General features: G+C 46.7%; 4 protein-coding genes and 1 long non-coding RNA gene across 7 annotated transcripts; 1 reads left to right on the top strand and 4 right to left on the bottom strand.

Moving 5' to 3' along the window:
- Positions 1-1696: 1696 nt before the first annotated feature.
- On the bottom strand, positions 1697-23303 carry ZSCAN26 (zinc finger and SCAN domain containing 26). 3 transcript variants are annotated; one of them, XM_032847815.1, is made up of 4 exons: positions 22562-23303; positions 5638-6115; positions 5236-5353; positions 1697-3105 (listed from the first exon to the last, which is right to left on the bottom strand). In XM_032847815.1, the coding sequence occupies exons 2-4, from the start codon at positions 6064-6066 to the stop codon at positions 2204-2206; spliced, it is 1449 nt and encodes a 482-aa protein (XP_032703706.1). In that variant the 5' UTR covers positions 6067-6115; positions 22562-23303; the 3' UTR covers positions 1697-2203. The 3 variants fall into 3 exon arrangements, with proteins under 3 accessions (XP_032703706.1, XP_032703708.1, XP_032703707.1); XM_032847817.1 differs by having other exon boundaries at positions 23063-23303; XM_032847816.1 differs by lacking the exon at positions 22562-23303 and having other exon boundaries at positions 5638-6284.
- On the bottom strand, positions 14680-16164 carry NKAPL (NFKB activating protein like). The gene has a single exon (XM_032847821.1). It carries the CDS (start codon positions 16154-16156, stop codon positions 14945-14947), a length of 1212 nt encoding a protein of 403 aa, XP_032703712.1. The 5' UTR covers positions 16157-16164; the 3' UTR covers positions 14680-14944.
- A 396-nt stretch (positions 23304-23699) lies between the features above and the next one.
- ZKSCAN4 (zinc finger with KRAB and SCAN domains 4) lies at positions 23700-31104 on the top strand. The gene is made up of 5 exons (XM_032847814.1): positions 23700-24217; positions 25697-25841; positions 26990-27072; positions 28437-28560; positions 29441-31104. Exons 1-5 carry the CDS (start codon positions 23783-23785, stop codon positions 30301-30303), a joined length of 1650 nt encoding a protein of 549 aa, XP_032703705.1. The 5' UTR covers positions 23700-23782; the 3' UTR covers positions 30304-31104.
- A 2829-nt stretch (positions 31105-33933) lies between these two features.
- Positions 33934-47143, bottom strand: LOC116861274. Its single transcript, XR_004381457.1, has 3 exons — positions 47049-47143; positions 41688-41749; positions 33934-34044 (listed from the first exon to the last, which is right to left on the bottom strand). It is a non-coding gene; the product is annotated as an uncharacterized LOC116861274 (long non-coding RNA).
- A 446-nt stretch (positions 47144-47589) lies between these two features.
- On the bottom strand, positions 47590-53586 carry ZSCAN9 (zinc finger and SCAN domain containing 9). Its single transcript, XM_032847822.1, has 3 exons — positions 53109-53586; positions 52830-52974; positions 47590-48398 (listed from the first exon to the last, which is right to left on the bottom strand). The coding sequence occupies exons 1-3, from the start codon at positions 53526-53528 to the stop codon at positions 47782-47784; spliced, it is 1182 nt and encodes a 393-aa protein (XP_032703713.1). The 5' UTR covers positions 53529-53586; the 3' UTR covers positions 47590-47781.
- Between the last annotated feature and the right edge of the window lie 7362 nt (positions 53587-60948).

Below are 60948 nucleotides of genomic sequence, written 5' to 3'. Positions count from 1 at the left end.
ACAGGAAGTCTGCTTCTCCCTCTAACCTTCTCCCCTCTTATGATCTCTCTCTCACGCTTTCTCAAATAAGTAAATAAAATCTTAAAAAAAAAAAAAAGTGTATCACTCTCATACTTTAACTCGTCACTGTCATTGCTTTTTCATGAGAATAAAAAAGACATTCTTTGTTCTTTATTCTCTGTTCCCTTCTTAAAAGGAACAGAATCAAACAGAATTGAACTATGATACAGAGATGAGTGCTTAGGTACTGACCTCAGCACAGCTGTCAAAACACTTGGGGAGAAAATCCCTGATAGCCACTTAATTTTACCCATCAAGGCAGAATGAAAGACAGCTTTACGAATTCCTAAGAAATCGAACATTACTGTTGCCATGGATTCTTCAAAATTTCCTCAAAAAGTTGCCCTGCTTCTCCCACATATTTGGTCCTCCGCCATGAAATGGCATTAACGGTGGCAGCCGGTCAGACTACACGCAGCCAGATGCAGATGGGAAGTGGGTCAAGACTGAAAAGTGCCTGTTCCAGCCTTCATGTTTCCCCTTCTTCTTGGTGACAGAACCTTAGTTTCCGGCCAGGCACACCACAAACCACAAGACACTCTCCAGACTCCTTCCCAAGTTTTATTCTGCAGTGTATGTGCTGAACTGATTTCTGGGAGGCTGTGCATGGAGAGCTGGCTGAACTGCGAGGAACTTTTTTCCTTCTGTCTCTGTCTGCATTTTGCTTGCGATGGCTGGAGCTTCGGCAGCCACCAAGGATCATGTGACAACCTCAGGACTGGTGGTGCGCACTAGGAGGTTAACAGAAAAGCAGAGGCATGGTCCTTAGTGGTGTCATGGAACCACTTTATCAGTCCTGGACTGCTTGTCACCGGATTTTTCTGAGAGAAAAACTAGCTTTTGTAAAGTCACTCCTCCCTTGTTTCTAAACTATATGCAGCTGAACCAAATCCTCAGCAATACCCGAGGGTTCATTCCCAAAGTAGACTGTGACACTTTTTCCAGACACAATACCCTATACAGCTACTGGCAATCAGCAAGCAATGACGGTTCAAGGGCGGACTTCCCCTAAGCTCAATGTTCTTCATCATTACCATGACACTTTGGTATTCACAGTATAAAAATCATGATCTCCTCCTAGCTGACTTTATTATTTGACTTCCAAAGAATTCCAGAACAAGCAACTAAAAATCATATTATCAGGGGCATCTGGGTGGCACAGTCGGTTAAGCATCTGACTCTTGATTTTGGTTCAGGTCATGATCGCAGGGTCCTAGGATCAAGCCCAGTGTTGGGCTCTGTGCTCAACAGAGAATCTGCTCTCTCCCTTTCCCTTTGCCCTCCCCCCAACTCATGCTCTCAATCTCTCTCAAATAAATAAATAAAATCTTTAAAAAATAAATAAAAAATAAAATTGCATTATCAGCCTTAATGGAAAAAAGTCTAATCTCTTTCCCCACTTACTAAACAGTCTGTGCAGGAGCCACTAACCTGGCACTGGAGTTACCGAGCGAGACAGCTGCTGCTTGATTTAACTCAGCACTATTCGTTCAAATAACTTATGAAATCTCTTCCACACTTTAAATAAAATCTTGATTTCTAACTTGAATCAGTGAAGTATTGTGACAAGAATGGGGTGGGAAGTGGTCGAATTAAATTTTCTTTGCTTTCTAAAATGCTTCTGCTGACTGGGAAGGTGGGGGGATACCCGCAGGGGTGGTTAGTAAAGCCAGTGGGGGAAAATGCCAACCTTAACCTGCACTTTAAGATCCCTTTGAGAGTGGGATATTTCCAAACATCTTTAGTTTTACTTTATAACTGTTGCTGTAGCAGATGCAAACGTATCGACCTGTTCTTGCTCCGTTCAAGCCTATAAATCCATAGGTTCGTGGCTGACTCACTGCTGACTTCAAAGTCCTCACCCATCATGAGGGTCTCTACTACTTGGAGGTCTGCAATCATACATTTACCAAGTTAAAGGCTCAGAGAAGTCCCACAGTGAAGAATGCTGTTCTGCTTGTTCCCATAGTCCCAACAAGGGTCAAATAATTGTGCTCTGCAGCTGAGCACACGTGAAGGGGCAGAGCCTCCTGCTTGGCCCCTGGAGTTCTCGGAGGCTCGAACCGGCTGGAGTGACTCTTCCTAAAGTGCTGCTTGCTTGTCAACGTACTGTCCCTGATGTTCCTGCAGAGAGGATGCCCCATCAAGGTGGACTGTGTTTGTGGTGATATCTCTGATGCTGAAAAAGCCCCGACCTCTGCCTGAAGGCTTCCCCACACTCACTACACTCATAGGGTTTTTCTTCATTGTGGATTCTCACGTGTTGGGCCAGGTGGGAGTTCAGTCGGAAGGCTTTCTGGCATATGGCACACTTAAAAGGCTTTTCTCCGGTGTGAATCCTGTGATGGCGGATGAGGTCTGAGGTCAAACCGAAGGCTTTCCCGCACTCGTTACAGCGATGGCTTCTGGAGTGGCTGTGGATTCTCTGGTGGTGCGTGAGGAAAAGGGCCTGACTGAAGGTCTTCCCACACTCCTTGCACTCACAGGGCTCCTCCTGGCTGTGAATTCTCTGGTGTCGGTTGAGGTGGGAGCTGCGCCTGAAGTTCTTCCCACAATGGATGCACAGGTAAGGTTTCTCTCCAGTATGGATCCTGAGGTGTTCCAAAAGGCCTGCATTCTGGCTAAAGACCTTTCCACACTCTTTGCACTGATAAGGCTTCTCACCAAGATGGATTTTCTGGTGTCTGACAAGGTGTGAGCTTCTCTGAAAGGCTTTCCCACACTCGTGACACTGATGACCCTTCTCTCTTGAGCAGACTTTCTGATGTACCACAGGCCTGGGACTCTGACAAGCCTCAGAGCCACAGAGCTTTCCTTCTGCGTGCGTCCCTTCGTGTCTAATCAGGTCTGAGCTCTGGGTGAAGCCCTCCCCGCATTCTGAGCATTTACACTCAGTCTTCTCCGTGGGCCTGACCTGCTGCTGTTCCAAGTTAGGGTCCTTAGGACCAGGTTCTACAGGTTCAGACACTTTCCCAGATGATTCCGCTCCTCCATGAGAGTCTGTCTGTACAGCCATCTTCCCATTCTCAGTCTTTGTCCCCTCACCTGAAACATGAAATATATACCACCAATTACTTGTTTTTTGATGCTTAGGGAAGGGAATCTGCATTTAGGAGGAATAAATTTAAATCAAGCCGTGTGTGCCAAGTGGAAATGCTGTGGAAGCACAGAACAGATACGCAGTGGCCCACAAGAAACTGTGAGCAGTGGTTGCTCGGGAGAGGATGGCGACCGTATGAGGAGGTGGCTTATCTTAAACGGTTTGAACTTGATCATATGACATACACACAGCACACAAAGTTAGCAAGCAAGCAAGCACAGTCTCAAAGGGCATGGCTGTACATTCTTTTTTTTTTTTTTTTAAAGATTTTATTTATTATTTACTTGACAGAGAGATCACCAGTAGGCAGAGAGGCAGGCAGGGGCGGGGGGGGCGGTGGAGGAAGCAGGCTCTCTGCCGAGCAGAGAGCACGATGCGGGACTCGATCCCAGGACCCTGAGATTATGACCTGAGCCGAAGGCAGAGGCTTAACCCACTGAGCCAACCAGATGCCCCAATGGCTGTACATTCTTGAAAACTGTTTTGGGGCAAAACGGTTTTGGGGCAAAACGATTTAAAAAAAAAAAAAAAAGAAAGAAAGAAAGAAAATGGTTTGTCAACCGGAGGTCATCTGAAGGCCCAGGGCCAGTAAGTAGGTTTTGGAAATGAAGAAATGCAGACACAGAGCCCATTTCATCACTGATTAGCTGTGTCATCTGAACCCTCTGGGCTCGGCGTCCTCACTGATAGATCAAAATCACTGGACCACAAAACCTTGAGATTAACATAAGTTCACAAAGATGTCTTGGACTTTCCTGATCTCTTCGGACAGCAGCAGCTGCCTTCCTGTGGGGCTCAACAGACACCGGGAATCTCGATGCTGTAATGGCTCACACGTCTGGTACGTGGAAGGCCACAAGCAACGTCTGACGAATAAAGCCAAAGCTCAGACACACAGGCACAGGTGGGGGAGTAGAAGGCCTTCCAAGGCCAGGAGCCTGAATGAGGACGCAAAGCTGGAGTGAGAGGAGGTCCTCAGCAGCACCCATGACAAGCTAGTGAGAGTTCAAGAGTGTGAGCCCCGTGAAGGCAGCAGACCAACCGTAAAGGGAGAGCACATGAGAGCCAAAGCGAACAGTGGGGGACTCGCCAGGAGAGGCCAGAGACCGTGAGTCCCATGCGGGGCACCTTGTGCACATCTTCCTGCAGCCGCCCACAGGGGTGGGAGGGCTTAAAGGAAGAGAGAGCCTTCTCCAGTGATGACCTAAAGACACAAACAACTAAAAAAAGGGGGCGGCTCTGAAACCCGAAAATGACTCGAACTTTGAGTGTAAAACAGCATTTTCAACAGACCCAGAGGGCAAGGGACAGTGTCAAGGATCTCCTATGACCACATTTCCTTGTCATACTTAAAATATATGCTCATCATGGGGCGCCTGGGGGGGCTCAGTCAGTTAAGTGTCTGCCTTCTGCTCAGGTCATGATCTCAGGTTCTGGAATCGAGCCCCTTGTCGGGCTCCCTGCTCAGCGGGGACCTGCTTCCCCTGATCCTCACCCCCCTCATGCTCTGGTGCTTTCTCTCAAATATATAAAAATCTTAAAAAAAAAAAAATGTAAGGGACAGAAACAAGAAAGAGGGATTTAAGCGACAATGAAAATACCATACAGGAAGAAACGAATCTAGGTGACATTTAGAAACAAAAGACAGTAATAATACTACAGTAACTTGAAGGAGACAAGAAAAAATGAGGACTGGTGCACTTGGCTGGGGTTCTCTGCCTTGGGTGAGACACTAGCAATCCTTGTCTAGTCACCCCTGTTGTAAAAGGGAGGAGGAGGAGATGAAGGACTGTATGGGAGAAGCTTTTGGTTTCAGCTGAACAGAAATCCCAAGGAAAGGACGGGGGGAAGCGTTTGGGCTGATGGGAATCTTCCAGATCTGGACTGTGGTGATTAGACAACTGAGTTTTGTCATGTTTGTGAAAACTCACTGACCAGGACACTCACAGAGTGAATTCTGCCGAGTGTAGATTAGGCCTTAATAAACCCAACTCAAGACAAACACAAAAGCCGGGCCTCCGCAGGGGACACCGAAGCGCGCCCGTCACATGTGGGAGGACGCCGCTGTTCCTTACCCTTCTCTTCTTCAGGCCCCGGAACGTCCCGCTCAGCCTGGACCTGCGGCTCCCGCACCGCTGCCACAGGGGCCGCCTCCTCTGCAAGCACCTTCTGCTTCTTTGCCTGGTCTGGGTCCTAGGGACAGTTATGTAGGGACAGTTAGGGACCTGAGGGCTTAGGAGGAAACTTTCAGAAACACTTCCCTGTGAGAAAAGAGTGAAGAGGAACCCGAGGGGGGATCAGCACGTTCAGTTCCTCGCAGCAGACAGCGGGAGAGGCTGACCTACGCTATGAGCCGCCAGACTGGGAAGAAATGGAACCACAGCTCAGCAGTTCTCCTGCTGCTGAACTCATGCCCCCTGCTCTGGCCCAAGGTCTCAGGTCCTGCCTCTCTGCAAAAGAGCCCATTCGCTCCTTACCACTCGCTGTCCTGCCTTCCCAAGCTCTGGCTGCAGGTGCTCCAGCACGACCACCACCTCGTCCCCGCTCTCCGGGCGGCGCTCCCGCACCCGGGCCTGCAGCTCCTCGGGCAGGATGGTCAGGAACTGCTCCAGCACCAGCAGCTCCACGATCTGCTCCTTGCTGTGCGTCTCGGGCCGCAGCCAGCGTCGGCAGAGCTCCCGCAGCCGGCTCAGCGCCTCGCGGGGCCCTGTGGTCTCTTCGTACCGCAACTGCCTGAACTGTTTGCATAGCGGCTCTTGTCCGAGGCCTGAGCTCTTTCGTGGTAGCCTGAACCCCTGTCCCCAAGTAGAGCAGCGATCCTCCTTCCCTGTCCGCGGCCCCTCCTTCTTCAGATTCAGAGGAGCTGGGGAGTGCGCATTCACCAGTGCCATTGCCATCCCCAGCATCAGCCTGCTTCCGCTCTGCCCCAGAGGGCTTCCTTTTCACTGTCTCCTCCTGCCAATGTGAAAACAAGAATCACAGGGGTGCCTGGGTGTCTCACTATTAAGCGTCTGCCTTCAGCTCAGGTCATGCACCAGGAGTCCTGGGACAGAACCCGGCATCAGGCTTGCTGCTTGGCAGGAAGCCTGCTTCTCCCTCTCCCACTCCTGCTCCCCCTACTTGTATTCCCTCTCTCGCTGTGTCTCTCTCTGGCAAATAAATAAATAAAATCTTAAAAACAAACAAACAAGCAAACAAACAAGAATCACAGAAACAGGTGGCTCAATTGGTGCAGCATCTGCCCTCGGCTCAGGTCATGATCCAGGGTGCTGGGATCAAGCCCCGCATCAGGATCCCTGCTCAGTGGGGTAGGCCTCTCCTTCGCCCTCTGCCCCCACCCCTATTGTGCACCCCACCTCAAATAAATAAATAAATAAATAAATCTTAAAAAAAAGAAAAGAATCACAGGAGCAGCAGTGATAACAGTAACTACAACAGTAATACACCTTTGCTGTACTCACACAATTCCAATGATTAGTATTAATCCCTTTCTCTCGGAAACAACCCTTCCAGAAATGGAATATACATACAAAATGAGAAAACTCTGTTCTATACAAGATTGCCAGCTGACAGAGCAGGAATAACAAATCTGAAAATTCATGATTTTGCAGCTTGACAAAATAACGAATTGAATCAAGGACCACAAACAGGGGGACGCTTGGGTTGCTCAGTCAGTTAAGCCGCTGTCTTCGGCTCAGGTCATGATCCCAGAGTCCTGGGATCGAGTCCCACATCCCGCTCCCCACTCAGCGGGGAGCCTGCTTCTCCCTCTGCCGGCCGCTCTGCCTGCTTGTGCTGTCTCTCTCTCCCTCTGACAAACAAATAAATAAATATAATCTTTAAAAAAAAAAAAGAAAAAGAAAAAGGACCACAAATGGGTGAAGTCACTGGGCAAAGGAGTGGGGGAAAAGCACATTCTCACAGTTTCAAAGAATCACCACATGATTGCTTATTAATGACGAAAGAAACAATGGAGACATCTGGCAGCCACCAACTTAATCAAATGCTCAATCCCAGCAACACCAACAGCCAGACAACCGACCTGTGCCTTCTCGCTGATGCATTTTTAATGAATGTTTCACATGAATCTAATAACAAGGAGACTTTCAGATAAATCCTGAATGCAGCTCACGTACAAAAGTTGATTTCACAAAAATAAAAAATGGTATTGTTCTAGATTAAACAGACACCTAAATGAATCATTAGAATTGGCTCTTGGGTTTTAAAAACACTATAAAACCTGGTTGGGCTCCAAATACAGCTTACTGTTACACCGTCCTGGACATGGTAACTTTCAAATTATATATATATATTTCATCAAAAAATGGACTTAAAATTTAAAGTGTTAAATTTTACTGTTCTTAATAGAAATAAAAAAGTCAAAGGAAGTGATGATCATTAGCCAGAAATAAAAGTTTGGTATTGCAACAGTTAATTTTATGTGAAAACTTGAATGGATCATGGGGTGCCTAGATAGTTGATCAAACACTATTCTGAGGGTTTCTGTGAGGGTGTTTGGGGATGAGAAGAACATTTATATCAGTGGACTGAGTAAAACAGATGCCCTCTAAAATGTAGGTGGGCTTCGTCTAATCAGTCGAAGGTCACAATAGAACAAAAAGGCTGACTCTTCCCCAAGTAAGAGAATTCTCCCTGCTTGACCGCCTTCACACAGGCCACTGGCTTTTTTCTGGCCTCCAGACTCAAATGGAAACATTGGCTCTTCCTGGATCTCAAGCCTGCTGGCCTTCCTACTTCCTACAATAACTGTGCCACTGGATCCCCCGGTTCTCAGGCCTTTGGACTCAGAACGGAACTAAACCATCGGCTCTCCTGGGTCACCAGCTCACTGACTCACCCTACAGATCTTGGGGATTTGCCAGTCTCTGTAATTTCATAAGCCAATTCCTTATAATTAATCTGTCTCTATGTGTCTATGTCTATGTATTTCCTATTGGTTCTACTTCTCTGGAGAACTCGAATACAGATATATAACACAGGTTGCTAACTTAGTGGTGGTCATTTCTATGACAGGATTAAACACACCAAACACAATATATAATAAATAGTATAATAAATGACCCTCCCAGCCTACTTTCATATCTTATGCATTAGATCATTCAAGATCTATTGATTCTGCCTAAATAGCTCTCAAATCTATTCTCTCCTCTTGATCCCCCTTGCCACCATCTCCTCCGATCCAGACTACTGTGACTGATCTTTCTGACTCACCAATCTATTTCCCACACTGCAAACAGTGATATTTCTAAAGAGGAGAAAGGACTGTATCTCTGCTGTGCATTTACTGCATTACGTAATTTATCACTACTCTTAGTAGCAAGTGAAAGACATCTAATATGGCTTAAAATTTTATGATCTGATGAACTTTCAGTTCCTCAAATTCACGATACTCTCTCCTCTTCCTGGGTCCTTCCACATCACTCTTCAAGTCCCCAACTTTTTTTCTCATTAGTGCCCATATACCCTTCATGTCTCAGCATAATAAAACAATAAGGCAACACAACTGTTTTATGTACTTTGAGTATTAATGCATTTAATCTTCACACAACTGTATCAAGACACAGCTGTCGGGACGCCTGGGTGGCTCAGTAGGTTGAGCCGCTGCCTTCGGCTCAGGTCACGATTCCAGGGTCCTGGGATCGAGTCCCGCCCGCATCTGGCTCCTTGCTGGGCAGGGAGCCTGCTTCTCTCTCTGCCTTTGCCTGCTTGTGTGCTAGTGCGCGCCCACACGCTCTCTCTGACAAATAAATAAAATCTTAAAAAAAAAAAAAAAAAGACACAGGTGCCAACGTCATTGCACAGGGGATACTGAGACATGGAGCGTTTAATAACTTACACAAGAACCCAAAGCTCAACCTCATATCTTTCCTCCAAGAGCTCTTAAACCCTTGGAATTAACTTTGCCTCCTCTCTCTCTCTCTCTCTCTCTCTCTCTCTCTCTCATAATCCACATCTGATCCAACAGCAACGCCTGCTGGCTCCACCTTCCAGGTAGACCATTAATCTGACAGCGACTAACCACGTCTACAGTAATACAAGTTCAAGGCATCCTCATCTCCTACTGAAGTACCGGTAATAGTTTCACTGATTCCGTTCTTGCGGCCCTAGGGTCTAACCTTATCGTGAGTTCCCAGCTATAGATGCCTTAAAGCCTAAGTCAGAACATGTTTTCCCTCTGCTTAAAATCCTCCAAAAATTCTTCACACCGAGAAACGACCAAATGACTTACACAACACAACGCCCACTTCTACGCACAACCTCTCTATACCCTCCTCTCCACACCCTGCCCCGCTCACTGCGTCGGGTCTACATTCCCGGTCTCCGTGCAGCACACCCCTCGAGAAAGCCAAGCAAGCTTGGAGGCCTTTGCACATGCTGCTCCCCTCGGCCTGAAAGCGCGTGCCCCCAAAGGCCACACAGGTCTTTTCACGTCCTTCAGGTTTCTGCTCAAGCACTACCTCTAAGGTTTACCTTCAACACGTGTTTAAAACTGCGTTCAATGGACGAAACAAGTGCTGCTTAAGTTGTGCCTCGGAAGCCGATCCGCAGCTTCAAGACGCCCCAGGCCCCCGCCTCCCGCCCCCCTCCCCGGCCTGCGGGCACTCTGTCGCAGAAGGCTCCTCTGCACCCAGGGAACAAGCTGCTTCCCAGCCCGGGGCTGCAAGACTTTCCCAGTCGCAGCGCAGTCACCACACACCCAGCACCCACCCGCAGGGGCAGCCGGTGGGGATCCGGCAAGGTCCGCGGTCCTCACCCTGCACCAAGGCCCGCTCCCCCGCTCACCGTCGCCTCCGCTCTAGGCATGCGGGAGGACCACGGCTCGATGGTGTCCTGCTTCCGGCGCAGGTGCGTGCGCAGGCGGTTCTCCACCGCGAAGTTTATTTTATTAGAGTGAAAACGGGCCAGTTCGGTTTCGTGTTACCGCGAAGAACTGGCATTTCTACTTTGCTCATTCACAGATTAAATACAGACACATACTTTTCCATTTCTCCCCAATTTAAAAAGTCGTTAAACACAATGACAACACTGTCAATTTATTGCTTTTTAAAAATTTCTTCATAGTATCAAGAATTGAATATTAAATTGAACAATGAAACTATGTTTGGATCGAAAGATTTAAGGTAATGAAAATTAAGTATATTACTATAAAAGTATAATCAGGGGAGCCTGGGTGGCTCAGTGGGTTAAGCCTCTGCCTTCGGCTCAGGTCATGATCCCGGGGTCCTGGGATCAAGCCTCGCATCGGGCTCTCTGTTCTGCAGGAAGCCGGCTTCCTCCTCCTCTCTCTCTCTCTCTTTCTGCCTGCCTCTCTGCCTACTTGTGATATCTCTGTGTCAAATAAATAAATAAAATCTTTTAAAAAAAAAAAGTATAATCAGCCATACTTTACAGTGAATGTAGTTTTTAGGGGGAAAAAAGTGTCAAGATATCACTTTACCAAAATAATTCTACAGAAGAAAAGAGAAATATCCCCTCTTGTTCATTCTACCAAAAAGTGTTTTTTATGGTCTTTAAGTAAAATAAATCCTTTAAAAAAATCTAAGCAAACTAATGTTTAATTAGTTGAGAGTTTTGAAAAATCATTAAATATATGAATTGTTTTATGACAGGTAATTTATTCAGTGTTTTCAGCATTGAAATTATCACAACAAAAGAAAAAAACACGTTTCATTAGGACAAGCAGAGTTAACCTTTCTCCTTGGCTGCCAGAAGCTTGGAAGTATCTTTCAGAAGTAGCAATTAAATAAATTGACCTTAGAACTTCCTTAGGCAAACAAATGTAGTCAACGCAAATACTTTACTAATTAGAAGTTAACATTTTTTTCTTGCACAGAAAACTCATATGTCTGATTTTTTTCTTTCTAAAGAAGGGCTTATATATTTTTAAAAAATTATGTGAAGGATAAATAAAATTTAAAAAGGAAATAAATATATCTTAATTTACTGCCCCTTTCAAACTCTCTATCATGGCTGGCTTCTTAAACATCACTCCTAGTATCAAGGCTTAGATTATTGGCATTGTATTAAATAACCCGTGAAAATAAAAATGTGGTTTACTAGAGTTTAAAAAAAAATTCAAGGTCTGCATTTTTAATTTAAGTAGTCTGTATCTTTTGGAAGGGGTAGAGGTTGCTGAGAATGAATAAAAATGATATCTTATAGGACAGACTACATGTCGCTAATTTTATAAATCGATTTTCAAATTTGGGACTTTCATTTTCCAGGATTATCATTTTTATAAACAAAATGGTGGTTTGTATGTTTTCATCAGGTCCATTCTTAAGATATTCAAAATAAAAGCTTCCTTTTCTATAGGATCTGCTGAGGCACTATTGCATTACAAGTCATGCTACCATGTTATAGCATAAGATAGCAGTTCTTACCTTTTTGTTATGATGCTTTCTGCTTTTCTCTCTGCTTCTGCACATTCAGCGAGATATTATTCATTATTCTGAATTTTAAATAGAAAATTATGTGACCAATGATTGTTCTAAACAATAAAAAACCTACAAATGAGTCCAATAAACCTAACCCATAGAAAAGCATAGAAAAATCTATAGCTTTAAACCATCATATGAATAAACTAATAAAGAAAAACCCTAGGGGTGCCTGGGTGGCTCAGTTGGTTAAGCATCTGACTTAAAAAAAAAAAGATTTTATTTATTTATCTTGACAGAGAAAGACACGGTGAGAGAGGGAACACTAGCAGAGGGAGTGAGAGAGGAAGAAGCAGGCTTCCCGCTGAGCAGGGAGCCCAATGTAGGGCTCCATCCCAGGACCCCAGGATCATGACATAAGACAAAGGCAGATGTGTAACAACTGAGTCATCCATGATCTGAACCAAAGGCAGATGTCTAACGACTGAGCCACCCTGGTGCCCCTAGCACCTGACTCTTGATTTCAGTTCAGGTCATGATCTCAGGGTCTTAAATTTGAGCCCCAAGTTTGGCCCTTCACCCAGCGGGGAGTCTGCTTAAGACTGTCTCTCCCTATCCCTCTACCCCTCCTCAGACCCACTCATGCTCTCTCTTAAAGAAAAAAGGAAATGCCTTTTTTCACCTATTAGATTGGCGAAGATCAAAAGGTTTAGGAGTACCATATTGTTGGTTATCTAGGTGTGTAAACTGGTACATCTTATTTACAAAGCAATGTTGCAAAATCTACTAAACTGTAAAAGCACATAGAACATGTGACATTCTTAGACTTTTCCTGACCACCTTATCAAAAACATCCCCCTATTATTGTCTCTAGTCCCTTATTTTCTTCATAGCATGCTGCAATTAATACATATTTGTCTGGTATTTTTAAAGGTCTGTTTCCTCTAGTAGAATGTACACTTCTGTTGTGATTGCAAGGATCAAAGAAGAGTAAGTGTTTGCTTGTGTTTGCTTGCTCTCTGGCTTATACCCAGTACCTGCCATAGTGCCTAGCATATAAAAAAAAACCAATAAATATTTTCCTTTTAATCCAAGAACTCCACTTCTAGGAGGCCATTTTTAGATGATCCAAAGAATTCTTTTTGATCCGATAATTCTATTTCTAGGTAAGAATGCCACAGATAATATTCTCACATATCCACAAAGATTTTCAATTCAGTACTGTGTAATTATAAAATATAGGAAACATCTTAAGCATCTAATAAAATATAGTCCTTTCATTCAATAGAATATTATAAAGTCATTAAAAAGAATAAGGTAGGGGCGCCTGGGTGGCTCAGTGGGTTAAAGCCTCTGCCTTCAGCTCAGGTCATGATCCTGGGATTCTGGGATCAAGCCCCGCATCGGGCTCTCTGCTCGGTGGGGAGCCTGCTTCCTCCTCTCTCTCTGCCTGCCTCTCTGCCTACTTGTGATTTCTGTCAAATAAATAAATAAAATCTTTAAAAAAATAAGGTAGATTTATATGCATTGATTAAAACATCTCCAAGATTAAGTGAAAAAAGCAAGATGTAAGTCCATGGGTGAAATGTTCATTTCTAAAGAAAGAAATATACATAATATACATAATAATAATAAAAGGTAACATTGGCTTTCACCAGTGCTCCCCAACAGTCTGGGGAAATGCTCAAGGTAGTGTGCCAATCGAGTCATCTACTAGGATGAAGATGCCCTTCCACATCACACTGTCCTGCAAGATTCTAGAACCCCACTCCTTCACCTTAGGTTCTGTGGGGCTTAGTAGGGTCTTGAGCCTTGAAAAGGGAGTCCCCTTTTCAAATGAGATAGTTTGCTTAGTGATAAAATGAAGTCTTGGATTCAGGCAGATGTCACTGGATGACATTAAAAGCTTTATCACAAACCATGAGTGGAGCTCACTCTAAAATCTTCTCTAATGCTGGAGCCAGCCAGGCTCTCAATGCTAACTTTGTTGTCCATGAGGTCCCTCCTGATCTGATCTTTTCATGAACTCCACCGACTTCATTCTTTATACCTTCTCATTTTTTCCCCTTTCTCCTCTTAGTCTAAGGTGGCGCCTAATCTACTCTTTGGAAGACCCAAGCACAATGGACCTTCATCTTTTCTTTTTTAGATCTATTTTTATGGATAAACCCTATGTCCCCCTCAACAGGTATTCCCTTTCTTTTTAAAGGTTTTATTTATTTGACAGACAGAGATCACAAGTAGGCAGAGAGGCAGGCAGAGAGAGAGGAGGAAAGCAGGCTCCCCACTGATCAGAGAGCCCAATGTGGGGCTCGATCCTAGGACCCTGGGATTATGACCCGAGCCCAAGGCAGAGGCTTAACCCACTGAGCCACCCAGGCACCCCAGGTATTCCCTTTCTAATAGTCAAAAGCAAGCTGCAAGAAAATTGTGGCTTTCAGCACATGTACTGTTTTTTTAGAAATCACTCAAAACCATAGTGGGCATTTGTTGGTTACTTATACACCTTCCCAACATTACTCTGATTTTCATTCAGGTATCCACTTCTTCCCCATGTAGCCTATAAATTGACTGTAACCACAGCTCCAGAAACAGGCCTATCTCTGTGGCAACAGTACATTTTTTGAGAGTGGGCATGTGACCTGAGCTATTCCCATTAGGGTCAGTGTCAGGATTCTTGTTTGGAATGCCAAGACAGAAATGTTCTTTCACTCTTCAGAGGTGGACCAGGAAGTATATAACCAAACTCAGGACCTATGGCAACCCCTTCTGTTATTTAAGGAAACCAGGCTAAGGAGGGAAATGACCCATGGAAAAGAAAAAAGTCAAAGTCCCATAAAGGCATGCAGGACTTTTCAGTTACATGAACCAATAAATCTCCTTTATTTTTAGTTAACTCAGTCTGTTAACTGCAACCAGAAGTAGACACTCAGTTGAATCCTTTGTTCTTTCTGGGGTTCTTCTGGTCCTCCTAGGGGCAAATGAAGGGCTCCATGAAGCCGTTTGAGAGACAGAAGTCATGGTCAACAGGGAAAATAACCTTCAGGTTAATAGCTCCAACCTTGATCCTTCAACACGCTTGTATATGCACAGAACTTATGAACAACAACAACAAAAAGACATAAAAAAATTTCTTTGGGGAGAAGAATCAGGGACTAGGATTAAAGACCTTTTATTAACTCTCCAACTGTAGTATTTGAATATTTGTTCAGCCATGTGCACATATTAAGTTAAAAATAACAAAATAGTTAAAGAGATCTCAAACAGCAGCTTTTTCTTGAAGGACTTCGTAACATAGTAGATACAGTAGCACCATGAAGTCTTTTCACACTATTTTGGTCATATAAAACCGTTGTTAAAAGTCCTGCTGAACAACAGAAAGTCCTTACTTGTCATCTTTCCCTTTTGTCTTTCTGTACACCATCTCTCGGAAACTGGCTAGAATCTTATTCTCTCTCTTCCGTCTCTCTTCCTGGTTAAAGGATGCAAGGGCTCTCTTCTCGTCCGCACTGTAGATCTGGTTCTCTTTACGCAGCCGCACAGCCTCCATTCTGCGATGCCTGCTACCACTCATAACATAACCTGAACATTCAAACGAAGCGATCTCCTCACTTGTCAGCCCAATTTCACCTCTCCGTGGGATTCGCTTTCCAGCTTTTACATACTCAGCCATGGCTGCACCTTCACCTGGGAGCAGAGCGTGGCCGTAGTTCAAAGGTTTCTCATCTTGGGAGGTGTGTACTATAGGTGCTTCCGGACCTATCAGATCCATGGTATCCGCCGCCTTTGACTGCTCAATCCAGATACCTTCCGGCAACTCCCCTTCTGAATCTTTAAAGCTTGAGTCACTGGATTCCTTTTTAGTCTTCTTACTCTTCTTTTTCTTGTTTTTTTTCCCTCTGTGTTTCTTTTTCTTCTCCTTCTTCTTGGCCTTTTTGGCTCTCTTTCTATCAGTATCAGAGCTAGAATCAGTGTCGGAGTCTGAATTCCCGTTACTATGATCAGAATACTTCCTATGTTTCCTTTTGGACTTTTTCTTCCTTTTTTTCTTGCTTTTTGAATGACTGGTCTTCTTCCTTTTTTCTCCGGAGCTGGAGTCTGAGCCGCTGGTCTCCTGAGTCTTCACCTCGTCGCCCTCCACGGGAGTGTGTTCATCAGAGTCCGGCTCAGGAGACTTTGGGGACAGCCCCCACACCTCGGGAGCGCCCAACTCGCCAATCCTTTCTCTCTCTCTCAGCCTCCTCTGCCGAAAGCTCTCCTCCTTTTCCTTCTCGTACTCCTCCGCCCACTGCCGGTCGCCCGCATAGTGGCGGTGACGGTAGCGGTACCCGCCGTAGTAGACGGAAGAGGACGAGAATGCGCAGTTGCGGGACGCCGCGGCCTGCTCTCGAGAGCTGCCGAGCGGGCAAGAGGCGCCAACGCCCGAGCCTCCCCACGGAGGCCTGAGGCCCTCGCGGCCGCGGGAGTGAGAGCGGGCCCGGCCTCCCCACGGGGAGCGTCTGGCCTGCGCGGACGGCGGGCTCCCCGACGAGCTGCGTCGCCACCTCCGAGAGCCCGCGGTGTCCTCGGAATAGCGGGACCGGGACACCGGGGCCATGAGCCACGCCCTCACCGACGATCTAAGGACCAACGCCGGGCAGTTACCACAGAAACAGCGCGGGCCTGCACTTCCCGCCCACCCGGGCGCACGAGCGACTTCCGCTTCCGGCGGGTTGCTAGGTGAGGGAACGCCGGCTTGTCTGGGACCGCGGGTTGGAGAGGCAAGACTGCGCCGTGCGTAGGGTCTGCGTCTGTGCCCTGAGTCCTTGGGACACGCAAACCAGGAATTTGCATCAGTGACCCCTCTACCGTCCAAACGTCTTTTGTGTTGCTTGGATATTCGCCTTCCACCGCCTTGATACCCTTCACTCCTCCTTCCTCCCTTCGGCCCTCTTTATCATTGCCCCTTGGGGGAGTTTTCCAGCTTCCCACGCTCCTTTGCTGATCCCTTAGAAAGAAACCTGTCCACCATCTCCATGGCGGAAATAACTTCTACTTGTGAACTGCAAACCCCATCTGTGCCTACTGGGAGCAAGAATGTCTTTTGATCACTTTGCTCCGTTTTTGCTTTTTTGTCTTCCCAAAGTGGTAGTGTTATAAACATTTTTTAAGTTTTTAATGAAAGAAATTATAGTATTTGATTAGAAATTTAATAAAAGCTTAATTTTGTTAAAAATAATACATTTTTGGGGGGCGCCTGGGTGGCTCAGTGGGTTAAACCCTCTGCCTTCCGCTCGGGTCGTGATCCCAGGGTGCTGGGATCAAGCCCCGCGTCCGGCTCTCTGCCCAGCAGGGAGCCTGCTTCCTCCTCTCTCTCTCTCTCTGCCTGCCTCTCTGCCTACTTGTGATCTCTGTCTAATAAATAAATAAAATCTTAAAAAAAAATACATTTTTTGTAATCAGGTCTTCTAATGGGAAGAAAATAAGTTGAGGAATAACATTTTGCCTAATTGGCGTTCTACCATTGCAGGGGAAACACAGTCATAGAAAATATGTAAATCAACATGGATGTGTTCTAATAAAACTATTTATAGACACTGATATTTGAATTTCTGCAACTTTCACGTCACAAATTTCTATTGTTCATCTGATTTTTCCTCAACAATATGAAAATATAATTTCTTGCTCATGCCCTACAAAAACAGGCAGTGGGCCAATTTTGGTCTGCAGACAGTAGTTTGTTGACCCCTGACTTAATAGAGGAAGCAGTGGTACAAAAAATTTACAGCTAGGAACAAAAATAAATGCCTACCATACCTTTTTCAGGGGAGCAGCTATTATTTTCTTACTTTTATGTATAGATGAGCAAATATTCAGATAGAGCACTAGAATGTTTTTGAAAATCTTTTTATAAAAAATGGTAATTTGGTGGGCACGTGGGTTGGCGTGTTAACCAAGAGTTGGTTAAGCGTCCAACTCTTGATTTCGGCTCAGGTTGTGATCTTGGCATCCTGGGATCAAGCCCTGTATTAGGTTCCATGCTCAGTGGGGAATCTGCTTGAGGATTCTCTCTCTCCCTCTCCCTCTGCCCCTAGCCCCGCTTGTACATGCGCATGTGCTCTCTCACAAATAATAAACAAATCAAAGGAAATAAGTAGTTTTTAAATGGAAATACATTCTAATCATCAAGAAAATCACCAGATGTTGAAAGCTCAGCTAAAATGAAATTGCTCTTATAGGTAATATTTTACTATCTTTCTCAAAATTTCTCAAAATTGTTTTCCATAAATTTCCCCCCAAATTTTTATTTTAAAAGCTTCCAAACCTACAGAAAAGTTAAACACCTGTATATCCTTTACCTAGATTCACTGATTGTCAGGATTGTGGTTCTTACTTAATTGAAGGAAAATTAGAAATTATGAAGCTTCATTCCTAAATACTTCAGTAATCAATGTCTAAGAAGGACATTCTCCTTCGCAATCACAATGCCATTTTTCCTCTTAAAAATTTTAATATTATTATTAAATGTTAGGTGGCGGTGTCTAATATGTAGGATATGTTAAAATTCCCCAATTGTTCCCATAATGTCCTTAAAATGGGATTAAAAATCCAATTAAGTTTCATGCATTGCACTTGATTGTGATTACTCTTTGTTCTGTTTAATGTAGAATGGTTTCTCTCCCTACACTCCCACTTCTACTTTTAAAAAAAGATTTTATTTATTTATTTGACAGAGAGAGAGATCACAAGTAGGCAGAGAAGGGGGGCAGGTGGAGAGGAGCAGGCTCCCTTTTGAGCAGAGAGCCAGATGCGGGGCTCCATCCCAGGACCCTGAGATCAAGACCTGAGCTGAAGGCAGAGGCTCAACCCACTGAGCCACCCAGGTGCCCCCCACTTCCATTTTTTAAAAATTATTTGACACAGTTTTTCAGGGTCCAGGATGATGTTTTGTAAAATGTCCAACATTGAATTCATCTGATAATTTCCTCTCCTCGTGATTAGATTTAGGGTAATTCTGTTTGGCAGATTACACAGATGAAATATACTTTTTGCAGTATCTCATCAGAAAGCATATCACATTATGAAAAGTGTCACAATCTATACTTATGACTAGGAAATTGCTAACAAGCAAATTATATAGAACTCTGAGGACAAGCTGGCATTAAACATCCCTCCAAATTACTTCATACTTCCTGCCTTTACAAGTATTTAGTGACCTTTCCTCAGCAAGCGACAACAAAGGCACTCACAATGAGACTTACACTGCCTGACAGTATGCGTTTACACACAGTGCTCTGAACGACATTTTATGGGGCGCTTCAAAAGGGGTAGCTTATCGGATATGCCCATGGTCGCCTAAATTTATGCTGCGAAGAGCACACCAACACCTCAATTATGACTGCAGCCTGTTTCCTAGCATCCCCCTCATACGGGCAGATGCAATGCGACTAAAAGAACAGCTGATCCTTGAACAACATGGGTTTGAACTGTGCGGCCCCCCCGGTATTCCACGGTTTTATGAGTTGACAGCAAAGGTCTCAATGCATTTATTGACAACTGTGCACCCCAGTCTGCACAGGCCTTCTGCTGCCCTCTGAGTACCTCATCAGCTCCCAGAGCCCCAGGAATGCCCACCCGGTGGTCGTGCCCAGGCCCAGGGACGGGCTGGGCTGAAGCCCAGGAACCGGCCAGACCGTAGGGGCTGCGGGTTGGTTAGGGAGCACTCGGCAAGGCGGTGCTCACACAGTGGCCACGGCTGCCCCAGGGGCGTCAGGGGTGCACCTGCCAGCGGGAAGGCGGGCTGCTGAGCCCAAGCCTCCAGGCTGGGAACACCACCTGGGAAAAGGAACGAGACTGCTATAAAGCGAAAATCAAACAAAGCTTTATTTCACGCCAAGCATCAAAAAATCAAACTGACTGGTGGGGGCCATCTCTTACGAAGAGACGACGACAACGATGACCCCAACAAGGTCACTCCCAAGAAGGCCACTCTGGACAAGGCCTCTTCCTGGTCAGAGCCGCTCCCAAAAAGAGGCCACTCCAGACGAGGCCACCCCGAGGATGAGGCCGCTGCTGATGAGGTCGCTCCCCAGACAGGGCCACTCCCCAGACAGGGCCGCTCCCCGGACAAGGCTGCTCCCAAAAAGAGGCCACTCTGGAGGAAGCCGCTCCCAGAATAAGGCTGCTCCTGACGATGAAGAGGCGATGACAACAGCGACAATGACAAGGACAACAACCCCGATGACACAGACTCTGCTCCCCATGACGCCACTCTAACCAGGCTGCTCCCCAGAGGAGGCCACCGCTCCAGACGAGGCCACACCCCAGACTAGGCCACTCCGGATGAGGCCGCTCCCCAGAATGACACCGCTTCCGCGAGGCCCCTCGCGGCAAGGCCGCTCACGGCGGGGCCGCTCCTCTGTGGTGGCGAGGCTGCTGGCAGCGGGGCCGCTGGCGGCTCTCACGGCTTGAGAGAACCCTGACAAGGGCTCTCACGGCTCTGACAAGAGCTCTGACAGCTCCCACAGCTCTTACAGCAGCTGTGACTGCGCTTACGGCTCTTACAAGAGCTCTGACAGCACCCACTGCTCTGCTGCTTCTGCCTCCGATGGCTCTCCTCCTGCATCCGACAGCCTCGCATACCAACCTTTATAGGAGTGGTTTAGCCCCGCCCACACACAGGTGGCCAATTGAATTTCAATTCACCCTAACCTGGCCCACCCCTACATCCGGGGTTTACAAGAAGTTCCTCTGGGAGGGACAGGCCTTTACACCAACACGCTGGGGAGGCGGCGGAGGGGTTATTTGTTTTTGCAGTGAATGTCCATGCAGTGCAGTATTGTAAATGCATTTTCAATTTCTGACGATTTTGTGACAGGAGGACTGCGCCAGGGCCAGCGCCCCAATGGAGGGATGTTGAAGGGCGACCCCACAGTGGTTTTAAAGCCATATTCAACCTCTTCTCTGCGCATTCTTATTTTGTAGTGTGACTTTCTGTGTTTTTAGGTATTGCCTTTTGCTTTCCCCCTCATACATTTCTAGGCGTCGTAAGGCCAAGCATCACACTTTTCTTTTGTGGTTTCTCCCAAACTCCACTTTGTATCTGGTGTGAAATCAAATAAACACAGCGGACTGAATGATGAACCAGGGACTCTCGCAAGGGAAACAACACCCTTGCTTAAACGTAGTTTCTAGGAAAGAGACTGGTAATGGAAGTTAGAAATAGAGGGTGAAGACATGAGGGAGACTCCTAGCAATGCCACTTCCTCACCACCGGAAGGGGCAGAGAGATAAATTAAAAAATGCTTAATGGACAGAGCGGGGACTAGGATGAGGCGAGAGAGACACTGAGGGCCCAAATTAAAGGACACATCCACTGTCTTAAATTCTGTGACCTAAATGCTTCTCTCACCTCACCCTACTCGCAGCTCTGTAAACAACAGGTGTAGACAAAGAAACATCCTGTTTTTCCTGATGGAACATATAAAAGAAATTCTGTTGAATCACCTATAGTCTCACACAGAGGATACAGAATTAGGTAAAATACTGTATAGTTTTGGAACTATATACAGTTCATGTTGTAACAGTTTCCTTTGGCACCACTTAAAGGCTTTTGGACTGAATTATTCAATATTCAAGAAAGAAGGTAGGACTTTGTACAATTAAAAAGCATATTTCTATGGAAAACGTCAAATATGTAAAAGTGTAAAGAGAATATTACAGTGAACTCCTATGCCTCTCGCCCAACTTCAACAACAGCTATTGTGGTACTTTTCTTTGTGTGTTTTCTCTAGTTCTGAGTATTTCATTCTTTTTAGGTAGGCTCCATGCCCACTGTGGAGCCCAACACAAGGCCCAAACTGAGACCTTAAGACCTGAGCTGAGATCAAGAGTCCGAGGCTCAACTAAGTCACCCAGGAGCCCCTAGTTCTGAGTATTTTAAAGCAAATCCAGATATTATACCAGATATTACACCTGCAAGTACCTCATTATAAATTTCTAACAAATGAGGACTTTTTTCCTTCACATAACCAAAATATCATTATGACAACTAAATTGATAGTAACTCCTTAATGTCATTATGTTTTAGTTTTCCCAGTTGACCCAAATGTATTTTTTAACAGTTGTTTTGTTCTGATCAGATTCTGAATAATGGATACATTGTGTTGGCAGGTATATCTATTTGGTCTCCTTTAATCTAATCTTATTCTGTTTTCTCAGCTGCCTTTTCAAAAAAATGCTCTTTATCTGTTGAGGATCCAGGTTCTTCTGTCCTGTGGAATACCCCACATTCTGAATTTTATTTATTGCTTCTTTTAAGTATCATTGAACTCATTAACTCTCAAACGTACCTGCCTATTGCACTTACCTAGGAAATTTTTATTTTTAAAATTTATTTACTTGACAGAGAAAGACAGTGAGAGATGGAACACAAGCAGCGGGAGTGGGAGAGAGAGAAGCAGGCTTCCCGCTGAGCAGGGAGCCCGACCTGGGCCTGGATCCCTGGACCCTGGGATCATGATCCTTAATGACTGAGCCACCCAGGTGCCCCACCTAGGAAAATTTTATGGTTATGCCCACCTGAGTTCCATCCTTTAACATTCTGATTTAGTTGATCTTGGTTGCAACCAAGATCAGGATGTTTTAATGCTCCCCAGTAATTCTAATATGCTGAGCAGTGTGAAAAATGCTAACAATTGCTTCTGAATCTCACCTATATGCAACTATTAGGATCTAGAAACATAATTTGATTCAGGTTCACTTATTTCGCCAACAATGCCTCATGGCAGTGCCTTGTACCTCTTGTGGCAGCTCATCAGGAGAAAAATATTTTCTAGTAGTTCTCATTTGTAACAGCCTTTGGGACCTCTCATTTTCTTAAGTTCTATCCCTTCCTTGCTACCCTTTGAACTGCAGAGGGACAGATTGAGGAATAAAAACTTAGGAAGGTACCAGCATGGTATTTTTCCACTTTATAAACTTCTACCAAACTTGCATTCCACTGAGTAGAAAGGGGACTTACCGACATCTCAGTCCAGCGAAATAACTGCTTTGACTTCTGGCTTAAGCCTTGTCCCCTCTGGATCAAAGGAATCTCAGGGTTTCCTTCCATTTTAGTGAAGCCCTAGCTTACTGTAGGTCTGCCAATATTCTAAGAACCTTACACACACAAAACCTCACTGCTTGCAACATCCTTACCTACTATTACTACCCCCAGTTAAGACTGGGCAAGTCAGGCACAAAGAGGTTATGTAGTTAACCGAGGTCACCCAGCTAGTCAGTGGTAAATAAAGCCAGAATTATGAGCCCAGGTAACTTGGCTTCAGAGTCTGTGGATCTACTCACTGAGCTAGACTCTGAATGGGAACTGGGAAGAAACAAGAAGAAAGCAAGCATGAGAGAGTAGGGTCGAGCAGCCAGGGATACCAAGTTCCCAGAAGTAGGGGGCAGCATAAGCCTGACTGCTGAAAGGAGGCCCTGGAAAATGGGAAGTGGTAATGGGTGGGGGACGTTGGGGACTTACAGTTAATTGGCTGGAGGGGTCGGAATGGCTTTGCTGGCCTTTTGCTGCCGACAATGTGGTAAGGATGAATGGCAGCGGACAAGAGACGGGGTAGGGAGGGCTTTCTTCCAAGCCTTTTGGCCTTAAAGGGCAGGATGGAGAGTGACAGCTGGAGGGAGGCAAGGACCAGGGGAAGCCAGGGCTCTCTTCCAAGTAGGCGCCTGTGATGGCTCCGGCTATTTTTGCAGGCCCTGCTGCCGGAGATCTAAGAACACCGAGGAAGCCGGGTGTCCGGTGTCCGGTGCGTGCCAGCTCTACAGCCACGTGGACATGAGAGCCCCCGGATTTCAAGGTGAGGTCTTACTTCCTCTACAGAGCTCGCCGTCCCTCCTTCCTTCCGGCCCTGAGCGCAGCCTTCCCGGCGCGAGCCCGGCAGCTGAAGGGTTAAACTCGGGGCGGCCGCGGAGAGGCGCGTGCTCGCGGGTCCACGCCCCCCCGCTTCCGGGGATCAGTTTCCGGTGCCTGGGCTGCGCGCGCTCCGGCGGCAGGAGCGCCAGTCGGTTCCACTCCGCCGCGGGGAGACTGGCTACCGGACTCCGGGCAGCAGCGGAGGGGGCGCGGCCAGGGTGTGGCCGCGGGGAAGCAGTGCCCCGTGTGACCCGCAGTCGTGCCGGCCGGCAGCGACTCCGCACTCGAGGAACTGCCGAGGCAGTAGATCGGCTCGCGGGCGGGAGGCCTGAGATGGCCAGAGAGTCGAAGTCCAGCGCGGCCTTGCACGCCGACGCGGCAGAGGAGCGGCCGGGGCTTCTGACGGGGGTCCTGACCGTGAAGGTGGAGGAGGACGACGTTCCCGCGCCTGCGGTAGAGGCGGGCGCGCCGGGCAGCCCGGCCCTCGGCCCCGAGCGCTCGCGCCGGCGCTTCCGGGGCTTCCGCTACCCCGAGGCCGAGGGGCCCCGCGAGGCACTGAGCCGGCTGCGGGAGCTCTGCCGACGCTGGCTGCGGCCCGAGACGCACAGCAAGGAGCAGATCGTGGAGCTGCTGGTGCTGGAGCAGTTCCTGACCATCCTGCCCGAGGAGCTGCAGGCCTGGGTGCGGGAGCAGCAGCCGGAGAGCGGGGACGAGGTGGTGGTGCTCCTGGAGTATTTGCAGAGGCATCTGGAGGAGCCAGGGCCGCAGGTAGAGGCGAAGGGCTTAGTGTCTGAGACGAGCTCTGTCTCTTCCTGAAGTCTCAACATCGGAGTGAGGGGCGTTTCTGGAAGACCCAGAAGTTCTCAGTCTCTTTTCGTATCATAAACCTCTTTGCCCCTTCGGAGTACTGGTATTTTTAAGAACATGAAGGATTACAGAAGAACTCAGTTATATTGAAACACAGTTAACAGAGCATGAAACAAATTAGTGATATATGTGCTTTTTAAAAATTAATGCACTAAATAGTAAGGCCCAGTCAGGCCCAGTAACTGGTAGAGTTTCATAGTGGTGCTGAATGCCTTTGACAGCGTGTGCCTGGTTTTGCCTACTTAGGCTTATATCACTTTCATTTGTTGCTTCCATTCATAATTGAAGGAATTGCTAAATTTTGCTTAGACACTAGTAAAAATAGAAATATATTTACTGTTTACATTCATAGAACACTTGGAAGAGAGTCCACGAACCACAAGTTAGGAACTTCTGGGTTCATTTTTATCTGCATCTTCCTGCTTTTTGTGGACCATTTTCCATGTGCATTATCCTGTATTTTTGTGCTTTCCAGGGGACATTGTAACTGGTGACCAGGAGACCAAGTTTTTTTCGTTGGTTTTTTTTTTTTAAGATTTTATTTATTTGACACAGATCACAAGTAGGCAGGGAGACAGGCAGAGAGAGGAGGGGAAGCAGGCTTCCTGCCGAGAGGAGAGCCCCATGCTGGGCTCCATCCCAGGATCCTGAGATCATGACCCAAGCTGAAGGCAGTGGCTTAACCCACTGAGCCACCCAGGCGCCCTGAGACCAAGCTTTTGAATTGGCCATAGTGTCCCCAAGCCCTGTAACAGTGAAAACTCATTTCAATTCTCTTGGTTTCAGGTTGTGCGTTTTATATAGAAAATGTGGAAATTCTAAGCTGTATATAAGCTTATGATCATGAAAGTGAATTCAAAACTAATTACAAAAGCCCAGAAAGAAACTTGTTTAATGAGGGCATACAATATCCTTGGCCCTGTGTTAGGTTATTTCATATGCTGTCATCCTATTTGCTAGTCCTCCAAACCTCGTAAGCTAGAAATTATTATTTTTACTTTTCAGTTAAAAAAAAAAAAAAAAAAAAAAAGTATTCTGAGAACTTAACACTAGTTCCCAAAGAGCACAATGTATATAACGAGGGAGCATACAATAGTGGCTAAGAGCATGGGCTCTGGGGTCTCTCTGCCTGACCCCCCACACTAGCATCACCACTGATTAGCTGGGTGACCTTGGGCAAGTTGCTTCAACTCTGGGCCTCCATTACCTCAGCACAAAAGCACAGATAATAGTAGTTCCTTGCTCATAGAGCTGTTGCTACCTGCATTCAGTGAATCATGATTCATAAGGTTCTTAGAACTAGTGCCTAGAAAACAGAAAGTACTAGCACAGAGAAAGCATACTAGAAGTTCTGATGAATCAGTAAAGTGAAACTTCCAGGTCCTCGGTGGTGACCAGACGCAGCTGCTCTATTGCAAGATGGCGGTGCTGACACCAGCCCAGAGGCCCTGGAGTACCGAGTTGCAGCCAAAGAAGGCTCTGCTCAAGCGCGAATCTCTGGGATCCCAGGCCTCAGCAGACAGAGGTGAGTGTTGTCTCCTGGGCAGCTTGAATTCGACAGCCTTCATCAAGCGTCATTTAAAAGACAGCTCTGTTGACAGGTGCTTTATATGCTCAACACAGATCTACTTTACTTTGAGACTGAGACGACAGGGAAATTTCAAACAATGGTGGGAAGCTTTCCTAACCAACCTGGACCTAGTAAATAAGACTATTAAAATTGGTATTTGGAAAGAGTTGATTTTTTTAATAACGTGACCTCCATTTATTTAACATGAGTTTGTGGAGATGCCCTATGTGGTAGCCAGTGTTCTGGCACCAGGGACAGAGCTGTCAGTAAGACAGATCTCTTGCTCCACTGGAGCTTACATTAAAAGGGAAAATGACAAAGAAAGCAATGATATTTTAGTTATTAGTGAGTGAGGAATATAAAGCAAGAAATGTAAAGCCCGCCATAATATCCCAGACATTGTAGGAATGCTGCAAGTCAGATTATAAATCTTCTTGACCCTTGGTCTGTAACTTGGACAGGGTGAGAAGTACTCCACGGGAAAGCACCATATGTTCCCAGGTGTTCCCCATATGCTGTGCACATGAGGGCATATTCCCAAGACACACAGCACTGGGACACACCAACCAACGTGCAGTCTTTCTCCACAGAGGTTCTGCCCTAATTTGTTTCCCGCCCCTTGCAAAGTTCAGCTCTTCCAAGAAAACCAGAAGTGACCCTTTACTTCTCTCAGATTTGAGCAAGTTCCATATAAACAGCCTTCATTTTCTTATTTCTAGGTCTAGCCTCATCTGACTCTTAGTTTTTTAAAACCAAAGCAGAAACACCCTAAAAGCTACTAAAGAGTTACTTCACCAAAAATCTTATCCATTCTTTCGACAAAATTCAAGACTAAAGATCATCAAATGGAAAGCTTTGTTTTCTTTTGATGTTGCTTTCCTGTCACAGTTCCTCCCGAGGAGCCTGCCTGCATCTCTGCAGCAGCACACCATGCCTCTCTAGGCTCTAGGCCTGGAGTTGGCAGGACCAGGCACTGGGGAAAGGAGCACATTGTGTATAAATTTTCTGGGGAATTTCCTGGCCCAGTTTTTGAGCTTGGAATCCACAGGCCAGGGAGACTGGGTGCCAGGGTCCATCTCATCCAGAGCGTCTTTCCTTCTTAGTCCTCCAGGTTCCCGGGCTTGCCCCGGGAGGGCGCCACAGAGGACATGCAGTGGTGACTGCCAGGCTGCCCCCACAGCCCCAGGTGAGCCGGAGCCCCCCTGCTGTGCATCCTTTGCCGGTCTCTCCCTCCCGCCCTACATCCTACACCCACCCAAGTCCTAGGTGGGATTTTAAGTTTCTCATGCATGCCAGTGTCACTTGTCATGGTCTAACCTTCTGGTGCCTGCAGAGGAGTCTTTTCCTATTTTATGACTCTCCTGGGTGCTGTCTGTGCTTTCACACCCTCCCTGCTCTGTCTCTCTGGTCAGCCCCTTCTTCAGTGGGATTTTCTTCAATAAGTACAATTCCGCAAATGCAAGCGGAAGCACCACCTCCGGGGTCTCTCTGCCTGACCCCCCACACTAGCATCACCACTGATTAGCTGGGTGACCTTGGGCAAGTTGCTTCAACACCACCGTGTCATGATGGTGCTTTTGTTCTGAAGTGGGATTTTTTTTTTTTTTTAAGATTTTATTTGAGAGAGAGAGAGAGTGAGCACGAGAGCGGGGAGGGGCAGAGGCGGAAGCAGACTCCCCCCTGAGCAAGGAGCCTGACACAGGGCTCCATCCCAGACCCTGAGATCATGACCTGAGCCAAAGTTAGAGGCTTAATGGACTGAGCCACCCAGGTGCCCCAAGTTTTGTGTGTTTTGTTTTTTTTTTAAATGCCATGACTAGGGTATAAACACACAGTCTCTGGCTCTCATGGAACTTAAAAGTTGAGAGGAAGGTGAGGCATGTCCATTTTTCTCAACTAATAGTACAATCTGAGCAAGCTTTACTTAACGTGGATTTTACTTTCTCATCCAGTTCCTCATGTCCTCGAGATTCTGTAGTCGCACTTTCTTCCCTGACTGTCCTCACCTCAGACCTACATTCTTTGTATTTTATTCTTTTTAAGATTTTATTTATTTATATTGGCAGAGACAGCGAGAGAGGGAACACAGCAGGGGGGTGGGAGAGGGAGAAGCAGACCCCCTGCTGAGCAGGAAGCCCAATGTGGGGCTCGATCCCAGGATCCTGGGATCATGTTCTGAGCTGGAGGCAGACGCTTGATGACTGAGCCACCCAGGCGCCCCTCATTTCATTATATTTTAATAATCATTCATGTCAATGAGCCCCCCTCACTACCTTGCTGAAAATCACACCAGAAATCTCGTGAGATGTTTCCGTTGGTTCCAGGCCTTTCACTGGCTTGGCCGTTATTTTGTCTAGACACTGACGAACACACCCTCATGGGTTCTCTCGTTCTTTACTTCCGTGCTGCTCTGCTGACCGGTGAGGCGGGTATTAGTGGCTGCGCTGGCGTGGTCGGCACAGCCGTTGGAGGGGACACTGAGTCTCCTGTGCCCAGCTGTGGGCAGGACTTTGGGGCAGAGGAACTAGGTGGTACCGTGTGCTGTTTCAGGGCTTGCTGAAGACGGAAGCCGTGGCCCTGGCTTCCTCCCTTGCGTGGACACAGCTGGATTCATCTTGGAGGAGCTTCCACGGAGAGGAAAGGCAGGAGAACTGTGGCGGCCTGACTCCCCTGGGTAAGACATGGGTGCTGGTCTCTGCTAGGGTCTCGTGGCTCCCCTTGTCGGTCAGAAGCTGCTGGGCTGCGAGAAGCTGTCTGAGCTGTTTGCATCCAGAGCCACCGATTCTGAACCCGCTCCTAACCGCAGCGCGACCAGCTCCTTAACCCCCGTGACGCCGCCTCCTTCCTGTTCTGCCAGCATTCTGGGCAGGGGACGTGGGATGCAGCAGACGCAATCCCCAGCCTCGCTCGCAGCAGGTGCGCAGTCAGTGTTGATCCCCCGCCCACTGCCAGCCTCGACAGGAGACTGAGTCCTCCTCAGGAGATGGGCCACGGGACCGTAGAGTGCGAGAGCAAGAAATGACCCGGAAGGGACGGCAGAGGTGACCTAGAGATCAGGACACAGGGCAACAGCCGGACTCGTCAGAGCTCACGGCTCTGTGGTGTGCAGTGGCAGTGCCAGCTCAGCTCTGTCAGCAGCGAAGCTGGTCCCTGTCTGGGGTCAGAGTGACCGCTCGTATCCCTGACTGCGGATCAGTTTCTTGGTTCCCGCTTGCCCCGTTTCTTACAGAATGTTTCATTAAGTCCTTACATTTGCCTGCTTCCTTCCGCTGCCTTCCGCCCAGCTCTCTGAGCATCCAGCCCCAGTCAGGGTCCTGCCTCCATCCTTAGGACTTGGAGCCTCTGCGTGTGTCCCCGGCACAGTCCTCACCACCTTCCCCACCTCCCAGGGGGCGCCCTGCTTCTGACGGCCCCACGCCTGTTCTCTGGTCTCCCCCCAGCATCCGTCATCCTCCTTTACTCCCATCCTCATCCTTGCATGGAATCCTCATCCTGGCCTCTGGGGAACTCCGCGGCAGGGCATAACTGACCGGTCTGACCGCTCGTTCTTTCAGGTGGTGCCATGCAGGCTGAGATCGCGGACCTGCGCCCAGATGAGCAACATCCAGGGCAAGAGACTGGGGAAATGCCGTGCCCCGTGGGTGAAGACACTGCCCAGGTTCCCGCCCACACGGAAGCTGGTGAACAGGAGGGCAGGTTACCAAGAAAGCAGAAAAATGACACAGGAAGTAGGCGGCACTATTGTCATGAATGTGGAAAGAGTTTTGCTCAGAGTTCGGGCCTGACTAAGCACAGGAGAATCCACACTGGAGAGAAACCCTACGAATGTGAAGACTGTGGCAAGACCTTCATCGGGAGCTCTGCCCTTGTCATCCATCAGAGAGTCCACACTGGTGAGAAACCGTATGAGTGTGACGAATGTGGCAAGGTCTTCAGTCACAGCTCAAACCTTATCAAACACCAGAGAACCCACACAGGGGAGAAGCCCTACGAGTGCGAGGACTGCGGGAAGACCTTCAGCCAGAGCTGCAGCCTCCTGGAACATCACAAAATCCACACGGGGGAGAAGCCGTACCAGTGCAGCATGTGCGGCAAAGCTTTTAGGCGGAATTCACACCTCCTGAGACACCAGAGGATCCACGGTGACAGGAACGTACAGGATCCCGAACGTGCAGAGACCTGGGAGAGTCGGGGGAGGGTGGGAGGCCAGTGGGAAAATGTCGAGGCTCCTGTGTCTTACAAATGTCATGAGTGTGAGAGAAGTTTCACCTGCAACAGAAGCCTTATTGAACACCAAAAAATCCACACTGGTGAGAAACCCTATCAGTGCGACACATGTGGAAAAGGCTTTACCCGAACTTCATACCTTGTCCAACATCGGAGAAGCCACGTCGGGAAAAAAGTTCCATCACAGTGACCATGTTGTACACGGCAGAGTTGGTGCTCATTCCTCATTGAACCGAAGCCTTCGCCAGCCCTTCCTGATCACAGACACTGGGCTGGGCTTGACTGACCACTTCCCGTCATCTTGTGGCAGAAAATGCAGAGTCTGGCTGAGATGGATTCTCCTCTACATCCTAGAAGGTGGCTGAGGAACAGCTTGTTTGATAGGAGGCTACGGGAGAGTAGTCTGGAAGGGGTAAGACCTGAAACATTTATTCTCACCTACTGGACTGAAATGGGCTTCCAGACTGGCTAAGCACCTCCGGCCAGCACTTTATGATGTCTCCTGTGCAGACGGCTCTGATGAGGGCTGCTGCTCTGACCATTTTGCCTATGAAGAATCCTCCATCATTTGGTCAGATCCATGACTTCTTACACTCCCCGCTGTGCCTTGCGTACAGGTGCTTATAAACATTAAATATACCAGTGAGGTGACGTCCATAGCTCTGAAAATCTAATGTGGTCTGGATTTCTGAGGTCTTTCTAACTAAGGCCACTTATGTTTGTGTCGGATTCTCTGAGGTTCTAGATCCTGGGTCAGTTGTGCATTTACTGCCACACACACAGGACTGTCAGAGTTGGGGTCGGGGAATCCGTTTTCTTCACCAGCTTAGTACTTGTAGACGAATGCCTTAAGCAGCTGATCATTCAGACGCGGTGAGACTGCTCCATCCATGTAACTCCATTTTGTTCACATTAATTTTGCTACTTTTTAGGAGGAAACCTTTCACAGGTAAATAAAAAGTGGATTGATCAAGTCAGATCCAACTGATTATGAATTTTGATATAATTTCTGTGATGTTCAATAGCTTGTTTCTCACCTTTTAGTTATCTTGGGCCTAACAAATTGCCAAGACACCACCTGTATCTCTCTCTCCCATGTTTGAGCCAACTTGAATCGCAGCTTACGTTAGCAAGGCCTAAATTTCCTCCAGGCGAGAGGATTCACACCAGATACTGCTGAACAGGCTTCATTCATGTTTTCAGAACTAGTCTGTTCGCTGGGTCGGGGTAAGAAGATAGTCAGAGGCAGCCAGTGAGGATGGGAGCCCAAGTATGGACAGTAGGAGAAAATGTATCCGTTCAGAATTATACTGGACTCCTACTCCACAATATCCAAAGTATCAACCTGTGAAGCCACAAAAAGACTTTTGTGATACCTTTTGTTTTCACGCAAATCACCAACTGAGTTCTTTAAAGACTGGCGTCTTCTTGATGTCATCAGCTTCCAGCTTTCCAGGCTATGCCAAGAATGGATTCCATTTCTTGTGGATCTCAGGACCATGTTTTGTTCGGTCACCAGCAGGGTGGTCCCTGTGCTGTCAAGTACCCTTTCTAGGTTCCCACTCTGAAGCAGCACAGGCTGACGAGAGACCTGGTAGACTCGGGGGCTTTCCCTCTTCCCACTTTCTCGCAGTCTCATTGTCTTCATTGCCCCTCAGTGCGGTGTAATTTAAAACTTAAGTTTTCCAAACTTTTACCAGCTTTCTCCACCTTTTTAGCCTTCTAAAATGTAATCTTTTTTAGCCGTCTAAAATTTCCTTAATCTTTTGTTACTTCCATAAAGCTAGCAATTTTCTTTTCTCTATTCCTAAATGTTAGCGAACAGCCTTGATCTTAAACACTGTTCATATTTCTTTGTTTTTTTTTTAATGTCATGGGGAGAAATGTATGTGAAAGCTTTTTATAAACCAGAAACCATTATATACATGTAACTTGCTGGGATTAATGGGACCGCTGTGCTTCCTTCACTTTCTGCTCCTTCCCAGCCTTAGACGCTTCTCCGTAGAGGAGGGAATACTGTAGAAAAATACTTCCAGTGCCTGTTATGTCTGATAATGAAAGATAAAGCATATACATACACACATACATGCTTGGGCTTAGGGTTTTAGTGTGCTGAAGTCGGTAAGGCACGCACATAAATTGGCATGCCATGAGAAATGCCTTGGGAATGGTGAGCTGAAGGGTACAGAATCGCAGGAAAAGGGTATTTCTGGCTGTCAGCTGTCAGCACATGGATACGGTCATGTGTGAAAGAGCTGGAATTACAAAGAGTTTGTCAGATTTAGTAACTAAGGCAAATGCGAAATAGGCACATAGTAGGGGTCTTCAGTGCCAGAGTAAGGAGTTTAAATTTTACTAAGTACTAGGGAGCCAATTACATGATCAAAGTATTATCTAACAGTATTATGTAATTTCAACTTAAAAAGTTACTTTGTTGGTAGTCTTGGACACCTTGCTTTTGTATAAAACAAACGTATGTTTATGAAGTAAATTATAAAATGGCTTCAAACCTAGTCTATTTAATAGGGCAGCCAAAAAATTATTTCCAGATAAAATTAAATTGAGTAAAATAAGCTGCTTAGTTAAGATATGACCAGTATTTGGGGCACCTGGGTGGCTCAGTTGGTTGAGGGGTTCAGCTCAGGTCATGGTCCCAGGGCCCTGAGATCGAGCCCCGCATTGGGCTCCTGGCTCAGTGGAGAGAGAGCCTGCTTCTCCCTCTCCCTCTGCCTGCTGCTCTGCCTACTTGTGCTCTCTGTCAAATAAATAAAATCTTTAAAAAAATTTTTTTTAAAGATATGACCAGTATTTAAAGTAGAATAAAATGCCACTTTTTGTGCTGTTTAAAATTGTTTTTTGAATTTTAATGTTGATTAGTCAGGCATTCTATTTCATTTCTCCAACTGCTGCAGAGCAGAAATCCTCCATTTTATGTTTTCTCCCTTTGCATGACTAAGTAGCTGGTTACAACATTTTTTCCACTTGGGTAGAATGAAGAGTTACTAGGAAAGGAGATTTTGAGGACTAGATCTCCTAGATATATTCTTAATTTTGGTGAAGTAGGTAACCCTATGAAACACTTTGTTTTCTCCTTTAGAAAGAAAAAGAGGGGGACAGATTACCCACAGGATTGAGAGGACCACTTACACAAACAAGTGCTGGGAAGTTCTAGTTCAAAGTGGCACCATAGGAGACCCTGAACTTGCCTCCTCCCACAGACCTACTGAGTCAAGCTACAATGAATGGAACAATCTCTTCTTAAAAAAACAAAGGATGACTGAGTGACAGCTACACACCTGGCAACCAAGAAGAAAACCACATTGAAGCGTGTAAAAGAGTTGAAACACAATTTCCCAATAAAGCCCACCCCTGGCACAGCTGGAACAGAACTCAAACCTGGAGCTTCTCCCTGTGGAGCAATGTGTTCAAACCCACATCAGGTATACCAACTTTTAAGACACAAACTTGAGAGACAGCTCCCTGAAACATATGCCTGAAAACCAACGGGACCTGTGTCCCAAGACCCACAAGACTGAAGTGATCTGAGAAGCCGCTCTTACAGGGCTCAGAGGCAGCTGATAGCACTTAGATTGAAGGTGAAGGAGGCTGACCTTCTATTAAAACATTGGCCCGAGGAGCAAATCTAACTGAATATATATGTAGGAGCCTGCTGGAACATTCCAAAGAGTAAATTGGCAGGTATCATCTTTGCAGTCTCTCTTTACCATGCTCCAGAGCACCAGCATATCTCAGAAACGAGCTTTTACGTACCTCTGGTGTTCCATTTTTGTGGCTGTCAACCCGGGGATGCCTCTGGATCATCTGGCTCTGGAGGCCAGGGGAACTTACATTCCTGGTCTCATGGGACTGTAATATTTGGTGTCACCCCCAAAAGGAGCTCATACCCAGTCTGGTGCCCCAGTTTTTGTGACTGCAAGAGAAGAAGGGAACAGAGAGGAACTGCAAAAACAGCCAGACAACAATTTCGATAAGCAGTTACCTATCAATAATTACCTTAAATATAAATGGACTTAATTCTCCAATAAAAGAGTGGCTGAATGGATAAAAAGACAAGACCTATCTATATGCTGCCTACAAAAGAGTCATTATAGATATGAGGACACACAAGACTGAAAGTAAGGGATAGAAAAGATACTCCATGCAAATGGAAACCAAAAGAAAGCTGGAGTAGCTATACTTTAATCAGATGAAATTGACTTTAAAACAAAGACTAATAAGAGACAAAGAAGGGCATGACATAATGATAAAGGGGTCACTCCAACAAGAAGATATAACATTTGTAAATATTTATGCACCCAACTTAGGAGCACTTAAGTAATATAAAGCAAATATTAAACAAATAAAAGGAGAACTAACCAGAAACCAATATTGCACTATATGTTAACCAAAATTTAAATAAATTTTTAAAAAAGGAATAAAAAGAGAAATAGACAGCAATACAACCGTAGTAGGGCCTTCCATTGATGGATAGATTATCCAGACAGAAAATAAGGAAACATTGGCCTTACATGATATATGAGACCAGATAGACAACAGATATTTATAGAACATTCCAGCCTAAGGCAACAGAATACACATTTTCCTCAGGAGTACATGGAACATTTCCCAAGATACATCATATGTTATGTTACAAAACAAGTCTTTTTTTTTTAATTAAAAATTAAATTAGCCAACGCATAGTACATCTTTAGTTTTTTTTTAAAGATTTTATCTATTTGACAGAGAGAGATCACAAGTAGGCAGAGAGGCAGGCAGAGAGAGAGGAGGGAAACCAGCTCCCTGCTGAGTAGAGAGCCTGATGTCGGCCTTGATCCCAACACCCTGGGATCATGACCTGAGCCGAAGGCAGATGGCTTTAACCCACTGAGCCACGCAGGTGCCATCTTTAGTTCAATGATTCATTATTTGTGTATAACACCCAGTGCTCATCATATCATGTCACAAAACAAGTCTTAATAAATTCAAAATTACTGAATCATGTGAGTGTCTTCTAACCACACTGGTATGAAATTAATTACACAAAGAAAACTTAAAAATTCACAAATATGTGGAGATTAAATAACATGCTACTGAACAACTAATAGGCCAAAGGAGATATCAAAAAAATACCTTGAGACAAATGAAAATGGGAATGTAATATACCATATGGGATGCAGCAAAAGCAGTTGTAAGAAGTTCATAGTGATAAATGTCTATCTTGAAAAAGAAGAAGTCTCAATCTACACATTAAGAAACTAGAAAAAGAAGAACAAATGAAGGCCAAAGTTAGCAGAAGGAAGAAAATGAGATTATGGCAGAAATAAATGAAATAGAGACTAAAAAGAAAAGATTAATGAAACTAAAAACTGGTTCTTTGAAAGGAAAAAATTAACAAACCTCTAGCTAGAATCACCAAGAAAAAAAGAGGACTTGAATAAAAAATCAGAAAGGAAAGAGATGATAGAACTGATACCACAGAAATACCAGAGATCATAAGAGACTACAATGAACAATTATAGGCCAATAGCTTGGACAACCTAGAAGAAATAGGTAAATTCCTAGAAACATACAACCTACCAAGACTGAATCATGATGAAATAGAAAGTCTGAACAAAACAGTTAACTAGGAAGGAGATTTAATCAATAAGCAAAATGTCCAAACAGCAACAAAAAAGTCCCAAGACTAGACAGCTTCACTAGAGAATTCTACCAAATATTCAAAGAATATTGATCTTTTTCAAATTTTTATAAAAAAGAGAAGAGGAAGGAATTTCACACTCCTTTTATGAGGCCATCATTACCCTGGTATCAAAATCAGACAAGGATGACACAAGAAAAGAAAATTACAGGCCAATAGTCCTATTGAATATAGAGGCAAAAATCCTCAAAATATTAGCAACACTCAACAATACAGTAAAATAATCATACACATGATCAAGTGGCATTTATTACAGGGATGCCAGGATGGTTCGACTTCCGCAAATCAGTCAATGTGATACACCACATTCACAAAATGAAGGAGAAAGATTGTATATCATCTCAATCGATGAAGAAAAAGCATTTGACAAAATTTAACATCATTTATGATAAAAACTCTCAACAAGGTGGGTATAGAAGGAATATAACATAATGAAGGCCATATATGACAAGCCCACAGCTAACATCAAAAGTGAAAAGCTGAAAACTTTCCCTCTAAGATCAGGAACAGACAGCTGCCCACTCACCACTTTTATTCAACAAAGTATTGAAAGTTCTAGCCAGAGCAATTAGGCAAGAAAAAGAAATAAAAAGGTACCCAAATTGGAAAGGAAGAAGTGAAACTGTCATATTTGCAGATGACATGATATTATATGTAGAAAATGTGGAATTCCTGGGTGGCTCAGTTAGTTAAGCATCTGCCTTTGACTCAGGTCATGATCCCAGGGTCCTGGGACCAAGTCCTGCATTGGGCTCCTCGCTTGGCAGGGAGCCTGCTTCTCCTCCTGCCTGCTGCTCCCCCTGCTTGTGCTATCTCTTAGACAAATAAATAAATAAAATCTTTTGAAAAGAATATTCTAGACACATACACAGTTTGAGCCACTAAATAAATTCCGTAAAGTTATAGGATACAACATCAATACACAAAAATTTGTTGTTCCTATATACTAATAATGAATTATCAGAGAAAATAAGAAAATAATCCCACTTACAATTACACCAAAAAGATTTACATGCCCAGAAATAAATTTAACTAAGGAGGTAACAGATCCATATATTGAAAATTATAAGAACATTAATGAAAGAAAAGGAAGACAAATAAATGGAAAGACAGTCAATGTTCATGAACTGGAAGGATTAATATTGTTAAAATGTCCATACTACCTGAAGCAATCTACAGATTCAATGAAATTCCTATTAAAATTCCAAAGATTTGGGAAGCTTTTGCCTTGGATGGGAAATGCAATCATGGATTCAGCATGCCATGGTGGCACATTCGCCCTTTGCTCTTTCCCTCAGGATCAGTGCCTAATGTTTGTCCTTTCAAATATAGGGTTTTTTTAATCTGAAAGAATTCTCCTTATTTAGATAAAAAAATGTAATTCTAATGGCATTTTTCACAGAAATAGAACAAACAATTTAAAAAAATTTGTATGGAACCATAAAAGACCCTGAGTAGCCAAAGCAGTTTTAAAATTAAGAACAAAGCTGGAGTTATCATGTTCCCTGATTTCGAACTATATTACACAATTATTATAATTAAGAGTATGGCATTGGCATAACAACAGGCACATAGATGAATGAAACAATATAGACAGCCCAGAAATAAGCCTACCCATATATGGTCAATTAATTTATGACAAAGGAGCCAAGAATATACAATGGGAAAAGGACAGTCTCTTAGATAAATGGTGTTGGGAAAATTGGACAGTCACATGCAAAATAATGAATCTGGACCACTATCTTTTGCCACCTACAAAAGTCAACTCAAAATGGACTAGACTTGAATGTAGGACCTGAAACAAAACTCCTAAAAGAAAACATAGGCAGTAAGCTCTTTGGTGTAGGTCTTGGCAGTGATTTTTTGAATCTGACACCAAAAACAAAAGCCAAAGTAAACAAGTGGATTTGCATCAAACTAAAAAGCTGCACACCAAAGGAAACCATTAACAAAATGAAAAGGCAACCTATGGAATGGGAAGATATATTTGCAAATCACATTATCTGATAAATGTCTAATATCTGAAATACATAAAGAATTCATACTACTCGATAGCAAAACAAAACAAACAAAACGAACAATCCAACTACTAAAAAATGGGCAAAAGATCCAAATAGACATTTTTCCAAAGGAGACTTACAGATGGCCAACAGACACATGAAAAGATGCTCACATTATTAATTATCAGGGAAATGCAAATCAAAACCATAACAGGATATCCCCTCACACCTGTTAGAATGGATATTATCAAAAAAGACACAAGATATAACAAATGTTGGCAAGGATGTGGAGAAAAGGGAATCCTCGTGCACAGTGTGTGGGAATGTAAATTTGGTGCAGCCACGGAAACAGTATGGAGGTTCCTCAAAAAATTAAAATGGAACTACCCTATGATGCAACAATTCCACTTCTATTTATCAAAACAACCACCACCAACAAAACAAACAACAAACAAAAACAAAAACAAAACACTACTCAAAAAGATATATGCACTTCACATTCACCGCAGCATTATTTACGATAGCAAGATATGGAAACAAGCTAAGTGTTCATGGATGGATAAGAAGGTAAGAAATTATGGTGTAAATATACATACTGGGATACGGTAAGAGCATGGTTTAGAACGGCTCTCTCCCCAGGCCCTTTGCTTAGGAACCTGTCTCTGTAAGTATCACATCCAGCAGTTAGGCATCATTAATCGGTGGATGATTTCTCTACTGTTTTCAACAATACCTTATGCCATACAATATTCAAGTATGATACAATTAAATTTAAATCCCTCTGCAAGGATAGTTTTGGGGGGCAATATGTAGAGGTTTCTTTCTGACCCCAGGAAGACTCTTCTTGTCTTTTTCCCTGGCTCTCCTTGGTAAACTAGCCAGCCCAAGATTTGTTACTCAGCTTTCACGGAGTCATTAGCTTCCTTTAAATTGCCTGCACTGTTTCAGAGTAACTTTAGGCTTGATCTTTCCCATAATCTGTTCCAGGTATAGCCAGTTCCATTGGGGAGAGCCTCAAAGCACTCTGCTCTTAGACCACCCCTTCACCAGGGCGAAATATGGGTCACTGCTCCAGAGCTGAGGACAGGGACAGTTACCTACTTCTCTCAGTGACACTTCCGCATTATGATTACGGTTCTGGGCCGAGCAGTAGCCTCTAGTCTTCCCAGCACAGAACCTCTGACCTATGAGTGAGCTTGGGTGAGGGCTTTTGGGGCTCAGTTTTCTTAGCTGGCCATCTCCGAAGTGGAGCCTCTGCCCTGTGAGCAGGGGCTGGGTGCAGGGAGGAGCTCTTGACTTCCTGGTCATTCTTGCCCGGAATTTAGTCTCTGAAAAAGAGAGCTTTGGAGGGATTTAAAAAATGTTGGTGCCTTGTGCCTTTTGGGGGGTACCTTAGGCTTTGCTTGAGCCTGGGGAACTGGGAGCCCCATCTTGTTGGACATACCCACCCAGACTGGAGCTTCCCTCATGCTGATTCAGTGTGGATGCGGATAGGACAGGAAGTAGCTCATGGCACAAGTGCTACAGATTGTGTTCGTACCAAAATTTAGTAGATTTTCTTGAACAAATGTTTCCTTATTTGCTGTTTGCTCTTAAGACAATTTCCAGAGCTTGTAAGTGGTAGTGTTCACCAGTTATGACTGTTTCACTCTGAGTGGGTCCAAGGAGCTCCTCATGCTGCCAATTCAGAAGTTATTTTTAAGATTTAATTTTTAATTATTCATTCCTAGCTTAATAATGGGTATTAAATGTTCATCAGTCATAGTCCATCCTTCCTGTGCTATGTGCTAAGTGCTATGGAACTTTTGGGCGAGTATTTATGTGAGATTTTTGAATTAATATTTATAAGTAAATTTGATGGTTAGTTTTTTCTATGCTAGTTTTGACAGGTCTTAATATTGATGTAATATTTACTTTATAAAAGAACTTGGCTTAAATGTATACAGTGATGTATGTCAATTATTTCTCAACAAAACTAGGGGGGAAAACCCTACTTGGAATAATTTCCTTTTTTCTCTATGCTCCAGAAAAGTTTTTATAGGTTTTACTGTGAAATTCAATGAACCTGGTGCTGTCTTAGGACTAGAACTTTGACAATTTTTCTGTTTCTTCTCCATCTGTAGCAGAGATTTCTCACTGTCCACCCAACATCCATTTTCCTTTTCCTCTTCAGAGCTATAATCCTGATTCTAACTGGAATACAGGACAATGTTTTGCAGCCTCCCAAGCAGCTCGCCGTGGCCTTGAGACTACGTTCCAGTCAATGGGGCACATGTGGAAGTGCTGTGGGGCTCTCAGCAAAGGGCCTACAGGAAGTTGGCTCAGCTAGTACTAGAATTCTTTCATTCTGCTTTTCTTACCCCTTTACTCTTATACTGTAGATGTGACTGCTGGAGATCTAGCAGCCTCACTGGATCTTAAGTTGATCTTGAGAAATGTCAGCAGACACCACAGCGGTTTAACAGAAACGTATAAGACTATAGCCCTGGAAACAAAGTGTGTGTGTGTGTGTGTGTGTGTGTATCTCCCTATATGACACAATGGAACTGCCATATCTGTCCCTATACTTCTTTTATAAAAAAGAAAAATGAAGTTTTATTTAAGCCACTATTACTTGGACTGTTTTATCATAGTTAATCAAACCTGATTCTAAGAAATATGTAGTCTCTTTAAATTTTCTGAGCTTTCTGAAGTTAATTTTAGTAATTTGTAATTTTACAGAAAATCATATGTTAGCATGGCCAACTGGTACAAGTAAATAATAAAGTATAACAAATGAAAATTTAACAGCTGAGCTCCAAAGAAAGAACAGGAAATTCCCTAGCACCAGAAGTGAGGAGGGAACCTGCAGGTATTGTGCAAGGTTGTGAAATGGCACTAAAGAAACCTTCAGAGATCCTGTGCCTAGACACAGGCCACCAGTAAGGCGGTGTACTGAGCTAGCTATTTCTCTTTCTTAAAGATCTTATATTTATTTGAGAGAGAGAGAAAGCAGGAGTGGTGGGGAAGGGCAGAGAGAGGGAGAAGCAGACTCCCTGCTGAGCAGGAAGCCCAATGTGGGAGTCGATCCCAAGACCCCAGGATCATGACCTGATCCGAAAGCAGACGCTTACCGACTGAGCCAAGGTGTCCCCACCTATTTCTGTGTAACATACTACTTCAAAACTCAGTGGCTTGAAATGATATTTATTATCTTTCACAATTCCCGTAGCTCAGGAACTCAGGAATACAGAAAGTAGGTAATTCTAGCCTAGGGTCTTCCACGAGGTTCCAGTCAAGGCTCAGCCCAGGCTGCTGTTGTCCTGGACCAGGGCCGGAGGACCTCCTTCCAACAGGGTTCGCTAGCATGGCCGGCCTGTGGGAGGCCTCAGTTCTTTCGGGGGCTGCCCCCCCCGGGGCTCACTGAGTGCGATGGCATGGCAGCTCGCTTCTCTCCGGGAACGACCTGTGAGGCAGCTGGACGCCCCGTTCTTCCATGATCTACGATCTAGCCTCGTGTGTCACACCCCACTCCCAGTCTGGCTGGGAGAAGTGACAGCTCACACGGTGTCAGATTCCCGGTTCTGCGTGTGAGGAGCGTGCAAGTTACCAGTCTGTCCCCAACACCGAGAAATCAGTAACTCTTCTGCATGCAGGAGAGAGGGGAGGACATGGCAAACAGCGGACCCACGACTGGAGAGACCGATGAATCCAGGGAGGGAAGGTGTGGGAAGCAGACGCTCAAGAGTAGTGACTGTGCACCACCAAGCGAGGGCAGGAAAGCCCGAACACGAATGGAGGCATAGCCGGAGGCTCCGTGTGGGCAAGTCTGAGAGTTTAAAAAAACTCCAGGGAGCTCCAGTCACAGGGCGGCCCCCTCAATACTGTGAGTTTTACCTCTAGGAGCTTGACCAGGTTTCCACAGGAAACAGCAGAGAAAAACGCCCTTGTGCTTCCAGCTGGAGGAGAGGAAAGGGAACCATTTTTAGCTATGCCAGAGCATCCTGTTCTTTTTAATAGAGACTGCTTTCAGGGGAGACTAGGTAACCCAAGCCTAACCTGCTGATCAGATTAGGCCATCAGATCCTCCCTGACCTGGGGGAAGACAAATCCCCAATTCGGCCCGCTCTAGCCTTCCTTGTGAGAGAAGGGAATCATGGGTCACAGCCACCACGTCCCACTGAAGACAAGAGGACACTAAGGAACACTTGTGAAGTTCAGTCCAGACACAAAGGTTCACTGAGAGCAAAATTCAACTGAGTAAATTTTAAAGATCTTACTGGCTTTATTCAGCAATTCCTGAATCAGGCAGCACCCCGTATATCAGAGGGAGAGGAGCCATGCAAACCGGAATATTAAATGCAGAGGGTCTGGGGACAAGGAAGCTACTCTGGGCAGAAAATGCGGGTTGGTCATTCCCGGGACATGTTCCTGTAGCGGCGACAGGCACCTACCAGGCACATTCCCTAACTAGCCCTGACCAGCTGATTCCTGATCAACTGGTTTACTTATGATTCCAGTTCGAGGAGAGCCAAAATGGTATTTAAGTTACATCTCAGTCTGATGATTTGAGGCTTAGCATAGGTGACTGCATCTGGGGCCAGCTGTCTTATCGTTTTTGTTTTTTTAAAGATTTTATTTATTTATTTGAGAGAGAAAGCACAAGCAGGGGGAGGAGCAGGTAGAGGGAGATGCAGATTCTCTGCTGTGTAGGGAGACCCACACGGGGCTTAATCCCAGGACCCTGAAATCATGACCAGAGCCTAAGGGAGATGCTTAAACAACTGAGCCACCCAGGCATCCCTGTCTTGTTTTTAGTAAGAGAATAGTTTTGGGGCACCTGGGTGGCTCAGTTGGTTAAGTGGCCGACTCTTGATTCGGCTCAGGTCATGCTCTCAGGGTTATGGAACTGAGCTCCAACTTAGGCTCTGTGCTGGCTGTAGAGTCTGCTTGGGATTCTCTCTGCCCCTCCCCCCAACTCTCCCCCACCCTGCCTATGCACGTGCTAAGACAAATAAATAAATTAGTTAATAATAATAATATAAAATAATAATAGACCGCTTCCCACACCTTGCCACCACATTGCTAAAGGTTATTTTAAAGCACTTCCTTCTACTTAGTACATCGTGTCTGGCTCTCAAGAAAAAAAAGACAAGACATAACAAAAGGTAAAAAACACAATTTGAAAACATGGCACAAGCATCAGAATGACACATGGAAGGAATGCTGAAATTATCAGACCATGAATTTAAAATAACTGTGAAAAATATGCTCAGGGCTCTAACAGAGAAAGCAGACAGTGTGCAAGAAGGTGCACTGGCAATGTCAGCAGACAGATGGAAATCTTAGGAAAGAACCAAAAAAGCAGCACTAGACATGAAAAGCGCTGTAATAAAACTGAAGAGTGCCTTTAATAGGCTCCATAGAAAACTGGGCACAGATGAGGAAGGAATCTCTGAACGAGAGGATAAATTCAGCTGACACTCAAGGAGAATGGAATTAGACTCTGCATTAGGAAGGCAGGAATGTAAGGGAATTTGTAGATATATGTTAAAACCACAACAAATGGGGCACCTGGGTGGCTCAGTTTGTAAAGCCTCTGCCTTTGGCTCACGGCTCAGATCATGATCTTGGGGTCCTGGGATCAAGCCCCCATCAGGCTCCCTGCTCCATGGGGGTTCTGCTTCTCCCTCTCCCTCTGTCTCTCCCCTCCCCTTGCTCATTCTCTCTCTCTCTCAAATAAATAAATAAACAAAATCATAAAAAAAAAAAAAAGAACAACCCCATAGTGACACTTCCAAGCCCTAGAACACAGGGCACTTCCACAGATAAACAAAATAATCTGTCTTGAGAATGAGCAGTGGCAGAAAATAACGGACCACAGGAGTAAGCATTTACCCTGGAAAAAGTCTGCAGAAATGAGCAGCAGAGTTGGCTCACTAAGAGCTTCAGATACATAATGATCTGAAGGAAATGGTAAGATGCATTTAGAACATTTAACTATTTTTTAGACCCCTAGAAGCCATAAATGGAAAAATAGGATATAAAGTGAGAAAAGTAGACTGATTTGAAAAAATCAAATAAAACATCAGGAGATGAAATATATAGGCATTGAGACGAAAATCTACGTGAAATAAACAACATACTAAATATGGTTCATGGAGAATAAGTAAACTGTAAGGCTGATCTGAAGACATAGATCAGAGAGAGATGACAATCAGCAAAACACAATGGGAGTAAGAGACCCGGCCGACAGCGTGAGAGAGCCCAATCCCCACGAGTAACAGGAGAGCCAAGAGAACTCTGGGGGAGAGGCTGACTGAGAATTGCAGGAATTGATGGAAGACCTAAATCTCAAGTTGGAAGAAGCACTTCAAAGTGTCGAAAGAACAGTACTGTCAGTGCTCCAAGCAGACAGTTCAGGAGGGCTCTTTCACTGCAAATACATGGAAACCAACACTCAAGGGAGAGAGTAAATGAAAACATGTTCACACAAAGCCCAAGGGAACTCGCCATTGCCAAATCTTCAAGAAAGCCTCAGTGAGTAAAACCAATGCGTTAGAACACATAATGTGAAAATCTAATTAGTCACTGATTATAAAAACCCAGTAATAATAATTGTAATGACAAGGTCAACTTGAGGTCAAGTGTAACTAACATACTAGTCAACAGTTGCAGCTCCTGGGAGGCATTCAGGTTTTGTGCAATATCACACAGAAGGGCACACACAGAGATTAGTTTCATAACCTCATAAATCAGGTGGGCATACTGAAATTTTATGTGTCACCACTAAAAAGAAAGACCAAAAATATATAATTTTCAAACATGTAAATGGGAGAAAGAGAAGAAAATATAAATTAACCAACATAAAACAGAACAGAGAAAAAATTAAAGAAAGATCATGGAAAAAGGAAAGGCAAAATTGGGTGGTAGCAATAAACTGATAATCATAATAAACACAACTGGATTAAATTGATGAGTTAAAAGACAATATTAAACATAAGAAATTTTATAAAGAGTTGGGGCACCTGGGTGGCTCAGTTGTTAAGCATCTGCTTTCAACTCAGGTCATGATCCAGGGTCCTGGTATCAGGCCCTGCATCAGGTTCCCGGCTCCCTGCTCAGTGGGGAGCCTGCTTTTGCCTCTCCCACTCCCCCTGCTTATGTTCCCTCTCTTGCTGTGTCTCTCTCTGCCAAATAAATAAATAAAATCTTTTTTTAAAAAAGGAAATTTTATAAAGTCATTAAAATCAATTAAAAATTCTAGTTCTTAGGAATGCAAATCTGTGCAATAAAAGTATATAAATTGCAAAGCAAGAAATTATAAAATCAGGATTCAAGATAATGTCCTTTAACTGGGATATTTGGGTGACAAAGATGAGGGATGCTGAGTGACTGGCCATACAGGTGTTTTTCAAGATCTTTTGTTTGTGTTAATAATGACACATTAATGAGTGCTAGGTACTGAATTAACTACCTAACTACCTATCAAATTAATAAAAGCATGGTATTAATGGATCAATGATGAGTGTATGTGAAGAATCATACCAAGGATTATAACCCAATTCTGAACAAAATTTCAGATTTTATTATTTCCAAAAAGGAAATAATTTTATTTAAAAATAGAGGATGGGGGATGCCTGGGTGGCTCAGTTGGTTAAGCGGCTACCTTCAACTCAGGTCATGATCCCAGGGACCTGGGATTGAGTCCCGCATCTGGCTCCTTGCTCAGCGAGGAGTCTGCTTCTCTCTCTGCCTCTGCCTGCCACTCTGCCTGCTCGTGCTCTCTCTCTCTGACAAATAAATAAACAAAATCTTAAAAAAATAAAAAAATAGAAGTAGAGGATGGGAAAGAAACACTAGGCTAATATTCTCTAAAAGAAATTTTTCATGATAAAGAATTCTTACAAATGAGGAGGGAATATTCTTTTTTGTTGAGGAGGGAATATTCTTAATGTTATGAGAATATTTATCAGAAACACAAAGAAAATATTATTTTTTGCCAAATCATTAGATACATCCATTCAAAATTAGGAATAAGATAAGGATGACTAATAGTATGACTCCTGTTCCACACTGTGCTGGAGACACTGGCTCGTGCATCACAATTAGAGAAAACAGCAAACGAAGATATAAAACTCCTTATTCACAGTAACAGGATTATATAGATATACAGGTATGTGTAGTTCTCAGGCAGAGCTAAGAAACGTGATGTGTTGAGAGCAGCCACTGGAGGCGGTGGGGCTGTGTTATGGACTGAATATTTGTGTGCCCCCTCTTACAGACATACGTTAAAATTAACTCCACAATGTGATGGTATTTGGACATGGGGACTTTGGGAGGTAATTAGGGTCAGATGAGGTCATAAGGGTGCGATTAGTGCCCTTTTAAGAAGCTTGCTCTCTTTGTCTGTCTGCCTCTCTCTGTCTCTGAGCCTCAGTTTGTCTGTCCGTCTCTCTCTCTCCCCCTCCCTCCCCCAGGCACACAAGAGAGGTGCTGTGAGCACAAAGGAAGGTGCAGTCACCTAAGCCTGAGCTGGTGCCCTGAAGCATACCTCCGAGTCTCCAGGACTGTGGATACCTGGCTGCCATGTGAGCCTCCTGCCTGGCCAGCACCAGCCCACCAGGTCCCCGGGGGCAGGGGGATGGGTCTTCAGTGTGTGTTGGGGAGACGCTGGGAGGGGAGAACTCCTACACCAATTTGGTAAAAAGACTGTTGCAGGGCAAATTTATGTTACATGTGAACTAAATGCTCAGTTCAGCGAATTCTACTCAGGACACATCTTCATTTTTTAATATTAACTTACTTTTTTCTCTCTTGCTCTGATGCAAGTATTAATTTATTTCTAAAGCCCACATGACAGCAGTGTATAATATACTTTTTTTTTTTAATGGAGGTAAAAGAAAAAGTCCCACAAGCATTTTAACTTAGGCAGTCTCTCACTGCTGTCCAACCCTCCTTTTGCCTTGTTATAGATCACATTCAAATTTAGTAATAATGTCACCTCTTGGAGTACGATGAGAGCTGTCCGTGCTCCTGCGCCCTGCCCCACGCCCAGCCAGCGCTCCCCTCCCCTGGCCACCAGGAGTGACGACTTCCTGGGCCACCACTCAGTAGAGAAAGGAGGAAAAGGAGAGGCGGACTCGGTTCAAGAAGGGGTGTTGGGAACCTGGGTGGCTCAATCGGTTAAGCAGCTGCCTTGGGCTCAGGTCAAATAAAACATTTTAGAAAATAAATAAATAAATAAAGCACAAGCACCTTATGTGGCTGGTGACCCAACTCCGCGGGCGGCCTTGGACTCGGGACACAGACGGCCTGCAAGGCGCGGACGTGAGGGGCAAGCAGAGGGCCTGTCGGGTGACCGCGCTCCGCGGACACAGCCGGGCGACCCTGGGAAGCCGGGCGGCACCGTAAACGCCGGGGAGTGAAGCCCGAGGCAGGCTCTAGCGGAACACGCGGGTGCGGCATGGAGAGCGCATGGAAACTCGGTCTTCCGTGAGCTCCCACGGTTCCAAGACAGAAGTCCAGGCGCCAAGGCGAGTCCCCGCGTCTCCCTCGCCGGCCCGCGGGACGAGGACGGTGCCGCTTCCCCGCGGGCGGCGCTCCCGGAACCGGAAGCAACGGCGACCCGCGCGGGCGGAGACAGGCCGCGCAGGTGACGGGGACGCCGCGGGCCGGTTTACGGTAGCCCATCAGCAGGGCTCTGTGCGCTCGCCAGGAGCTCCGACCCACACAGACCCTCAGGCCTGCGGCCCGGCCGCGCGACTTAGCACGCGCCCGGGAAGGTGCGGCCGCGCTCTCGAAGCCGGGACCTATGGGGCGGTGCGGGCAGGGCGGCCCGGGAGCGGGTGAAGGAGCCCGAGGGAAAGCAGCAGCTCCAGACACCGCACCTCCCTCTTCGGGTGTGCGCAGCCCGCAGGCCAGTACTTGCTGGAAACGCAGCGGCACGCGAACGTGGCCCGCGATCGGGAAGGCCCGCCGCCAGCGACGACTAGACCCGCGCGGCCGCCGCGTGCGTCTTGTGATGGCGGCTGAGGTTGCAGCGGCGGTTGAAGCTCTTCCCGCACTGGGTGCACCGGTGAGGCCGCTCGCCCGTGTGGCTCCTCTGGTGCTCGATGAGGAACGAGCGCCGACCGTAGCTCTTCCCGCACTGGCCGCACTGATGGGGCCTCTCTGCCCTGTGGGTCCGCTGGTGCTGGATGAGACCCGCGCTCTGGCTGAAGGCCTTGCCGCACTCCGAGCAGCGGTACCGCTTCTGTACGTTGTGGATCCCTCGGTGGTTGAAGAGACCCGAGCTCCGACTGAAGGTCTTCCCACACTCCTTACACTCGTACGGCCTCTCCCCGGTGTGGATCCTCCGATGGCGCACAAGGCCTGCGCTCTGGGCAAAGCTCTTCCCACACGCGTCACACTTGTGCCGTCGCTCCTCTTGGAGGCCGCCCCAGCGCCCCGCTTCCCAACCCGCAGGGTCACCGGGTTCTCCATGTTGGGGATCCCGGGGGGATTCCTCCAAAGTCTGTCCGTAAAATATTTCCCCATGGGACGCCACTGTCTTAGGACAGTCTTTTCTCAACACCAGCTCTCTGTCCTCAGCCTTGGTCATTGCATCTGAAAAAGAGGAGACCAGGCAAATGTCATTTGTTTCCTGAGTCTATGGGACGGTCACTGTGTGCACAAAAGGACAGGTGGCTCCGAACCTTACGTGGCCCCACATCGCAGAGCAGAGAGGAGGTTAGAAACAGCAGGGCTGGGGTGCCTGGATGGTTCAGTCCTAAGTGTCTGCCTTGGGCTCAGGTTGTGATCCCTGGGGTCTTGATTTCAAACCCTGCATTGGGCTCCCTACTCCACAGGAAGCCTGCTTCTCCCTCTTCCACTCCCCCCTGCTTGTGTTCCCTCTCTTGCTGTCTCTCTGTCTCTATCAAATAAATAAATAAAGTCTTAAAAAACAGCAGGGTCAGTGTAGTAACACCTTCCTCCAGGTAACAAGAAGTCTGGCCTCCTTGGCAAAATGTGGCTCAGTCCAGCCTTACTTGGCCTGGGCCTGGAGAGAATTCTTTCTACCTCTTCATGGGGAGGGGTAGGTCAAGACCAGGGTGGCTTCACTTAGTTCTCCCTAGAACTCCCTCACCATGGGGCACCTGGTGGCTCAGTGGGCTCAGGTCATGATCTGGGGTCCTGGGATAGAGCCCTGGATCAGACTCCGGGCTCAGCATGGAGTCTGCTTGAGATTCTCTCTGTCCCTCTACCCCTACCCCCATTCCCACACACTCTCTCTAAAAAACAGGTAAATAAATCTTAAAAAAAAAAAAAAGCCCTCCCCCCTTTTGAAGCAGGGAGCCTCACAGTGACCAAGGGAAGTCACCCCTGTACTTATGCATTCCTTTATGGGACAAGTATTCAATCCCACCATTCCAGGGGTGTCAGGAGTACTTGACAAGCGTGAAATCAGCACCACCCCAGGTGTGTTCCCCACACAGGGCCTTTGCTGGCTCTGCTCAGATGACAGCAAGTCTCCCTCCCTCGTTCCTTCAAGTTTTCACTCAGCTCTCACTTCCTTACTTCTCCCTACTACTGCAATCAGCTCGCCACCCACCGCATTCACAGTCTCCCTCCCCTGCTTCCATTCTGCCTCGTGCCACAGATTGCTACCCTCTAACACCCTGCATCACCTCCCTGTTTGTCTCCGCCTTGCCATAATCTAATCTCCATGATAGCAGAATCTTTCTGTTTTGTTCCTTGAATCATGGGTGGCACAGGCAGTTTTCAATAAATATTTGTTGAACGAATAAAAGAAAGCATTAAACCAATCCTACTACTATGGCCTCAAATGATGGCCCAGGGACAGGCACCTGCAGCAAACACTCCCAACAGAACCGGCCCCTACTGGATATCATCCAGCCAACCCCAGCAGACCTGGACAGTTTGGAGACAGATAGACCCAAACTGTCCAAACACCCTGGAACAGCCCTGAGGTATCCTCGGGATGTCTTGGGCTCTGCAGGTAGGACTGTTGGGGGGAGCCGTCAGGAAGACATGACTGCCAAGTGACCCGTGAGCTGGACCCCGACCACTGGAAGCTCCTCACCCTCTCCTCTGTCCTGGAATGTGAGTTCCACCTCACTGCCCCACTCCCAGAAGACATCCCAAGGCCACTGACAGTGACAAGAGGACAACACCATCTGGATAGTACACAAGACTGAAGCCAGATAAGGACTCTGCCGAAACTTTTAGGATGGGTGTGGAGAGCTACTCATACTGCTGTTACCCACAAGAGCCTCCCGTGTAAGCCTCCTTTGCTTATTAAAACCACCACCTGCCGCTGTCTTTGGTCTCTCCCTGGCCCCCACAGGAGGGGGCTGGTTTCAGCTCACTCCTGGGAAGCTCTCAAGGAGCCTGTGCACCAACAGATTTCTTCCTTCCAAACCAGAGAGCCAAGATCAGCCTCCAGCCCTCCTCTTTTTACCAAAACATCCAGCTCTTTCTCCCACATCTGACTACTGTCCCTCACACACCCGAACAGGAGCCTCTGCGGACTCCTCTGTTGCTAGACCGTGTTTTCCTGCTCCTTTTGGCTGGGGGATGACAACAGGTCTGGAAAACAGAAATGCATCTGCAGAGAAGTAACGGCCACGAGTGGGATCAGTACCGCCCTTCTGACTTCACACTTACATTTGAAACGTACAAGAGAACTGCGTAGAATATAAAAACAAAGACACTTCTCACCTTCTATTACCATTTACACAGTCTCCGGTGACTCATAAAGCACTGTCACAACTGTTTTCAAACTAACACACCACAAAACCCCCTGAGGTTATTACCCCACCTCCTGAAAGAAGTGAATAACAAATAAAAGGTAAACACATAGCATGACAGACTCTGCATGTATGCAGAGAAAGTCTGGAAAATACACAGCAATTTGACAAGAGTGGTTAGTCCTGGGGAATAAAATTTGGAGAACTTTCATGTTCTACTATATAAACTGCTATATTATTTGGATTTTTTTACCATCAGCAGTTCTAAAAGGAACTCAAATTCAGTGATACAAAGTAACCTTACATGTTGCTTAGTTAAAAAAAAATGAAGAGCTGGAACTTGGATTCAGTCCTTTTGATCTCAAACACTGTGTGGCTTTGCAAAACTGGCTTTTCCTGAAGACACAGATGTGCAATGATAGTCCTGTAAGATAACTCTGATTTGTAGATGCCCTCAGGACACTCTCCTGTGGCCAAAGGAAATGCTTAATGGATAACTGGATGGAGGGAGGAGTGATGAACAGACAGGAGGAAGGACTTGCTCAGATGGGCTTCCTGAAGGAAGGGGCTCCCAGTAAGGTTCTAGATGCTGTTCAGAAGGCTGAAGAAAGGAAAAGATGGCTGGAAAATAAAAAGCACAAGTTCACAGGAAGATGAGGAAGAAACAAAAGAACAGACTACAAAGATGTTCATGAAAGAGGAAAATGAAACCAAAGGATTTTTTTTAAAGACATATTTATTTTATATATAGAGAGAGGGCACAAGTGTGGGAAGGGTCAGAGGGAAAAGGAGAGAAAATCTCCAGCAGACTCCCCATGGAGCATGGAGCCCTGAGATCATGACCTGAGCAGAAATAAAGAATGGACACTTAACGGACTGAGCCACCCAGGCACCCAGAAACCAAAGGACTTTCAATCAGATGAGTTCAGAGGAGCCAGAGGAAGGTCTGCTGAGTAACAGAAGTCACTCAAAAATATCTTTTTAATATAAGTCAAGAGATGTGTTCCAAATGGCAGAAATCTGGGATAACCATATGACCGCCAGGGCAGATGGAATAAACAGGCAGGAGGCAGCGCAGCAAGGGAAGCACGGCTTTGCTCCACACGGGGATGGCGAGAAAACAGGACCAGAAGGCACACTGCACACGGACCGCTGGACAGCCAAGCCTCAGTAAGAGGTGACGATGTCCGGCGTGAGAAATCAGATGGAAGCTGCGGTGGGGACGGCCAAGACGGGAAGGCAGCTGGCTTGGCCCCATGTGCCCAGGACGGCACCTACCACGACGTGCTGGGCCAGGGAGCGGCAGAGGCTGGTTCCACTGGACTCCCGCATCCAGTTGGCCAGCCACGGAGCGTGCTTATGGCGTTCCCCTGCAGCACCAGCCAGACTGGCAAGGGCGGCCGAGGGCCGGCCTGCCCAGAGCCTTCCGTCGGCTGGTCGCGTTCAGTGCTACAACCCCCTTCTGTGGTTTGCACTTGCTTGACAGTTGTGTCAGCTTTCTTCTGCCCAGTCATGTGATGAAGCCCTGACTGTATTTAGAACTAGGGGCTTTTACGAAAATAATTCAGGTAATTCAGGGCCCTAATCCAACAGCATTGATGTCCTTAAAAGGGAAAGAAACACCAGAGCTTTCTCTCCCTCCTGCTCTTTCCCTCTCTCACTCCTTCACTTCTCCCCTCCCCCACCCCAAGAGACACATGCCCAGAGAAAGGCACCTGTGAAACAAAACAAGAAGGTGGCCGTCACCAAGCCAGGAAGACAGGTCTCACCAACAGCCTGCCCTGCAGGCACCGTGATCTTGGACATCAGCCTCCAGAACTGTGAGAAGATAAATGTCTGCCATGTAAGCCCCTAGGTATGTGCTAGTCTATTACGAGTGCCCGAGCAGACCAAGGCGATGCTATGATCAACCCCACTCTGGAGATGAGGGAACTGAGAGCAAATGGTTAAGTGACCTGCCCACGTACAAGCAGCTTCCAGAGGGAAAGCCAGGATCTGATCCTGTCTATACAGCGATTCTCTAAAGCTTCTCCCCACAGTGATTCCTGCAGGCCTCCCTGAGCTGCCATGTGCCAGGAGACCAGAGAGCCTCCAGGATGGGACTGGGCAGGGGAGCCTGAGCGTGAGGTAAGGGGACACAGTGAGCACACTGTGCACCAGAAACATGGAGTGTTGCTTTACCTGGCAAAGGGACTTCTGATCACCTGGCTCCTTGGGTCTGGGCTTTTTATTTGTTTTTGCTTGGTGGTGGGGGGCTGCTCAGCACCAGTAAAATCCTGTCCCTCACCTGTCTCTCCAACAGCGTGGGGCTGCTGAGCAGTGTCACAGGTGAGCTGGGACTCCTGAGGCCGGGACTGGAGGCTCAGTGGAGTCGGCGCCCCCACAGGCACTTCTTCGGAGAGGACTTCTTGCCCCTGTGTGTGGGCTACGACCTGGGAACAAAGACATGAGATTTGACTTCCTGGAAAGTACCAGGAAGCAGGGTTAGAGTTAGTCAAGGAGATACAAAACAACAGATTCAAGGGTCATGCACATATACTTTTTCCTGGCCGATCTCCCTTCCTACCTCATGTTGTGGCTCATCGAGCTCTCTCTCCAGATCCTCCAGCAAAACCACAGCCTCTTCCCCACTCTCTGGGCTATGCTCCCGCACCCAGGCCTGCAGCTCCTCGGGCAGGATGGTCAGGAACTGCTCCAGCACCAGCAGCTCCACGATCTGCTCCTTTGTGCTCACATGTGGCCTCAACCACTGGCGGCAGAGTTCCTGGAGTCGGGTGAGGGCCTCCCTGGGTCCAGGGGTCTCCTGGTAGCACAGCTGTCGAAAGCGCCTTCGGAAAATTTCCCTCCCCAGAAGATTACTAGGTTTCAGCCTGGACTCCTGTGTTCGGACACGACTTTCCATCTCCACTTTCACTGTCAGAAGTTCTTCCCAAACTTCAGGAGCTTGCCCATCCAAGGGGAAAACCTCCTTCGAGTCTGTATTCATCTTGTCCTTGAAGAATTTAAAAAGCACCCTCCAGCTGGAGCTGTTTTAGAAACACCTTTGAAGTAAAAACCACCGTTTACATAGAAATATGGCAATAACTAATGATGGGCCCTGATTATACAAGCAACCGTCACAGGTCCCAGGGCTCTTCACTGAAAGTAAAGTCACTTGGGGACCAAAGGATGGGAAGAATGGGGAATATAAGAGCGTAATGTGCAAAAAGCATGCGCTTTCAAGTCACTCAGAACTGGGTTTTATTCTGGCTCTAACATTTACTAATTGTGTGATCTTCAGCCAATTTCTTATCTTCTTTCAATCCCAGTCTCTCAAAGTGAAGAAACAGCAACGGAGAATGCTCATGGAGAAATCAGGGGCCAAACAGTTCACTCGGAATGGTTAAAAAGCTCACTCCTTATGTAAAAGTGAAATTAGACAAAGTTTTCTTGTCTTTGATCAATGAATGAACTTATATTCATGGGACTCATGCTTTCAATAGCAGACCTCGGTTAATGCTCACATGACCCTCTGAAGTTTTTTTAACAACCGCTGTTTCAGGAGATAGAAAAGGGAGGTCAGGGGAAGTTAAGTACGTTGCCTAAGGTCAAGTTCTTTGTGAGGACAGTCCTCAGAATCCACAGAAGCCCAGGTAGTGCCTGCGACCCAGGAAGCCTGTGGGTCTGCACAATGTCAGCAAGGGCAGCCCCGAAGCTGAATTCCCGCTGGACAGGCGCTGTGGTGGACACGCGGGGAGTGGGCCCTGGGCACGGAGGTGGGAACAGGACAGGGAGCCCAGGAGCACGCATCTCCAACAGGCTCCCCGTGAGTGCGCGCGCGCGCCAGGGCTCCAGGATCCTGGAGCTAAGGGACAGGGAATGGGCACCTGGGGACAGGGGTGGGTGACAGGAAGGACAGGGAGTCCCGCAGCACGCATCTCCAACAGGCTCCCTGTGAGTGCGCGCGCGCCAGGGCTCCAGGATCCTGCACCCAAAAGCCAGTCCGCTCACAGCCGCTTAACCCGCTCTCAGAACCAAAAGCTGAGGGACTGAACGTTCTACCCTGTGCTTACCCTCCCGGTCCCCGAGGCTGTCAGACTCCAGGCGTCTCCTGCCCAGTCAGACCTGCGGCCGCTACTCCAGAGGGCGACCCTGCAGCCCCGCGGTCCTCCCAGACCCTGCCCGCGCGACGTCCCCAAGCCGGGACGACGCGCCCTTTGCGGGGAAGGCTTCCCTTCCACGGCCCTCTCCCCGCCACGCCCGCACGCCCAGGGCTCCCAGCGCCGACTCACGAGAACCGAACATGGCCAGGAAGCGAGAGCCCCGCGAGGCGTCGGCGGGAGCGCGCCAGCCCGAACAATGCGCCGCAGCGAGGAGGCCGCCCGCCGCTCGGGGCGCTCGGGGCAGGAGCACTTCCGGGCCGCTCTAGGATCCCGCGTCTCGTCTTCCGCCTCCCGCGGCGGAGCACGTGGTTGGAATTTCGCGCCCGGGAAACGGAAGGAACGCCTGCAGCCGAGGCCATTAACTTGAAAATGCTTTTTTTTTTTTTTTTTTTTTTTTAACAAGAATACATTACCTGTGATTTTTTTTTTTTTAATCTCAAGCAGTGCCAAAATTAATAAAGCAAAAGGTGAAATCCCATCCTGTCCCTCCTTCGTCCCACCTCCCTGAGGTGGCCCCTGTCACGGTTAGCTGGGGGTTCGCGCGTGTAATTCCATCTCTCTCTCATACAGCTAGATAGACAGGCATGAAGCTATTTTACATTTAGTTTTTTCTCCACTTACTTTACCGTTTTCCGCTCACGTACCTTAGACATCTTTATTGCTCATGTATGTCTAACTCCTTTGGTAGCTGCGTAATAGTACATCAAGCACATGTACTGCGATTTATTTGTGTAGGCCCTAGATATCGGTAGACCTTCATCCTTCCTCCCTTCCTTCCTTCTTTCCTTCCTTCCTTTTGCTTTCCTTCTTTGCTTTGTTCCCCCTTTCCTTCCTTCATTTTTTTGATAGAGAAGTCTCTTGCATTTTTAGCAGGAATACAAAATCGGTCCCAAGCCAACTAAATTAACCTTACTGATACAAAAGACCATAATTATTAGTAGTAAGTCATCCATCAATTTTATCATGCCAACCAGAATGATGGTTTTGCACAAACTATGTTTTGTTTCTAACAACCTTATTATTTTATCACAGCAGTTGGAAAGTTGGAAAGTCTTGCATGTTAATGTAAATTTGATGCAGTGTTTTAAACTCACAAACCATAGCTTTGTAAATTTCTGTGGTTGTTTCCCTCAAACTAGCCATCTGAGGGCACTAAATAAGGTCATTTCATTTTTTATTTTAACTTATTCTAAATATCCAATAAGTGCATAATCATCAAGAGTACCAGCATGGAGAAAATAAGCTGGAAATCTTGATCACTTTCTTCAACACACTCCCAAAGCCCTCAGTACAAACTTTCCCAAAGCATATAATGTATATATAAAGTATATAATGACTGTAAATTTTTAGCTTTTCTTTAACTGGAATACCGTTCAAATATGGTTTTTCTCTTGCATTTTGGATGCCCACCTGTGACAAGTAAACCGTTTCTGTTTACATGAAACTGTCAGATGAGTCACTGACAGTTGATTAGGCTCTCTAACTGGATCCTGTGTGTTCATTAAGTAGGTCAAGTATAGCGCCCAGGCAGCCTCCACCCTGGAATCAAGTGCATAATGCATTGGATTTCCCTGTAGTTAAACAGCTCTGAGAAACACTGGCTCCCACTTGTCTGTTTGGAGGGAAATTCCCCTATAGCAGTACCCTGATGACTGTCCTGGGACAAAACGGATTATTTTTTACTTAGAATTGGGAATCTCTGCTGAAAATACTTAAAACACCACTCAGCTCAGACAACAAGAAATGCTGATTACAAGACTAAAAAGATTGAGTGTTACCTGAATCTGGGAACAGGTATATTGGGATATTGACTCTTCTGTGGGTTATGTCATAAGCTTTAAAAATATGACGGAGGAGGAGGTCATCGAGGGGAGGAGAAGGAGGAGAAGAAAAGGGAGGAGAAGGATATTAAGGGTAAGAATTAGAGAATTGTTAACAAAAAGATTGAGGGAACTAGCTGGTATGTAGATAGACCCAAGTCTAAAAACACGTGTGTGCCATATGAATCTTCACTAACCCCAGTCGGTTTCAGTACATAAGTGGACAAGTTGATCTGCCCTGTGGATGTCACCAACCAATTCTAAACCCTAGGTATGATGTAATATATCCAGTGGGAACAGCAGTTACCTGGTGGCAAACTGATTACAGTGAACCCTCTCAATGATGGAGAGAACAAAATATTCCTTCAAAGTAATAGACACTTGTTTTGGATTTGATTGGCTTTCCATGCCTACCATGCTATCAGTATTGACTGGATGAAAGTCCCACTCACACCGGCCCTAACTTAGCTGGGCATTAAAATGAAATGTCCACCCCTCCACCCCAATCTGTACTTTCAACTGGGTTCTTGAAAGAATCCTTCTTTCCTGTCCTTTAGTGATACCTTGGGCAGATCCCATAGCTTTCTCGTCAATTTTAAGTATTAAAGATCCCAATCAGTTTATTTTTAATTTGAAAATTTATTATCTATTGGATAAGTTATATGGACACAGATTCCCTCTGATTTTTCTCTTCTGTTGAGTTCAACAATGATATTGTAGTTGCATAGGAAAATGTCCTTATTTTTCAGAGTACTGAAGTATTCAACGGTATTACCTGTAATGTCTACAATTTACCTCAAAATACTTAAGCAGAGGGAGAAAAGCAAATATGGCAAAATGAACAATTATTAATGTAGGTAAGGACATGGTGTTCATTATATGTTCCTTATATAAACATAAACCTTTGGGAATAACTGGGTTTTTGAATTCAAATTCTCTTAAGACTATAACGAATTTCAGTCCACTTCAAGATTTGCCCCAGATGACAAGTGTGTTGGGATGCCACACCCCAAGCCGCTTCTCCTTTACCCATATGGGCAGCCACGTACCCAGCCCCAGAGCCAGAGTCACCACGCTGTCCAGTCCGGTGGTGGTCTGGGCCTCCAGAGGGACCATGCCCATAGGTAAATGGGGCAGTGTCTCGGCAGTGGGCGCAGCGCGGGGGGGGGGGGGTGACATTGACGAGAGCAGTGACAATCCTGCCCTCACCCCCTCCCTGGCCAATGCCCCAGCGCGAGCGCGCGAACACACACACACACACACACACACGCACACGCACACACACACAGCCGGGGGCTTTCTGCGCCCCAGCGAACAGCCTCTATATCACTGGGGACAAAGCCCATCTCAAGAGTGTGCAGCAGTGGGAACTGGTACCCATGAAGGTCCTGGAGGCGCGGCAGGTGAAGACCAGCTTCAAAACGCTGCTGAAGGCTCGGTCGCGGCTGCCCTGCCGCGGAGCCGGCCCCGCCTCCTGTCCGCACTCGCCGCAGGACTGAGGGGCTGATGAGACCCACAGGCCGCCGCCGGTGTCGGTGCTGGCGGCGCGGCTCCTGGACTCAGGCTCCCCGGTCCTGGTGAGCCTGGGGGACGGCTGGGACGTCAGCACCCAGCTCTTGTCGGAACCCCTCCACCGCGATCGGCAGGGCTGCTGTGGGCTGGGGGAGAACGAGCGGCTTCAGCCACAGCAGGGCGCACGGGCCGGCCGGGAGGGCAGCGGCTCCAGAGCCGGTTTCCTGCAGTTAGTGCTTGGACTGCGAGCTCCAGGGCCACCTGCAGTTTCCCTTGGTTGCTCGAGTGCAGCCCCTTCTACCTCAAGTTCTTTGGCTGCTACCGCGCCCCACGCTGCCTCCCGACCTCCCTGCTGGACTGGGCCTGGGAGCGCCTGGAGCCGGGGCTGTGGCGCCAATAGAAGCGGGAGCGCAGGGCCGGCAGGCGCGCAGGCAGGTGTCGGGGGCCGTGCACGCGCCCAGCCGGAGAACGCCGTGTTCCGCCACGTACGCGCCCGAGGACACCGAGGTCCCGCGTCCCTACGGCAGCGGGTCCGGCCTGAAGGTGTGGGACTTCGACACCGAGGAGACGCTGGCCGCGGGGACTCCCCTGGGTCTGGGAACTGGCCCAGCCGCCCCCGGCCCGGGATCCCCAGAGGAGGACCGCCTTGACTGGGTACTCCGCAGAGCAGGCGCCGCGTCGTGGGGCCCTGTTGCGAGAGCCTTCCGCCCAGCCTGACGCCACCCCACGCCAGCCCGAGGAGCCGCCGCGGCTGGAGACCGAGCTGGGCGGACCCGGACGTGGCACCCCCAGCTCCGCGCTGCTGTCCCGCGAGCCAGCCGCCGCCGCTCGCTGGGTGCACACCCGCAGGAGACCGGGCGGGCTGCGCTCGGAGCCTCAGCCTGGAAGCGCCCGGAACCGCGGCCGCACGCGTCGGGTTCCCGCGGGGCAGCACCAGCACGAGAGCCAGCTCCAGACCGCCGAAGAGTGCGGCAGGCCCCCCGAAAAGAAGGGGGCCTTTGTGCTGGCCAAGCCCGAGCACCAGCTGCGCCGCGGTGACCACCGTGTGCATAAGGAGTGCAACTGGTGCCCCTGACCTGGCACCCCACCATGGGCGCCCCAGACCGTGGGCAAGGAGGCCTTCTGTGACGTGAAGACCCCGCGCTGCGTTTGTAACTTCTGAGGATGGAGGCCCCGCTCCCACCACCCCGCCGGCTCTAACTTATTTTGGTTTTGGGTGCGCGCGGGCCGGGAGGCCGCGGTGGCACAGTCCCCGTGGTGGGCGGGTCAATAGGCCACCTGCACCCAGGCCTTCCCGGGGTTAGTGGCGCCCCACCTGCGCCTGTCACGGGTTCCCGGAGCCAGAGTCTCTAAAAACAGAACCAACAACAACAGAGATTTCCCCCAGATGAAGATGAAGATTTACCAGTTTGAAGAGTTTTCAGAATTTTATGGATTTTTGAAACTGGATAAGGGATCGTGGATATGTACCAGTCTTTCTCTCTTTCGCTCTCTTTGTATATTTAAACAATTTCAAAATTTAAAAAAAATTTTAATTAAAAATCTTCATCCTACTCATACCCCCAGCCACTTAATTTCATTCTGCAGAAACAGTCAAAACTTTAGATTTCTTATGTAGACTTTCGGATATATTTTATGCATAAAGAAGCATTATGTTTATACATTAATCTTCTCCCCATTATTGTACATGAATAGTAGAAAATGAAGCCTACAGTCCCCTATTCTGTTTAATTTAACAATAAATCTTGGAAATTTTCTTAGAATTGGACACACAGATCTCCCTTTTTATTTTTGACAGTTGTAAAATATTCCATTATTTATTTACAGATTCATTTACCCAGTCTTCTACTGATGAACAATTATGCTATTGCCAATTCTTTTCTTTTTTTTTAATTTTTTTTTAAATTTATTTTCAGTGTAGGGGCGCCTGGGTGGCTCAGTGGGTTAAAGCCTCTGCCTTCAGCTCAGGTCATGATCCCAGGGTCCTGGGATCCAGCCCCGCATCAGGCTCTCTGCTCACAGCAGGGAGCCCGCTTCCCCCTCTCTCTCTGCCTGCCTCTCTGCCTACTTGTGATCTCTGTCAAATAAATAAAATCTTTAAAAAAAATTTATTTTCAGTGTAACAGTATTCATTGTTTTTGCACCACACCCAGTGCTCCATGCAATCCGTGCCCTCTCCAATACCCACCACCTGGTTCCCCCAACCTCCCACCCCCCACCCCTTCAAAACCCTCAGATTGTTTTTCAGAATCCATAGTCTCTCACGGTTCATCTCCCCTTCCAATTTCCCTCAACTCCCTTCTCCACTCCATCTCCCCTTGTCCTCCATGCCATTTGTTATGCTCCACAAATAAGTGAAACCATATGATAATTGACTCTTTCTGCTTGACTTATTTCACTCAGCATAATCTCTTCCAGTCCCGTCCATGTTGCTACAAAAGTTGGGTATTCATCCTTTCTGATGGAGGCATAATACTCCATAGTGTATATGGACCACATCTTCCTTATCCATTCGTCTGTTGAAGGGCATCTTGGTTCTTTCCACAGTTTGGCGACCGTGACCATTGCTGCTATAAACCCAATTATTTTCTTTTTAAAATATTTTATTTATTTATTTGACAAAGAGAGAGATCACAAGTAAGCAGAGAGGCAGGAAGAGAGAGAGGGGAAGCAGGCTCCCCGCTGAGCAGAAAGCCCCACGCAGGACTGGATCCCAGGACACTGAGACCATGACCTGAGCAGAAGGCAGAGGCCTAACCCACTGAGCCACCCAGGAGCCCTCCAATTATTTCCTATTTATAAGCAATGATGAACTAAATAGTTCCCTACATACAGCATTTTATACATGCTAGTAAATCTCTAGGATAAACTAAAAGTAGAATTTCTGAGTCATAGAATATATGCAATTACAAAATTGATATATTCTACTAAA

The sequence above is a fragment of the Lontra canadensis genome, unplaced genomic scaffold (assembly GCF_010015895.1).
Source record: "Lontra canadensis isolate GAN:19392208 unplaced genomic scaffold, GSC_riverotter_1.0 scaffold194, whole genome shotgun sequence".
NCBI classification, from domain to species: Eukaryota; Metazoa; Chordata; class Mammalia; order Carnivora; family Mustelidae; genus Lontra; species Lontra canadensis.
This window is presented reverse-complemented; position numbering and strand designations above follow the sequence as displayed.

Coding starts and splice junctions, on each gene's coding strand:
- ZKSCAN4 (XM_032847814.1), top strand. CDS start 23,783: ATGGCCAGAGAGTCGAAGTCCAGCGCGGCCTTGCACGCCGACGCGGCA. Junction 25,842..26,989: donor CCAGGCCTCAGCAGACAGAG/GTGAGTGTTGTC, acceptor TTTCCTTCTTAG/TCCTCCAGGTTCCCGGGCTT. Junction 28,561..29,440: donor TGGCGGCCTGACTCCCCTGG/GTAAGACATGGG, acceptor TCGTTCTTTCAG/GTGGTGCCATGCAGGCTGAG.
- ZSCAN26 (XM_032847815.1), bottom strand. CDS start 6,066: ATGCTGGGGATGGCAATGGCACTGGTGAATGCGCACTCCCCAGCTCCT. Junction 5,354..5,637: donor GGAAGGCAGGACAGCGAGTG/GTAAGGAGCGAA, acceptor AACTGTCCCTAG/GACCCAGACCAGGCAAAGAA. Junction 3,106..5,235: donor GGGGCCTGAAGAAGAGAAGG/GTAAGGAACAGC, acceptor TTCATGTTTCAG/GTGAGGGGACAAAGACTGAG.
- NKAPL (XM_032847821.1), bottom strand. CDS start 16,156: ATGGCCCCGGTGTCCCGGTCCCGCTATTCCGAGGACACCGCGGGCTCT.
- ZSCAN9 (XM_032847822.1), bottom strand. CDS start 53,528: ATGAATACAGACTCGAAGGAGGTTTTCCCCTTGGATGGGCAAGCTCCT. Junction 52,975..53,108: donor TCGATGAGCCACAACATGAG/GTAGGAAGGGAG, acceptor CTTTGTTCCCAG/GTCGTAGCCCACACACAGGG. Junction 48,399..52,829: donor CCACGCTGTTGGAGAGACAG/GTGAGGGACAGG, acceptor CCTCTTTTTCAG/ATGCAATGACCAAGGCTGAG.